Below are 72,089 nucleotides of genomic sequence, written 5' to 3'. Positions count from 1 at the left end.
AAGATCTAACTAATTAGTCGCTTGACCTTCCCTTGTTATAGCAAAGGTTAACTAAGTGAAATTAAGATTCAACTTTCATTATTGTTGATAAGGATAACTAAATATGGACTTCCAATTTCTCATACCTTGCCAAGAGTCTATTTTATTATTATTATTTTATTTTATTTGTCATATAACATATTCCCACCTTACTTCCTAAACCCCAATTTACAAACTCATAACCAATAATAAGAACATACCTCCCTGCAATTCCTTGAGAAGACGACCCGATGTTTGAATACTCGGTTATCAATTTCAAAGGAGTTTGTTACTTGTGACAACCAAACGTTTGTACGAAGGAATTTCTGTCGGTTTAGAGACTATATCTACAACGCGACTATTTTTATGAAATTCTTTACTGGCAAAAATCCTAACGTCAAAATGGCGCCGTTGTCGGGGAATTGCAAACGTGTGCCTTATTATTGGTTATTGTAAATATTTTATTTTGCTTGTTTATTTGTTTTTATTTTTGTTTTTATTTTTGCTTTTTCTTAAGTTAAGAGGTTATTGGTTTTTATTTTAAAATTTTTATCTTATCTTATCTTATTTCAAAAATCAAATTTCAAAATTTAATTTTCAAATTCAAAATTTAAATAACCTTTTAATTTAAATTTATTCTTTATTTTCATTTTTAATTTTTATTTTGCTACTATGAACTCTCACCCCTTTGGCTATGAGTCTGGTTACAATTATGTTGCAGGAAGAAGAAATTACAATGAGAACAGGCATCAAGGTTGGAACAATTAAAGATGGGAGGAGCCACAAGGATTTGATCAACCCTCATGGCAACAACCACCTCCAATGGACTATCAACAACCACCACCATATGCCTATGAACCCCCTCCTCAACATGACTTTGGACTACCATACTCACAAGCCCCTTTCCGCCATTCACCTCCATATGACTCTAACCCTCAACCACCATACCAACCACCTTATGAGCCATATGAACCATATATAGAACCACCCCAATTCCAACCCAATTACTCACAAAAATCACCACTTCAATATTCACCATCTCCATATCCATCAATCCAAGAGCACTATGATCCTATTTATGAAAGCCGAGTGCATCAAGAGACAAAGGATCGTTTCAAGGAAACAGTAGATCGATTTCAGGCAACCATTCGTCAACTGGAGCAAGCAGTAATCCAATGGGTTTCTAGACGCTCAAATATGCAAGGACCAACCACAGCCCCATGTGGACAATTTCATGAAGGGCGTAGCATGAAGGAGATACTAGAGGCTCCAGTGGATAAGACAGAGCATGAATTCATACTAAAACAAGTAGAAGAAGCTGTCATCGTTCAAGAAGAAGAGTTGGTTGAAGACTTAGGAGATGCAGAACCTCCATGGGAAAGTCCAGTCATAGAACCCCCTTTCAAGACATTTGAAATTGATGTTGAGGAGGGTGTACAACCTCCAAGGCATATCACAGTTGAAGACTTGGAAAAGGTTGATCAAGAGATGGAGATTCAAGAAGAAGAAGCACAACCTCCCATGCCCTTGGAAAGCAATGAAGAGAAGATTGAATTGGAAGAAAGCTACCAAGAGAAAGAGGTTGAAATTGAAGAAGCTTGCAAAGAGGTGGTAATTATCAGAGAAGAGAACAAGGGAGTGGAGCTTGCAATTTCATTAAAAATACCTCCCCCTAAGTTGCCATCATCCTTTACAACATTCAAGTGGGTAAAATTCATATCCCTTAGCTTTCTAATTCCACTTGAATATGGGCTACTGGAGACGGATGGTCAACTTAAGAGTAAGAGTAAGAGGAAGATGGCCAGTGGTAAGAATTGTCCTGCAAGGTTCATTATGGTTGGAAGCTTTGAGTTTAAACGCAAAGGTTGGTGTATGGCTCAACCGAATGGGTCTAGGAAGTTGTTTGGCCGCTTTAGTGAGAATTCAGATCGCTTGCTACCCGGATGGAATCATAATGATCAGCACAAAGACGGGTGTAAAAGCAAGATTTGGGATCCTGGAATCTGCTCTGACACTTGTTACCCCGGGAGCCTAAGAATCTGTTTGAAGCTTCTTAAGGGCTTTACATGCTTAGTTTGGGACCCCGGAGGTTACTGGAGATACAAACATTGCTGGAGATTCCTGGATGAGTTCAAGCACAAGCCACCATAACAGGAAGCTCACCAAATGTCCAACTTAAGGACTCTAACTAAAAGTGCTAGGTGGGAGACAACCCACCATGGTATAATCATTCCTTTCTCAATTTTAATTTTATTTAGTTTTGTTTGTTTTTGAATTTTATTTTATTTTATTATATTGAACCTGGAGTTTTGCATCACATTCATATTAACATGGCATTCTGCATTTTTGTTTCAGATTTAAAAAAAAAATGCCACGCGACGCGACTGCATCAGCGACGCATCCGCGTCCCATGGAGAGGGGAGAAAATAAAAACGAACAGAGAGTCATGCTGGAGCGTGGTTGGAGGCGTGCCAATGGCCCAAATCGACCCACGCGACCGCGTTGCCGACGCGTCCGCGTCACATGGGAACTTTGGCCTCCCACGCGACCACGTCACCCACGCGGTCGCGTGCCCTGAAAATTGACGTAAAAAGGGTGCTTGGCCGAAAGTTGTGCTGGAGTTGGGCTGGACTCGTGCTAGAAGCCCAAGCCTCCCACGCGAACGCGTGCCCCACGCGTCCGCGTCATATTGAAGATAAGGCCATTCACGCGATCACGTCACCCACGCGACCGCGTCACCCAGATTTTTGGCAAAAAGAGTTTCGACCAGAGAGTTGCGCAAACACGAGGCTGCACTCGCGCCAATCGCACAAATCAGGTCACGCGATCGCATGCCCCACGCGTCCGCGTCGCCTAACCTTATTGCGCACCACGCGACCGCGTCGCCAGCGTCGCACAACCTATCCAGATTAGTGCCAATTTTCTTATCTTTTCTTTCCCAATCCTAATTTTTCCTCCCTCCTTTCTTACTTACTTCTTCTTCCCTTCTTTCCCTTCTCATTCTTCTTATTTCTCTTTTTATTTTATTTTAATTTATTTGCATACTTTCATTCATTGCATTATTTTCATTGGTGTTAGAAATTTATTTGGGTCATTATTTTTATATATTTTTGTGGATTATTAAAATGGTTTGACAATTATATATTACTTTTTAAAGGGTTGCTTGCATGTTTAATTTAATACTTTCAATAGCTTATTTACCATGCATGCTATGTGTTTGTGAAAACACCCGTATGGCATTGTGCAATGTTTTTCAGTATCTTTTATCCTACTACTCTGAATGCCTGCTTTTCACAAAACCTTTTTTCATATCATATTAATTCAATATAATTGTCATTACAAACATGTTGTTAGTTTGAAAGACTTGGTAATCTAACTTGGACATTGAATGCTTGATCTATGCTACTCATGCCTTTGCCTGCATGCCAATAAACACCTTGCATTCAATTGTTATCATATGCACTAGCTATTTTCCATTGTTGACTTTTCACATGTACTCATGAGCGTGTGTTAACGTCATTCCTCTTTATTGTGCATTGATTACCACCTTTCCCGCTCTCTTCCTTGCTCTAACCCTTAGCTTTAAAAGTCACTTTCTTTTTCCCTTTTCAGGATGGCCACCAAGAAGGGTAAAGAGAAAGCTACTCCCAAACTACCGGCAAGGAAAGGAACAAAAAAAAGAAAAAAGAACCCCAGCTGAGGAACCACAACCCCCGTCCACTTGCAAATCTCAGCATGCACCGAGGACGGTGCAATCTTTAAGTGTGGGGAGGTCGATACCGATCTCCGTGGGTTATGTAAGACCCGATTAATTAACGGCTAATTAACCCATAAAATGAGAATTTATTCTAGAAAGCCAAAAATGTTATTTTTATGGCTAAATGTGATAGAGGGACGAGAATTTCGGTACCAATTTTATAGAAAACGGACCAAGATTGGACCGAAAGGGCCAAACCGGGCCAACCGGACCCAAAGTGGGCCCTTGGCCCAACTAAACTAAACCAAAACCCTAGTTTTCAGCACTCTCTCTCCTCACAACACACTCAAACACGCTGAAATGGTGGAGAGGAAGGGAAGAACACTCTCTCAACTTCTTTCTCTCACTTGATCTTCAAACCACCATAACTTTTGATCTAGAGCTCCGATTGCCACACTGTTTGCGGCCACACGTTCACCGCGGAGAGTTCTACAAAACCCATACAATCAATTTTGAGGTAAGCCACGTTTTACTCTTCGAAATTTCAGCCCTTGTTTTCGAGTTTCATGGGTGAAATGTTGAGATTTTGGGTTCTTTGATGTTATAGGACCCGACTCTCTTGAAGGAGAAGGTTAATCTTGTCTCCTTGGACCTTGGGTGTGGTAAGATTCTCAACTCTAGTATAATTTGTTGTTCTATGATGTTTGGGTATTGAGATGTTGAGTATGAGTATGATGATTGTGGCTTAGGTTGTGTATATGTGAATATTGGAGCTTGATTGGTGATTTTGGAAAGCTTGGAAGAGGGTTTTGTGTGACAAAATCTGTTCTCGGAGGTGTTAAGACCTTGAGAGCTTGAGGAAAAGTGGTTTGGAAGTGCTCCGGTTGAGCTTGGGAAATCGGCTAAGGTATGGTTTCGATTTCCCGTATCTAATATGTAATGTGGTAGGAAATACTTAGGCTAGAGGCCCTGAATTTTTGATGTTGTTGAATGGTTGAGGTATATGATGTGATTATATATGTGATTATGAATATTGATGCCTTGATTGTGTGATATATGAGAAATACATGTTGTGATATATGCTTGATGGATGATTGAGGTTGAATTGGTGGGTGATGATACCATGTTGATGGTAAGTATGATGATTATGTATAATGATGGTTGATTGGAAATTGATATTGTTGGAAATTGGGATGAGAAGGATGTATGACATGATATTGTGTTGGTCCTTTAGCCATTTGATTGAGAAGTGTTAAGATGGTTGGATGTGGTTTGGGAATTTTGGTAAAGTGTCAATGTGTGAGTTGAGGATGGCTTGATGTTGATTTTGGTACATTTTGATTGATTTCAAAGAAAAGGGATGGAATTGGCATGTTTTGACTGATTTTGAAAAGAGTTGAAAGTGGCTTGTTTTGAAAATGGCACTTTATGGTTTTGTATGAAAACATGGCTTTTGGGCATACTTTGACGGGACATAACTTGGACTACGGATCTTTGATTTAAGCCAAATCTGTTTAGAAATGAAATTAAATCTGGGATGTCCATGCCGTTCGAAGAACGGGTGAAAAACGATTTAAAATGACAAAGTTATGTCCGTCGGAAGATTGGGGTTGAATCTGTAAATTCTACAGCTTTTAACTTAGAAAATTTTTAGCAGAATGAACCCCCGCGCGTAGGCGCACTTGGCACGTACGCATCGTTCTTCGAGAAAACACCATCCACGCGTGCGCGTGGTGTGCGCGGGCACGTGGTGTGCGCGGGCGCGTCGATGCGCTGCACCAAATGCCCAGCCATTTTCCCGAGAGTTGTGCAAAAGTTGTGCCAGTTTTGTGCCTGGGGCACAAGAGCACCCACGCGTACGCGTGGCTGACGCGTGCGCGTTGTTTGGCTAATTTTCAATCTGCGCGTTCGCACGTGTGACGCTTGCGCGTCAATGAGTTTTAAGGCCATCCACGCGGGCGCGTGGAGTGCGCGTACGCGTGGCCCTGTTTTCATCCCAAAGTTGATTTTTGAGTTTTAAAAGCCAAATTTCATACTTCTAAGCCTCCGATCTCACCACTTATGTCTTAAATCATTATGATATGCCTAGCTATGAGATAAGGGGCTAGTGAATGTGGTAACTTGCGAGTGAAGCAAGGGAAAAATGAATGATCAATGAGGATCAAAGGTGATTATGTGAGATATGGAGGATGGCGGTGGAAGTGCTTGTTGTGCCATGGGCCGAAGGGCCATAATTGTTAATGAATTGGCTTGTTATGGATTTAACTGTGAGCCGGATGGCTAGATTATTGCCGTGTTACGGCGGAGCCATGATTATGGCTAAGTATAAATGCATATATGCTGTTGAATAAATTGTGAATGTTTGCACTTCCACCATCGGAGATGAGGGTTTCCCTGGGAGGAAGCAGTGGCTAGCCACCACGTGCTCTAGGTTGAGACTCAAAGCTCTTTTGACCCTATGTCGTAAATGTGGCCGGGCACTGTGAAAGGCCCGGATGAGCTCGCCCCCGTAAATATTCACCAGTGAGGGTGATGGATATGGATCATGATTGTGATGGATATAGATCATGATTATGATCAAGTTTATGATGAGTATAACTCGAGTTGGGGATGCGCGACAGAGGGACAGTCCAATGGTTAGATACCAGGACTTGTCGGGTTGGCTCTATAACCGACAGATGATATCATCAGCCACTAGGGACAGGCATTCATCATATGCATACTATATGAATTGTTTGAGATTGCCTATTTGACTGCATATTACTTGCTAATTGTCTAAATGCCTTATCTGTTCCTATTTGTAAATCTCTTGTCTGATATAATTGTGTTTGCTTTTTTATACTCCTGCTGGTGGTTGGGAGGTCTGAAAGAATTGGAAAGGGAAGTATTAGTTAGACTGAAGAATCTTTAGTCAGTTGCCACTTACGGTTTAGCTTGTTTATAAGCTTTGATATTATCTGGAGGAAGTTCTAGGATTGCTTTCGGCTTTCCTCTATTATTATGTATTATATATGTGGAAGCTGTTACCATGCTGGGGACCTCTGGTTCTCACCCATTCGGATTTTGTGGTTTTCAGATGCAGGACGCGAGGCTTCTTGTTGAGGCATGCTGGAGACTTCCGGATTAGCGAAGATCTTTGTCCTTGGGGGCTCTGTTTTGGTTTATATGTTTTGCGTAGATATTTTTATCTCCATTAAATAATACAAATTGTGATGACTCCTTCTAAAGGGGATTTTGGAGAATAGGTTTTCTGTATTTGTGTCCCTTTGGGTTTCCTTTGGGGTTTCTTTATTTTATTATATGTATATATTGCTATACTCGGATCGGTTATCTTCGCAACCGAATTTTGAGTCTTGATATTCCCGTTTTTGACACTCTTTTGTATATATATAATCTCGCGTTAGCTTATCCCTGTTCGTTACGTTATCGATCGGAGTGTTGCGCTTTCGAGTTACGGTTTTTGTTTACCCCCTTTTTCTACAAAGGCTCCTAGTTATAATCAATTATTCATACTACTATACGTACTAAATTTTTGTTTGAGGTCGTAATACCTTGCCATCTCTGAATTATGACTTAAGCATAAGACTCTGTATGGTAGGGTGTTACATTGTGGTATCAGAGCCGGAACCCGGATCGATGTGCCAGTGAGGGTGCTGGGCTCCCTTAGGGGGTGGATTGTAAGGTCCCACATCGGTTGGAGAGGGAAACGAAACATGCCTTATAAGGGTGTGGATACCTCTCCATAGCATGGCGCGTTTTGATGAGTGAGTGTGGGGGGCTTCGGCTAGCATCCCTATCATCAAAGACAAAACCGTGAGGCCTTGTGTGCCAAAGCGGACAATATCGTGCTAGCGGGTGGTCTAGGCTGTTATATTGTGGTATCAGAGCAGTTCGTTCCTGTAGAGCCTGAGGAATGGACTGACTATGCTTCTGTGCATTCTCTGTATGTGTGTTATGTGCTGTTAGTATATCTGCTTGATATAAGTGGCATAAACGTTCATGAGCATACATTTGGGACTTTGAAGCACTAGACTTCCGATATTGAGACTGATCAACTTAATATCGATTGTTTGGTGTGTATAGGAACCAGATGGCGCCTCGTGGACGCGGTAGAGGCCGTGGGAGAGGTCATACGAACACTCGTGTGCCGGAGAATAACCCTAATGACCCGGTGAACTTTATGACTGCGTTGGAGAACATGGCTGCTGCTATGCAAGCCACTGCTGAGGCTCTTGGCCAACAGATGAACAACCATGGTAATGACGGAGGTGGAGTTCAGGGCCCGATGACACTGGCGAACTTTTTGAAGGTTAATCCCCCGAAGTTCAAGGGAACTACTAGCCCGACTGAGGCCGATACATGGTTTCAGGCCATGGAACGAGCATTGCAAGCGCAGGAGGTACCTGAAGGGCAGCGTGTAGAGTTTGCTACCTATTTGCTCACTGGGGAAGTGTCGCATTGGTGGCAAGGAATCCGACGCCTCCTGCAGCAGGGTGATGATTATATCACCTGGGACGTCTTCCAAGAGGAGTTCTATAAGAAGTACTTTCCGACTTCTGCCAGGACAGCCAAGGAGCTTGAATTGTTGCAGCTGAAGCAGGGTACTATGTCCGTATCTGAGTATACTGACAAGTTTGAGGAGCTGTTCAGATTCTCTCGTATGTGTCAAGGGACTCCGGTGGAATATGAGGAATGGAAGTGTGTTAAGTACGAAGGAGGACTCCGGAGCAATATTTTCAGTTCAGTGGGACCAATGGAGATTAGGACTTTCTCCAAGTTGGTGAACAAGTGTAGGGTTGCTGAAGAGTGTGTGAAGAGGGCAGCCACTGAGAAAGAAAGTCACAAAGGATCATTTCCACAGAATCGAGGGAAGAGCTTTGCACCTAGAGGTCCGCCTTTCAAGAGGGGAGGTTCTTTTAGGAGGCCCAACAACAACTACTCCCAAGGGAAAAGGTTTGGGAAACAGCCTCAGAATGATCAAGCTTGTACTAGGTGTGGGAGTCACCATCCGGGAGTACCATGTAAGGCCGGATGGGGTTTGTGCTACAATTGTGGAAAGGCGGGGCATAAAGCCGCAAGTTGTCCGGAGCGGCAAAAGTAAGGTGCTGGGAAAGCACAACAGACTGGTCGGGTGTTCACCACCTCAGTTGTGGGTGCAGAGGGATCTGAGACACTCATTCGAGGTAACTGTGAAATGCCTGGTCAAACTTTAAATGCTTTATTTGATTCGGGAGCATCGCATTCATTCATTGCATTTGAGAAAGCCCATGAGTTAGGGTTGAAGATCGTAACCTTAGGTTATGACTTAAAAGTGTATAATGCTACCCATGAAGCCATGGTAACTAGGCTAGGATGCCCAAAAGTTTCGTTTAGGTTCAAGCAGCGTGATTTTGTCCATAATTTAATCTGCTTACCGATGATCGGTCTTGACCTTATCTTGGGATTGGACTGGTTATCTGAGAACCATGTCCTGCTTGATTGTTCTACAAAGTCGGTGTACTTTATGCCGGAGGATACGGAAGGACCGGTCGTGGTAAATAATTATTACTTGAATTCGATGATGGTGAACTGTTCTGGAATCGAATGTCAGGGTATCCTGCTGTTAACCGCGGGTGTTTCGGGTGATGATCAAAGGTTGGATCAGATTCCGGTAGTGCGTGAGTTTCCGGAAGTGTTTCCCGATGATATTGAGGAATTTCCACCTAACCGAGAGGTCGAGTTTGCTATTGAATTGGTGCCTGGGACGGGACCAATTTCAAGTGCTCCTTATAGGATGTCACCGTTAGAGATGGCCGAGCTAAAATCTCAGTTAGAGGAATTATTGGGTAAGAACTTTATCCGACCAAGTGTTTCCCCGTGGGGTGCTCCAGTGTTACTGGTAAAGAAGAAAGATAGAAGTATGCGACTCTGTGTGGATTACAGGCAGCTGAATAAGGTCACCATAAAGAATAAGTACCCATTGCCGAGGATTGATGATCTTATGGATCAGTTACAAGGAGCTGGGGTTTTCTCTAAGATCGATTTGCGATCCGGTTATCACCAGATAAGGGTGAGGGGGTGAGGATATCCCTAAGACCGCTTTCAGGACTCGTTATGGTCATTACGAGTATACTGTAATGTCTTTTGGGTTGACGAACGCTCCTGCAGTGTTTATGGATTACATGAATAGAGTGTTCCGTCCGTTTCTGGATAAATTCGTTGTTGTCTTCATTGACGACATACTGATTTACTCCAAGACTGAAGAAGAGCATGCAGAACACTTGCGGACCGTGTTGCAAATTCTAAAGGAGAAGAAACTCTATGCGAAATTGTCTAAGTGTGAGTTTTGGAAGGATGAGGTGAAGTTTTTGGGTCACGTGGTGAGTAAGAAGGGAATAGCCGTAGATCCAACCAAGGTAGAAGCTGTGATGGATTGGAGGCAACCAACCACAGTAACTGAGATAAGGAGTTTTCTGGGCTTAGCTGGCTATTACCGAAGGTTCATCAAAGGCTTTTCGCAATTAGCCTTGCCGTTGACAAAGTTAACCCGCAAAGACACTCTATTTGTTTGGACTCCTGAGTGCGAGGAGAGCTTTCAGACATTGAAGAAAAAGTTGACCACTGCACATGTGTTAGTGTTACCTGAGCCGAACGAGCCTTTTGAGGTGTACTATGATGCCTCATTAAAGGGTCTAGGGTGCGTGCTAATGCAACATCATAATGTGGTGGCGTATGCCTCACGACAGTTGAGACCTCATGAAGTTAGTTACCCTACGCACGATTTGGAACTCGCTGCGGTCGTGTTTGCCTTGAAGGTGTGGAGGCATTATCTCTATGGGGTTAAGTTCCAAGTCTTCTCCGATCACAAGAGCTTGAAATATCTCTTTGATCAGAAAGAGCTTAATATGAGGCAGAGAAGGTGGATGGAATTATTGAAGGACTACGACTTTGAGTTGAATTGCCATCCGGGGAAGGCGAATGTAGTGGCGGATGCGTTAAGTCGGAAGTCGTTATATGCAGCTTGGATGATGCTTCAAGAGGAGAAGTTGCTCAAGGGATTCGAGTGTCTAAAAATTGGTGTTCGAGAAGTATCCGGAACCTTGTGTTTGAGCCGATTAGAAATCTCGAGTGACTTTAAGTCCGAACTCCTAAAGGCTCATGAAAATGATGAAGCATTATGGAAGGTGTTACCGGCTATCGAGCAAGGAAAACAGTGGAGAGTGTCGGAAGAAAAAGATGGGTTATGGAGATTCAAGGGTAGGATCATTGTGCCGGATGTTAGTACTTTGAGGCAAGATATCTTAAAGGAGGCACACAAAAGCGGATTCTCCATTCACCCGGGGAGTACTAAGATGTACCATGATTTAAAGGCGATGTTTTGGTGGCCGGGTATGAAGAATGATGTGGCGGAATATGTTTCAAAGTGCTTAACTTGTCAAAAGGTAAAGATTGAACATCAAAGACCTTCCGGGATGTTGCAACCTTTAGAGGTTCCGCAATGGAAGTGGGAAAGTATTGCAATGAACTTTGTGTCGGGGTTGCCAAGGACTAGGACTGGTTTTGATGCTATCTAGGTGATTGTGGACTGACTGACGAAGTCAGCTCACTTTTTGCCCATTCGGATGACTTACACCCTTGAGGAGCTAGCACGGTTATACATAAAGGAGATTGTGAGACTCCATGGTGTACCTGCTACTATAATCTCTGATAGAGATCCTCGTTTCACTTCAAGGTTCTGGGGTGCATTCCAGAAAGCTTTTGGAACCCGATTAAGCTTGAGTACAGCTTACCATCCTCAAACAGATGGTCAATCCGAGAGGACAATCCAAACCCTAGAGGATATGTTGAGAGCTTGTGTTTTGGACCAACCGGTGAGTTGGGATCGGTATATTCCGTTAGTGGAGTTTGCATACAATAATAGTTACCATGCGAGCATCGGAATGGCTCCGTATGAGGCATTGTATGGGAGAAAATGTCAATCTCCGTTATGTTGGTATGAAGCTGGAGAAAAAGGCTTGTTGGGGCCGGAAATGATAGCTGAGACCATAGAACAAGTCAAGAAAATCCGAGATAGGATGCTTACGGCGCAGAGTCGCCAGAAGAGTTACGCCGATCAGAGGCGGAAGCCCTTGGAATTTGAGGTAGGAGATCATGTTTTCCTGAAGGTTACTCCGACCACAGGAGTTGGTAGAGCGATTAAAGCAAAGAAGTTGAATCCTCGGTACATTGGTCCATTTCAGATCCTGGAGAGGATTGGGCCGATGGCGTATCGGGTGGCTCTACCACCTCATCTTTCGAACCTGCACGATATGTTTCACATGTCACAGCTTCGGAAGTACACTCCTGATGCTAGCCATGTGTTAGAACCTGAATCAGTTCAGTTAAGAGAAGATTTGACGCTTCCAGTGGCTCCAGTTAGAATTGACGATACTAGTATCAAACGGTTGCGTGGAAAAGAGGTTTCATTAGTCAAACTAGCTTGGAGTCGAGGCGGTGTTGAGGAACACACTTGGGAACTTGAGTCGGAGATGCGAACGGATTACCCGCACTTGTTCTCAGGTAATTGAATTTGAATTTTGTGGGCAAAATTCCCAATTAGCTGGGTAGAATGTAAGACCCGGTTAATTAACGGCTAATTAACCCATAAAACGAGAATTTATTCTAGAAAGCCAAAAATGTTATTTTTATGGCTAAATGTGATAGAGGAGATTGAGACGAGAATTTCGGTACCAATTTTATAGAAAACGGACCAAGATTGGACCGAAAGGGCCAAACCGGGCCAACCGGACCCAAAGTGGGCCCTTGGCCCAACTAAACTAAACCAAAACCCTAGTTTTCAGCACTCTCTCTCCTTACAACACACTCAAACACGCTGAAATGGTGGAGAGGAAGGGAAGAACACTCTCTCAACTTCTTTCTCTCACTTGATCTTCAAACCACCATAACTTTTGATCTAGAGCTCCGATTGTCGCACCGTTTACGGCCACGCGTTCACCGCGGAGAGTTCTACAAAACCCATACAATCAATTTTGAGGTAAGCCACGTTTTACTCTTCAAAATTTCAGCCCTTGTTTTCGAGTTTCATGGGTGAAATGTTGAGATTTTGGGTTCTTTGATGTTATAGGACCCGACTCTCTTGAAGGAGAAGGTTAATCTTGTCTCCTTGGACCTTGGGTGTGGTAAGATTCTCAACTCTAGTATAATTTGTTGTTCTATGATGTTTGGGTATTGAGATGTTGAGTATGGGTATGATGATTGTGGCTTAGGTTGTGTATATGTGAATATTGGAGCTTGATTGGTGATTTTGGAAAGTTTGGAAGAGGGTTTTGTGTGACAAAATCTGTTCTTGGAGGTGTTAAGACCTTGAGAGCTTGAGGAAAAGTGGTTTGGAAGTGCTCCGATTGAGCTTGGGAAATCGGCTAAGGTATGGTTTCGATTTCCCGTATCTAATATGTAATGTGGTAGGAAATACTTAGGCTAGAGGCCCTAAGATAGGCATTGAATTATTGATGTTGTTGAATGGTTGAGGTATATGATGTGATCATATATGTGATTATGAATATTGATGCCTTGATTGTGTGATATATGAGAAATGCATGTTGTGATATATGCTTGATGGATGATTGAGGTTGAATTAGTGGGTGGTACCATGTTGATGGTGAGTATGATGATTATGTATAATGATGGTTGATTGGAAATTGATATTGTTGGAAATTGGGATGAGAAGGATGTATGACATGATATTGTGTTGGTCCTTTAGCCATTTGATTGAGAAGTGTTAAGATGGTTGGATGTGGTTTGGGAATTTTGGTAAAGTGTCAATGTGTGAGTTGAGGATGGCTTGATGTTGATTTTGGTACATTTTGATTGATTTCAAAGAAAAGGGATGGAATTGGCATGTTTTGATTCATTTTGAAAAGAGTTGAAAGTGGCTTGTTTTGAAAATGGCACTTTATGGTTTTGTATGAAAATATGGTTTTTGGGTATATTTTGACGGGACATAACTTGGACTACGGATCTCTGATTTGGGCCAAATCTGTTTAGAAATGAAATTGGATCCGGGATGTCCATGCCGTTCGAAGAACGGGTGAAAAACGATTTAAAATGAGAAAGTTATGTCCGTCAGAAGAATGGGGTTGAATCTGTGAATTCTGCAGCTTTTAATTTAGAAAATTTTTAGCAGAATGAACCCCCGCGCGTAGGCGCACTTGGCGCGTATGCGTCGTTCTTCGAGAAAACACCATCCACGCGTGCGCGTGGTGTGCGCGGGCGCGTCGATGCGCTGCACCAAATGCCCAGCCATTTTCCCGAGAGTTGTGCCAAAGTTGTGCCAGTTTTGTGCCTGGGGCGCAAGAGCACCCACGCGTACGCGTGGCTGACGCGTGCGCATCGTTTGGCTAATTTTCAATCTGCGCGTTCGCGCGTGTGACGCTTGCGCGTCAATGAGTTTTAAGGCCATCCACGCGGGCGCATGGAGTACGGGTACGCGTGGCCCTGTTTTCATCCCAAAGTTGATTTTTGAGTTTTAAAAGCCAAATTTCATACTTCTAAGCCTCCGATCTCACCACTTATGTCTTAAATCATTATGATATGCCTAGCTATGAGATAAGGGGCTAGTGAATGTGGTAACTTACGAGTGAAGCAAGGGAAAAATGAATGATCAATGAGGATCAAAGGTGATTGTGAGATGTGGAGGATGGCGGTGGAAGTGCTTGTTGTGCCATGGGCCGAAGGGCCGTAATTGTTAATGAATTGGCTGGTTATGGATTTAACTGTGAGCCGGATGGCTAGATTATTGCCGTGTTACGGCGGAGCCATGATTATGGCTAAGTATAAATGCATATATGCTGTTGAATGAATTGTGAATGTTTGCACTTCCACCATCGGAGATGAGGGTTTTCCTGGGAGGAAGCAGTGGCTAGCCACCACGTGCTCTAGGTTGAGACTCGAAGCTCTTTTGACCCTATATCGTAAGTGTGGCCGGGCACTGTGAAAGGCCCGGATGAGCTCGCCCCCGTAAATATTCACCAGTGAGGGTGATGGATATGGATCATGATTATGATCAAGTTTATGATGAGTATAACTCGAGTTGGGGATGCGCGACAGAGGGACAGTCCAATGGTTAGATACCAGGACTTATCGGGTTGGCTCTATAACCGACAGATGATATCATCAGCTACTAGGGACAGGCATTCATCATATGCATACTATATGAATTGTTTGAGATTGCCTATTTGACTGCATATTACTTGCTAATTGTCTAAATGCCTTATCTGTTCCTATTTGTAAATCTCTTGTCTGATATAACTGTGTTTGCTTTTTTATACTCCTGCTGGTAGTTGGGAGGTCTGAAGGAATTGGAAAGGGAAGTATTAGTTAGACTGAAGAATCTTTAGTCAGTTGCCACTTACGGTTTAGCTTGTTTATAAGCTTTGATATTATCTGGAGGAAGTTCTAGCATTGCCTTCGGCTTTCCTCTATTATTATGTATTATATATGTGGAAGCTGTTACCATGCTGGGGACCTCTGGTTCTCACCCATGCGGATTTTGTGGTTTTCAGATGCAGGACGCGAGGCTTCTCGTTGAGGAATGCTGGAAACTTCCGGATTAGCGAAGATCTTTGTCCTTGGGGGCTCTGTTTTGGTTTATATGTTTTGCGTAGATACTTTTATCTCCATTAAATAATACAAACTGTGATGACTCCTTCTAGAGGGGATTTTAGAGAATAGGTTTTCTGTATTTGTGTCCCTTTGGGTTTTCTTTGGGGTTTCTTTATTTTATTATATGTATATATTGCATGCTCGGATCGGTTATCTTCGCAACCGAATTTTGAGTCTTGATATTCCCGTTTTTGACACTCTTTTGTATATATATAATCTCGCGTTAGCTTATCCCTGTTCATTACGTTATCGATCGGAGTGTTGCGCTTTCGAGTTACGGTTTTCGTTTACCCCCTTTTTCTACAAAGGCTCCTAGTTATATTCAATTATTCATACTACTATACGTACTAAATTTTTGTTTTAGAGGTCGTAATACCTTGCCATCTCTGAATTATGACTTAAGCATAAGACTCTGTATGGTAGGGTGTTACAGGTTAGTACCTTCCTATCTCAAACACCAATGTTTAAATTTTCTTTGTAGTTAGTTGTTGCATTTGCATGTTTGTTTGATTTTTGTGCATATTTTACGACTTGGTTAAAGTAATATTTTCTTTTTCAAGAAACCTTTTAGAGAATTTCACTAATTTGAATAAAATTTAATGTTACACTTGTTTGAAGAGATATTATACTGGAACATGGTTTAGAACTCGAACACACAAAACCTGTGAGATTTTTGAGCCTATTTGAATTGGTTGCATTTTATCAACTAAAAATTTTGTTTTAGTGTGTATTTTTCTCTCTAAAATTGTGATCTTTGTCTTGCTTAATTCTATATTTCCATGGTTTGATGTATGCATGCACTTATATGATTGAGGCCTTTGTTTCACTGAGCTTACATACCCATATGGCCTTAACCCTTCATTATCCCTTGCAAACCAATTTCAGCCTATTATACCCCTTTGTTCTTTACTTTAGCACATCATTAACTCTAAGCGGAAAACAATAATATCCTTAATTTGAATCATTGGTTAGCTTAGACTAGTGAGAGTGCTCATGAATTAAGTGTGGGGAAAAGTGGGTTTGGAAACATTTGGTTTGAGAATTGAGTATGTTAGAATTTTCTGAAAATGTGAAAGAATGTTGAGAATATGTTCATGCATTCAATACTTTAATCATATGCATTGAGAAAAATAAAAAAAATAATATTAAAAAAATAATAAAGGAGAAAAAGAAAAGAAAAGAGCAAATAATAAAAGGGGATAAAATGCCCCAAAGTAAGTGGTGAAAGCAATGCATATGAGTTGTACTTGAAATTAGAATGCATGAATATGTGGAAAACATGGTTAATGGATAGTTAGATGTGGTATTATGATTACATGGATTGTCTAAAGTTAGGTGGAAAGTTTAAGATTAATTAAGGATTCAGATTTTAGTCCACTTGACCAAATACAATCCTACCTTGACCCTAACCCCATTACAACCCTTAAAAGACCTCTTGATATGTGTATTTGTGCATTAAATTTTTGTTGATTGTTAGATGAAGAGCAAGCCTTAAAAAGCAAGGTTAGTAGAGAATTGAGAGATCGAACCTTAAACACCTGAGTGATTAGAGTGTATACACTACCAGTAAGGGTTCGATGCTCAATTCCTTGTTCCCTGCTTTCATAAGCTATTTTCTTCGTGCAAGTCGATTTGTGTTTCATTTTTATGATTTGAATTAGTGAAATCCAGTTCATATTTGTTCTTGAAATATTTGTTTATTTTTAACCAAGTAGGTAGAAACATTTTGCATTTAGTTGCATTCATAGGTTGCATTTCATACATTCCACCATTCCTCTTCATCTTTATAGTTTCTCTTGAGCTTAGCATGAGGACATGCTAATGTTTAAGTGTGGGGAGGTTGATAAACCACTATTTTATGGTTTATCTTGTGCTCAATTGAGTGGTTTTTATTAACTCTTTACCCACTTATTCATACTATTTGCATGGTTTTATATTTCCTTCCTAATTATGTGTTTTGATTGAAAACATGCTTCTTTGATCTTATATTTGCTTATTATTAATCCTCTCTTATTACCATTAGATGCATTGATATGTGTGTTAAGTGATTTCAGAGATTACAGGGCAGGAATGGCTCAGAGGATGGAAAGGAAGCATGCAAAAGTGGAAGGAATACAAGAAGTTGGAGAAACTGCTAAGCTGTCCAGCCTGACCTCTTTGCACTCAAACGGCTATAACTTTAGCTACAGAGGTCCAAACGATGCGGTTTCAGTTGCGTTAGAAAGCTAACGTCCGGGGCTTCGATTTGATATATAATATGCTATAGTTTCCCTGATGCTAGGCGACGCGACCGCGTGCTTCATACGGTCGCGTCGCAGTGACGGAAATCCAGCGTGGTTGAATTCGAGACCAGCGAATTCTGGGCTGTTTCTGACCCAGTTCTCGGCCCAGAAAACACAGATTAGAGGCTATAAAGTGGAAGAATGCATCCATTCATGAGGCGGCTCTCATAATTCACTTTTTATGTTTTAGACGTAGTTTTAGAGAGAGAGGTTCTCTCCTCTCTCTCTCTCTCTCTTAGGATTAGGATTTAGGACTTCTCTTAGTTTTAGGAGTGACTCTCAATCCCAGGTTCTTTATTTTTATATAGTTTATGAACTCTTCCATGTTACATATAATTTTCTTAATTAATATTATTTGAGGTATTTCAATTCATGACTGCTTTCTTTTATTTACATGATTACTGCTTCCCATCTGAAGACATTTTTATTCCAGTAGATTTACTCTTTTTCTTTTGGTTTTGGTTAAGAAATCAGTAACTCAGGAGTTATCCAATTCAACAGCATAATTGTTAATTGTTATCTTGCCAATTGAATTGATCTTCAATAATCCCAATCTTTTCTTAGGAATTAACTAGGATTCAAAGATCTAACTAATTAGTCGCTTGACCTTCCCTTGTTATAGCAAAGGTTAACTAAGTGAAATTAAGATTCAACTTTCATTATTGTTGATAAGGATAACTAAATCTGGACTTCCAATTTCTCATACCTTGCCAAGAGTCTATTTTATTATTATTATTTTATTTTATTTGTCATATAACATATTCCCACCTTACTTCCTAAACCCCAATTTACAAACTCATAACCAATAATAAGAACATACCTCCCTGCAATTCCTTGAGAAGATGACCCGAGGTTTGAATACTCGGTTATCAATTTCAAAGGGGTTTGTTACTTGTGACAACCAAACGTTTGTTCGAAGGGATTTCTGTCGGTTTAGAGACTATATCTACAACGCGACTGTTTTTATGAAATTCTTTACTGGCAAAAATTCTAACGTCAAACACCTTATGATTATACACAAACACTGTAATCTTCGAAGCACATGATGCAAGGTTAGAAATATGCGGCATGTTACTTATATCTTTTAGAATAAGATTCAAGCAATGAGCAGTACAATCCTTTCGAACAATAAACCAAAAAATTAATCAACGTTCTTTGCCTTTGATCTGTCCAACCATCATCCATGAGGGTACATCCAGTTTCTTTTCAAGTAGTCCTATAGCTATCAACAACTATTTGACACTTTCTTTGGAGATTGGTTATCAAGTGAACTCTCAACTTATCATAAGAAGGACCATTATAACTAGGCCCAATGCTAGAAATACCATCCAACATATCTTGAAAAAATGGTGACATAACCACATTGAAAGAAATTCTACAATCCAAAAGCCATCTAGCCACTTACTTATCTACCTCATGAAGCGCCTCTTTGTTTTGAAATACACTTTTCATACTTGGTTGACCTCCCGGAGTTGATTTTGGTGCAAACATAGAAGGAATAATTATTTTTGCTTTCTTTTTTGGATCACCTCCAATCACTTGCTTAGATGGTAACGGACTTGGAGTTTGTTATTTTTCTTGTGCTATTGCTTCGTCATTGCATCGTCAATCTCATCACTACATTCTTCAGTAAAACTTACTTTTCTTTTACTAGTTTTACTTTTTTGAATTTCTTTCAATAAACCTTCCATTTATTTTTCTACATCATAAGGAACTTTAGAACACTTTTTAATATCTTCACCTATCTTTTCCAAATGCTTCTTCATTCTATTAATTTTTCTCCTCCAAAAGTACTCAGACAAAAAAAGCATTGGTAATAGGATTTTCCGTTTATTACTTGTAAAGCAACATATCTCCAAGTTGGATCAGTTTTTTTCCGAACATTAGAAGTTTGTGATTGACTATCGTTAGATTCAGGAGGAAGAGAAGCTTCATTCGAAGTAATAGGATTCGAAGCCGAATTATTCTCTGCATTATAATTCCTAAGTATTTCTTGGTTAATACTCTCATCCATACCTAAAAATTACCAGCAATCCAATAACAATACAATCCAATAACAATATCACAGCAACCTACTCCAACCCAGTAATCTCAACAGTCAAAATTATTTAATAATTATTCAACCTGGTAACAACAGCAAGGTTCACAGCTTAACTAAAATTATTCAACAATTATTCAACTTAGTAATAATAGCAAGATTCACAGATTAACTAATAATAATTATTCAACAATTAGTCAACTCTAGTTACAAAAAAGTTTAATACCTAGAAGCTAGAACAGAGCAGATTGAGCAAGAGGCGGACAGGGAGCTGGCGCCGACGGAACAATGGCTGTGCGACGGAGGCAGGAGGCGAGACCAGTTGCAGTGGCGACGGTGGCTTCGAAGTTCGAACGTGGTTGCGCGATGGAGGGAAAGGAAGTTGTGACGGTGGCTTCAAAGTTTGAAGTTGCGACGGCGGTGATAGCAGGGTGGTGACTGGACGGAAGTGAGGGAGGAGCTCAACGAGAGGAGGGAGAAGGAGAGTGGCTGAATGAGACTGTCAGAGAGCGATAGACGAAGGTGAATGGGTGATGCACTACTGCGCCTGCGCATTTTGGTTAGGGTTGGTTAGGGTTCCTCTAAGTCTAAGCCAAGTGGCGGTGTCTTGAGCAAAATTCAAAAAATCGGCTAGGTCCCGATTTGGTTTGACCGACCTGTTCTTGGCCGGTTTGACGGTCCAACGGTGGTTTCTGAATCTCTCGATTTTGGCATTTGACCAATTCACTATTTCTATCGGTTCACGGTTCGACCGGCTGGTTCGAATCGGTTTGCAGAACCTTAATATAGAAGAACTTAGATATCAAATTTTATATAATAAAAATAAGAATAGATTTTTTGATGCAACAAATTAAAAAAGGGACTCACTCAACTTAACTTGTCAACACCATAGTTTGGAAATTGAATCGAAGGGACTCACTCAACCTTCTAACCAATTCTCCGATGTAAGAAGAGAATGACTTAATCAACTTCACTTGTTCACACCATGATTTTATCACAAAATTAAAAAAGGAGAGTTTTCACAACTCTAATATCTCTATGATAACTACAATAATTTAAGAGGTATTTATAACTTCTTATTAATTTAAAATAAAATAAAAAACTTCTAAGCACACTAACATAAAATTCAATCTAGTAACTAAATAAACAAAATAAAAATACATGAAATTAAATTTAATATTCTAATATTTAAAAATATAAATTAATAATTATTAAGTCATAGATGAACTCTTTATATTACGAAAATTTGATACTCGTATCAAACGTCAGAAGCTGAAATTGAAAACGTTATAGACATATAGTTCTTCCCAAGAGAACTTCCTAGAAATGGAATGTAAATATTGAAATTGTGACCATAAAAATCAAGCATAAGCTTTAGAGCGTAGTTGTAAAAATCGAACCGGTGATTGAATTGGTCAAACTATTATTTTATTGGTTCATTAGTTCAACTAATGAATTATTGGTTAAACCTAGGGCTGGCAATTCATACCCTACCCGCGGGTACCCAATCCGGTCCAACCCGTTCGGGTAGGGTAGGCTACCCGACCCGCTGCGGGTAGGGTAGGGTACGGTACGGGTATGCCTGCGGGTAGGGTAGGGTACGGGTTTAGGGTGTACCCTACCCTACCCTACCCGAACCTCATATATAACACATATTTTATAAAAATTATGTATATAGTGAAGGAAGTGAGAGTTGAACCCACAACCTCCCTTGTGTTTATACTTACAATAAATGAATAACCACTAAAACTAGTTAGTTAATTTAGTAATTTAGAGCATTAGTTTTTTATTTTTTATGTTGTTAATATGTATAAAATTCGAAATGATTTAATTTTATATTTACTTTGAAAAAATTTGATATTTCTGCGGGTAGAGTAGGGTAGGGTAAGGTTTAGAATTTTAGGGTGCGGGTAGGGTTAGGGTTGAGAGATTCTCAACCCACGGGTAGGGTAGGGTTAGGGTAGGGTCCAACCTACCCTACCCATTGCCAGCCCTAGTTAAACCGATAGAACCAGTCCTATGTAAATAAAAATATAAAATAGTCAAAAATCTAAAATTAAAATGTTAAATATGTATTTTAACTAATATTTTAAAAACAATTAAGTTTCAACAAGTTATAATCCGATTATTATTAAATAAGTATATAAAATTCTAGTATTTTCATCATAATTTTTTTAATTTTATTTTTGTATGTATTATATTATTATATACTATATGTATTTATTGAAAAATAATATTAATAAATATTATATAATCAAAAAAATAATTATATTGTAATTAATAAAAATATTTGATATTTTTTATTTATGCATATTTAATAATATTTATATTAATAATTATGAATAATAAAAAATATAATTAATTTAAATATAAGTGAATAGAAAATTAAAATAATATCTAAAATAATTATTGTGAGATTTTAATTTATAATTAATAATTGGCATATGAAATAACAAGGAATAACATAGTTTAGTAGCAAAGGGAATATGCAATATAAGGACTTAGGTTCAAACTACATCTTCATTAATTTTAGAATTTTTTTTTTTTAGCGATTTGGTCGGATTGGTTTTCATCGATTTTGACCGATTTTTACCGGCTTGATCGGTTGTCTTCGAACTGAACCGAACCAATTAGGAATCTAATTCACCGATTTTTCGATCGAATTGACCGTTTCGGTCCAATTTTTACAACTATGCTTCAGAGTTTCCCCAAAACAATATGTATGATGGTTAGTGCAATAATATTTTATGGTGCCAACTGCCATGCATGGCGCTTCCTGCAATAAACGCATCTTATACAAATTACCTTGCATCTGTAAAACCTCTAGATGCGTTAATGTAAGGTTGTCACAAGTGTTCTTGACAGAAATACCAGCAAATGGATCATCGCTAATGTCTAATAATACAAAACAAAAGAACATTGGATCCACGAATATTTCAATGAATAGCTTATACGAAATCACTAATTGAAATTACCTAGTGAAAGGGTCTTAAAGTTGGAACTTAGAAGTTTTTCTTCCCCATATATTATAGTGGGGGTATATATATATATATATATATAGATATATATAAATCTAATTTTTTTTTTTTGGTCAAACAGACACCCACTCATTCACACACACTAATTTCACTAGGTATCGAACCCTGTGCAGCACTTTAAGAGCCAACTACAACTGCCACTCATACACATGCCTCAGCCACTAAATATGATAAGTAACGAAGATCCTGAAGCTTTCAGGGAACAAGCACACTACAAATTTCAATGGGACCGAGTCAAAAATGTGGCAAAAGAGACGACATAAATATTACATTTCATTGATATTCAGTGAAAAATGTTACATAAAATCAAATATAATATACCAATCATCTAATTATACCAAGTTGCATTCAACAACACTATTTAGACAGCAAGACCGCGAGAGACTACCTCCAAAACAAACAAACAAACAAACAAAAAAAGAAAAAAAGAAAAAGTAAAAAAGCAAAATACCTCAAGTTCTCGACATGACACAACTCTCTGTGCCTTCACAGGCAAAATTTGATTTGGAACATTCATTTTCATGCAAGAATTCTGTACTAATGTACAAAAACCACCTATCTTTTTTTCCTCGGAAGAAAAAAAAAGGGATACAGCAAGGATATGAAACCACCAAGAAAACTTTATATTTTGAGCCAAAAAGTGGTCCTGTATATGCTGGAACCATTGACATGCCGATGTCATCTGCAGGAATGAAACTCAAAAACTGCACCAGTAACCATGAAGCTTGAGAAGAAAATCAAGACCTGCGTACATCCCCTGGCCATCTGGCTTCATAATTCGCGAGGGAAATTATTGATTTGGCCTTCTTCCAGTGTATCCTTGCCATTCAACTTGTAAGCTATCCTTATGCGCATGACAAGATTTTTCTGAAAAAAAAATAATAATAAATAATAAAAGGAGCAGTTGTTAGTAATCTAGTCTTCTCTAAGGCGCAGTTATACATATAAATGTGCATATGGTAAAAAACCTCAGAAATCAGCACATGCATTCGCAGACAGGCAATACTCAGAGAGCATAAATAGAGAAAACGGAGGGATATTAAGAAACAAAGAAAATCAGGATTTTCCTAATGACTAATGAGAGTTCAATTGCTTGTCAATAATGAAAAACATATTGCAATTTGATTGTTATTGAACCATGTCACATTCTCTCTGTCTTTGACCATCCATCTACAGAGTAGGGATCACTCAAATTGACCCCATGAACAAACCAGTAGCAATTTTGCAACACAAGCTATCAGTTTGCAGCAACGTGCCAAATGACAATAATTTAAAATTAAGCAATACTAACAAAGAATTACCTTTCCATGTTGGCTGTTGGTGACTTTCAAACTTTGTGTCACGGATCCATTTCCAGCAGCAGGCAAAGTATTGCTACTAGCTGGATCTAAGTGCAGTTGAAGAAACTGATTCAAAAGAACAATAGATGTAAGTACTAGCTGATGAAAGGAAACAGAACAGGTGATAACTGATAAGAGATTGAAGTTCCAAAAGAGCATCCAGTATAATAATGAGTATGAAATAACTAACACATGTAAATTTATAACACCCAAGTTAAAGCCACTAATCAGACTATACAAAGCAACTTCTTTAGTTGTAGCAATTAGCTAGCAGTACACACAGCAAGCTCAACATCATACTGACTGCCATACCTTTGGAACTGCTGCCTGGAAAACAAAGTCTGTATAGACAGTAGAGGACAAATTCGTAAAGGTAGCCTGGATATTTGTTGTTTCTGGGTTTCCTGGTTGTTTTGAGAAACTGAATGTCAACCTCAAGGAGCTACTCTCATATGCTGTTATGGATGGATAAACTGGTCCATTGTTTTCTATTCAAGATTGGAGAAGGTGAGTAATCAGTATTTTGACAAAATTCAAATAAAGATAATGCCGAAATGTTAAACAAAGTTACAACCTTTGGATGGGCTGGGACCAAAACCATCCAATAAATCCATCATAGGAGCAGCTCCAGCATTTGAATTTGCTCTTGAAGAAAGCGAAAGTGATGAAATATCATCTAATGGTGAAACTGGAGATTTGCCATTTGTATTGGAAGATAAAATGTCAACTGTAGATGAGCTGCTCTGTGCAGGTGATCCAACGGACAATAGATCCAAAAGAACATCTGTCCCACTTTTTGAAGGTTGACCTGCACCTAAAAATGCAAATACAAGTCAGACCAGATATAAATGTATTAATCGAGTCACAGTGCAATTGACTAAAGCCAAATTCTAAAGCGCAATTGACTATGCAGTTCAAGCTTCAATTGAGTTTGATCAAAAGCTCAACAATTAATCCGTTGTGATTTGTGAGCAAGGCCTTTCTACAAGGTTTTTCCTACAGATGAAGTGGATCAAAAACTAAAAAAGGCTTCATATATTATGAAGTCAGTGCTAATTTATCTCAGCGTACAAGCAAAGCCTGTAATTATGAGATGGAAAAAAGATTTTGTTCTCGGGAATCATAAAACACCAACCTGATTGTTGAGGAGCTGGTGACAGATCAACACCAAGAAGGTCATGAAGAAGATCACCACCAGAAGAACTAGGTGCTGGAGCATCATCTGAACTTAGATCGAGTAGATCTATAAGTGGAGCTGCAGGTTTAGCTTCTCCATTTGGAATACCAACTGAAGGCATTGTTGTAGTTGAAGCTGCACCTGGCAAAGACCCAGCTTTCCTACCAATAAAAGTTGCCTCATCCAAAACTGGCATCCTTTCTACAAGAGTAGACCTGCACAAAGATGGAAATTTTCTCAAAAAAGGATTCCTTTAATGACACAATAGTAGAGATCTGGCCTTTTGATTTAATATAATAAGCAACTTAAGAAAACTCACCTAATATTCTGATGCTTTGCTAAAATTGAATTGAATTCTATAGCTCTCTGCTGCAATTCAAGCATGAGGTTCCCTTTGAACTGAACAATGATTTCCTTGATCCTCCTATAGCCATGCCCAAAAAGATAGTAAAATTTACATGTCAAATACATATACAGGAAGGGAATAAGCCAGAACTAGGTGCATAGACTTTAGCATGCATGATACAGGAGATAGGATATGGATGGAAAAAGAACCCCTGATTCGGCATAGAGATCAACTTGCTTTCATAAATATTAAGGTCTTAAACTATCTAACTGGTCTAGTGAACTTCTACTACAATATTACCATTCTGACTCCTATAAAGCAAAAAGGGAGGGGGAAAAAACCCATCACAAGGTATGACAATAATAATAACCACCAATTTGAAAAGCCCATCATACTCTGAACATGAAGGAAAACGTGAAGAAAGCTTTAATAGGGCAACCAAAGCCATTGCTTTTGTGGTAAGATCTGATTCATGGCGTTTTATAGCAATCTCCAAGACATCCACAGCATCCGACTCAGTCACCTGCTATGAACCAATTGTACGAGATAAAAGATCAAATTAAAATATTTTATGCAATAAAAGATCAAATTAAAATATTGTGTGATAAAAGATCAATTTTGTTATGCCTCTGTCTATAAACAGTATGGTTGTATATCGGCATATACAAAAATCTTACATGTAAAAGAAATCCCAGTATTTACCCTTGTTTCATTCTTTACAATAACAAGGAAGACAACAGAAACAGGAAAAGAACAAGATAACTTGTTATAACAGAAAGTAATAACAAAACTGAGGAATTTTGTTTTCTTCACAACATCATCATGCATCATCCAAATAGGAAAGAAGGGTACTGTTAAAATTTTTTACTTGAAGCTCTAGAGAACAGTACAATATGTACATCAACTTGTTAATCATTTCATATGATCGATTACATTAACATAACATCAACTTCTTAAATAGTTGCTTGTGAGTCAAATGCTTTATCATTTTCGTACAACATGAGACAACATATACACATATCTATAAAGTTTCAGGCAAAAGCATAATACTCACCGTAATTGGATCTTCTATGTCAAGCATTCCAACATTATTGACTAATAAGTCACCATACTCTCCAATGCACCACACTGTAACTCGAACTAGAGATTCCTGATGAAAAATATTAGCAATGTTACTTTATGAATGACATATTGACATCAGAAGCAAATCCACAATATGCATAGATATATCAAAGAATTAATGACCACCTGTTCAGCTGATGTCTGAAATGCTCTGTATAATGCTCTTACGGTATATCCATGAAGCTCAGTAGCATTTGTTATTACAACAATTAGGGCATGCCATACTTCATCTTTTACATAATTTCCAGCCTACTAACAAAGGATAAATATCAATACTTGCACTCATTATATAACTAACTAGAATGACCAAATGCACAAACAAAAAAGAGGCTCACTATTGCCACTACAAGCACCAAAACAATGATAATAATAGTAAAACAACCCAATGATTGAGGCTCATAAGACAACAAATTCAGTTTTGTGGACAAGGTTCGTGCACCAAAAAATATTTAAATATATTAGGTGATATTCTGGTCGAAGTAAGTTGTTTAAAGACATGAAATTAGAATGACACATATGCAGCAATATGAGAATCGATACCTCAACTGCAAAATCATATAAGTTATAATAAGATTGCACATTTTTTTGTATAATAAGTTGCCATGGCAAATCAATTTTTCTAAAGATTGGTGCATACCAAATGTAGAAATGAGAAGAACCATAGCTATCACATGAAATACACATCAATGCGACGAATATTTTTTTAAAAATAATAATAAAATAGACATGGGCCAGTTTGGCCTTGAAGATTCCAATTCAGTACAAAAACTTGTCTCTTATATTTATACCTCAGACAGAACCTTGAGCATCTGATCAATGTACCAGATCTTCTCTGGGGAAAACCTGAAGCAAAATTAATAAATGGTAATCAATAAAAAACTAGACAGGTGCAATTTAAAGAAACTCTTTTCAACTCACTCCTTACCGCCGCTGTTTGCACAAACAAAGGCCTTACCCCAGTCAATCGTCTAACTACTAAAACTAAATAGACAGTGGAGTATCAAAGATGAAGACCACATAAAAGAGCCAAACGGCTTCTTTTTCATTTTCGCCAAATAACAGATAAGAAGTTGAAGAGAAACAGCAATATTCAAAATGCAACGATTGAAAGATCAACACAGAGTATCACTAACATGGAAACAATAATATAGTTTCTAAAATAATTAATGACAATAAAAACTGTTCCAGTAACATATCAAATAATCTTATATTTAGAATATAAAAATGGCAATGGAAATTATTGACTAATGAAAACAAACAAACAAAAAAGTAAGAAAGAAAAGACATGAACTGTGCAGTTATTCTATTTGGCAACTCAAACACACTGCTTCCCTGCATCCCTGACCACATAAAGAAAATAAACAAAAACAATCATTGTATGCTTAAAAGGCAAAACATTCAGAAAAAAATTACTCACTTTGAAACTATGGAGCAAATTTTGGCTGTAAGGTCTCCCCTGAAATCATTTTCACTGACTTCCAGATAATCTATTAGTTCTTTTGCTAATGGCTTCACATTTGTTTCATTTACCAGAACGTAAACAAGTTCAAGTGCTCTTTTCCGAATAGAAGCATCTGAATCCTGAAGCAGAAAGTCCAGTCAGCAACTACTCCACTTGTTAAAAAAGCTCAACTTTGTTATTAACGAATAACGTGGACAAAGAAAATTATTGTAATACCTTTACACACTCCAGAATTGTTGCACGGTGCCTCTGCACTGCCTGACCATCAGCAGTTACAGCCTTCATCAGCATATTTAGTGCCACGTATCTGAAGAAAGAAAAAGGAACAGCAACATTCACTTCAAGTTAAGATAGAATAACAATTTATCAATAATGAAAAATGCATAGGAACGGGAGAACACAAAAAATAGAATAGCAAATTATCAGCCATTAGAAAGTACTAAATTAAAGAAACTGATCGACAAATTATATCCCTCACTCCTCCCCTCACCGGCTCACCCGATATTCATCCACTTAATAATTTAACAGTTACAGGTGCCTTTTCTTAAGTCAATATCAAAAGACACAACATTAATCACAACATATATATCTCAAGTAACATACCCAAATGTTAGACTACTTACAAAATAAGTTTGACAAACAGAAATTTGAATAGCAATAAAAATTTTAGAATACAACCAAATCCACTTGCTGAATGAATTAGCTGATTAATCTAATTCCAAATCTACTATTTGTTATAATAAAGCAAATGTATGGCCAATAAAACTAGGATCCCAGTTCTATTAATTTTAAATACTGCAGATCGAGGAATAATAGTGAAATTGGTAAGACAATAAACGCCTGCTCAAGCGATTGACTGTTCAGTTTACTGTGGCAGTTTCATCAGCCCCCAATCATAGTTGAAGTTTCCAAAAAGGAAAATGCAAATATATGACCAGCATGATTCCCAGAAGGTTATACTCCTTAAATCTCAATTTAGTCTGTTTATCTTACTACCTGCCGGAAGACTACAATTTCAACCTTTTACAATGAGAAACACGTCTTAATGGCCAACAATAAATTGAACATTTTTATACCAGTTATATAAGAGTCATAGACTAGAGCTTCTCTTAAATTGTAAGCATACAAGGATATACACTGAAAATTGATTATTCTCTCATTCAGTGCAAACTACCCAGAAGACAGACTTGGGAGGATAGATTGAAAAATAATCTAGATATCCTAATACTGAAAAGAATAATACTAACAGTTCACTGTCCCTTGAAATTACCATATGAGAATGCTTGAAAACATTGAATGATCAGTCCTAGTGACAGTCAGAAAACACATCCTAAACTCTTGCAATTCAGTGGACTGCAATTGGAAAAGAAATTTTAGGACACGACAAGTGATTAAATATCGAGCTTCTTTTACCCCATTTATAAGAGGAACTTACCAAAGTTAGCACCTAAGATAGTGGTGTTTTGTTACTCTTAAAAGAAGTTTCTCCGTTACTTATCAACGAAAAGCAATAGCCAAAAACAAACCTGATATTGTTATCACGGTTCGACAAGAATCTTCCCAGGCTGTTGATGGCAAGAACACGCAAGCCTCCATTATCTTCAATGCTCATAATTGTTTGAACACATTCATATAAAATGGCGTTTCCTGCAACTTTATTTGACTCAGTCTTTGTAGCCACCTAAAGAAATAGCAGGATTACAATTATCAACCTAAATTTCAGAAAGAGATAGCCATTAAATAATCTAAAGACTAAGTAACTCATTCACCTGCATAACCTAGATTTGGTAAACAATAAACAATCTAAGAACAGAAATTTATGATCTGTATGTTGACTTGATTATCTCAATGAGTAGTTATATCTAGTTCTCTATGTATGTAAACATTACTTGGTGAGGTAAAAATATTGGAGCACCAAGCAGTAACTACACCATAATATAATTAAAAAATCACAATTATTTGATTAGACCCTACCCAAAAATAAATCAGCACATTCCTATGCAGCTCATTATGATTTTTTTTTTTCCCTCCCCTCCCAAGCAAGCCAGCATCCAAAACACATACCTTAATCAAATTGCATTTAAGTACAAAATATATCCTAAAAGCATATATGGTTTTCAACATACAGGGTTGTACAAAGAGCCATGCAGAAAATAATAACTAAATAAATAACCCAATCACTGCAGAAGAGCAAAATGGTAATGTCATGCTATAAAACCCTGCATATGCAACTAACCTGGGCAAGTATGTCATTCATAGAGTCGCTAGCATCAGCATCACCTTCGCCCAGCACTCGCAAAAGTTTAAGCAATCTGATATGGAGAAATGGGTCTGTGATGCCAGCAATATCATATTCTGGTGAATAAGGACTGTTTGCTAGATCTCTAAGAGTTCTGACCAAAACATCTGTGCATTTCTGTAACAATAGTTGAGTGAATATTTGCTTACCAAAAAAACAAAGAAAAGTAGAAAACAATGACTGGCCCAAATCAAAGCTTGTAAGAGTTTTCACAAGATGATATCAGAGATAAACTTTTACATAATTAATTACATATATGAACCTTCTTTACCTGCCTTTGCATAATCATACACTACTTATAGAAAACAGCTTTACTTGCACATGCCACTAGAAACTGTAAGCTAGTCTTTGAAAAAATGTAAACACAACATAATAATAGCTTCTGGAAAAAGCTCAAACACTATTTAAAAATAAAATAAAAATTACAAAAACAAATGTCAAATTATACAAAGCAGTTACAGAATAACTTAATTAAATTTCCCAAGACTTGTTCAAGAATACACATGAATTATAATTCACAACTACCAACATGACTCCTAATGTACATAAATAAGCTGATATTGCAGTGTAGAAAATTTTTCCATGCTAAATCTTTGGTAGAAAAGTTTACTTTATTTATATCATAATGGGTTTTGAGGTCGAGTCGGGGTGACTATAAAATTGGCAACATATAAGAAATATGTAAAATTACCTTTCGAACATGTTCAAGGGCTTCTGGGCTAATTTTACACAGATCTGTACAAAGCTGAACCCCAGTGATCAAAACTCCATGATGCTTCTCCCTTAGTAAGGCAGTAGCAGAATTGATAAAATTTTCTGCCAAGTCTGGAACTTTCTTGATGATCCTTATAGAACATAATGCTGCCTATACAATAGTGAGCATAGTTATTTGACAGGAATGAGAAAAATGATAACTCAAGAGTTCTGGTTTTTCCTTTTTTTTTTAAAGATGGTAAGACAAGAAATCTTCCTAAGAAGGCAAGAGCTAAAAACATAAAACAGAGAGAGAGAGAGAGAGAGAGAGAGAGAGAGAGAGAGAGAGAGAGAGAGAGAGAGAGAGAGAGAGAGAGAGAGACCATGAAACATAGATTTCAAGTCTCTCAAAAAGAAAAACAAGTTACTTTAACTAGATAAAAATAAATTGTCGTCATGAATTCACAATGTGGAAGAACTTTGTCACAAGTTCACAATAAAGGCATGAATGCTTCATGGTTTATTCTTCCCCAGAATACATAAAAAATTCATATATTCCAGAAGAGAACCAAGTCTGATGGAACATACGAAATAAATGAAAAGCAAGTTACCTTCTTCCGAATATTTGGGTCACGAAATTGCAGCAATCTTTCAACCTCTGGCGCAAGATCACGAGCCATTTCTGCTGAACAAATATTTCCTAAAGCACAAAGAGCAAGTCCCACTATATACTGATTTGTGTGATTAAGATCTCTGAGATTCAGTCAAGGCTCTACTATAACCCATTATTGGAATGTTTCCCTTAGATTTCAGTACAAGATCAATGCCAATAGCAAATTTATAAGGTGGAATGTAAATGTCAAGGAATAAAAGCAATTGAAACTTTGACTAGAAACAGGATACTGTTTTAAAGAATTGGTGACCAACATTAGAACTTCTTGTCTTTCATCAAGTAGCAACATGAGGCCAAGGTAACCTATTCTCTTCTCCGGAAATCCAGGTGATGCTATCAACTTGAGGCATTCCATTTGACCAAAATGAGTGGGGTAGCCAAGCATGTGGATAAACATTAGCTTAGCCAAATTCCGATGCCTATAATCTTGATCATTTTCATTTATTGCAGCACGAATGGCAGCACATTCTTTTCTAACTACAGCACGTTCTTCGGCTGCAGTCTTGGAAGCACGTATGGCCCGAATCATGTCCCTATAAATTGAGATACGAAGCAGTAGGTAAAAGATACTGAACATAATTCAAATTCAAGATGAAATGTTAAAGAGTTAATGACCCATGCAATTTACAAGGAAAAGTAGCAGTGTGTTATCTGTTTTTGATTTTGCAAACTGTTTATATTTCAAACAAAAATTCAATAGTGAATATACAGAAATACATCATACACAACATCAGACATATGTAGTAAATAAAATAATGTCAGAGTCAGTGACTGCATAGGAGGATGATAATCTGCCTTTTCGAATACAATGTTTATCTTGAGAGATAACCTTAGCGTACAAGGGGATGACAAGAGATTGTAGCCATATTAATAACTACGAAAACTGAAACAAGACTGATACGGGCAAAGAATTCAAATTAGTTAAGATACCCTGGACTGGCTGCATATTGTATTCAATACTAAAGTATGTTAACTTCCTATTCGTTACTTCTCTTGGGAAATATTGATTAAAGGCAATTCTGCCTTCTTGTTTTTCTTAACCAGCTATGTCCTAGTTTTGTAATCCATCACATGATCGTCAACAGCACCATATTTAAATTCATCTAATTGGCTGTGGAACTTAGCATGGAAAGATCAGCAACATTCTATGGATCAGGGTGGCAAATAATGACCTACCTTAGAAAACCTACGTATTGCATTCTAACATCGTAAATCTCACAACCACCTGTTTCACACAGATTTCAGTTGCTTAGAAGTTAGAGCATTGGAACTACATGCTCTGCCCATATGCTTAACCCAACCAAAGGATTGATCTAAAGAACACCAAGAGAACGCTACCACTGCGGCATCTAAATGGTTTTAGAAACATAGGCAGGAACCTCAATGTTCATTTCAGTTCGGTGCACCATGCCAGATAGAAATGCCAGCACACATTGAAAAAAGCTCAAGGTAAAAATTTCCACTGATAGATTAAGACACAGTACGTACACTCCAATCCAGCTAAGCACATCAAAAACCCAATCCCCATCGAAATCGCTAATCTCACAAACCAGAATCCCACAAATCGAACTCCAAAAAATACTAATAGAGCAATTTAAAAAGAATACTAACTAGACCTAATCCGAACTTGACCTAATAATCAATCAACACCTTTTTTCTTTTCAGAAATACGAAGTTCAATCCTACTAGTAGCTAAAAAACCAGCACATTTAACTAGCCAAATTTACCATGCACTTGATCCAAATGAAACACGAAATGGAAGAGAAGAGAAAGATTGATTTTCCTAACCTCAAGCGGGTTCCTGAAGAGAAGGGATTCATGGCGATTGATCAATCAGGATCAAATTGCGGAGAAGGAAGGGAGGAATGAATGAATCGGATGCGAGATCAATCGGGTCGAGAATCCTGACCCGGTAACGGAGATCCAAATTGGCGATGCCAAGAAGAAGAAGCGAAACGGAAAAGCAATTAGAGATTCGGATCTGAAATATAAGAAAGTGTTATGTGAACTTTTTTTCCCTTCTGTTCTTTTTTTTTTTTTTTGTTTCAGGGAAAAGAATCAAGTCTAGCAGGAACACCACCACCTTCCTCTTCTCTAATTTCTAATTTTCTCTCTCTCTCTCTCTCTCTCTCTTCCACTTTATTACAGTCATTTTTTCAATTTTTAACGTCTGTTTTAGTTCTGCGATTAAAATTAATTAAAACAAAATAATGATGAGACAAAAATTATAGTACAGGTCAACTGTTGTAAAACTTGCACTAGATTTTTCATTATCTGATTTCTTTTCGGTATATAAATTGACAAAAGACTGTTGTTAGGATGGGAAGAATTTGAAGGAAAAGAAAATTAAAAAAAAAAAGAAAATAAATGAAAAAATAAATTTTTTATTATTTAGATGAAAAAAATAAAGTGAAAAAAAAAATATGAGACCTATTAAAATATTTTTACCTTAAAAATAAGATGAAAATAAAGATAAATGTGGTAAATATTAATGAAATTATATATTTATCTCTTATTATTAATAAATTATAATTTATATATAATATAGATAAATGTATTAATATAATTTTATACTATTATAATTTTTTGTTTTCACTATTTTTTTCATTCAAAAAAAAATTCTCTCAATTTTCTTTACATTCTATCTATTTTCTCTTTATCCAAACAACATATAAATAGTTCCACTTTTTTTTCTATTTTTTCTCTTTTATTTTTTTATTTTCTTTTCTTTTATTTTCTTTTCTATAAGTAAAAAAGAAAAAATAATTTTACAAAATATTTAAAATTTCTAATGGTAAAATAATGTGTTTAGAATTTAAATTCTTTTCTAGAAGAAAATTTAAATTTTGAAAAATTTTAATTAAAAAAAATCTGGCTATTAAAACTAAAAAAATTTAATTTTCAGAATGAATTTCACTTTTTCTATTTTTATCTCACTTCAAAATGCATTGATATATATATTAGTTAACATTTATAACTAATAAACGATAAAATTAGGGTAAAGTATTTAAATAGATCAACTACAGCCAAATATTACCTATATCACTCAAATCAGAATTTGATATGTGTATATTCCAAAAAGATTCTTTATGTAAATCGAATTAGAGTAATTCGAATTATGCTGCATAGAGCTTTTAATTTCAACTAAATCGAATTAGGCTATTTAGATTTACACTCCCACAAGTAAATCGAACCAAGGCTGAGTAAATTTATGCAAATTTAGTATGTTTCATAGTAAATCGACATCGCTTAATTCGATTTATCTTGTTGGAGACCAACATGCATAAATAACACTGAATTATTATATTATTATGATTTTCTCTTAATTATTTAAATATTAAAATTTATAATTTAACATTTTATTCTACTTAAATTATCAAAAAAATAAATATTTAAATGTAAAAGTGAAATTAATATCCAAAAACCAATACTAAAGAGTACAATCAATTAAAAGAATATTTAAAAATTTTATAAAAAATTTTATACTTATCCTCAATTACATTTTAGTTGTATTTTGAAGCTTAAGTGTATCCAATTCTTCTATTATGAAGGAGTAAAAATACAATGTCACTTGTATTAAAATTAGTGTATTTTACCCTTTAAGTGAATTTCAACCGAAATCAAACTCGAAAAAAATATTGTCGTACCTTATAACCATAAACAAAGCTAAAACCCTTTCTTTATACACAATCGTAATAATTTTATCAAATAGATATTTTTTCTTCTTAGATGTTGTTGAGTGTAAGAAACAATAATATTATTTAGATAATAACAAACATATATTTGGTTGGATTTGAAACTCAAATATTTGTTTGATGAATGCGTTATTGTAGAGGCTCGTATTGATGACTTGGTGGCAAAAACATAGCCCACTATTGATGTAGCATGTGCAGATTAATTTTTGGTTGGGATAGCACTATGATCGAATTTTTAACATACTAAAGAAGTATAAATGAATGGTCATTTCTGCTACAACATTTGAGCTACTACACCAATTTGGGTAAAGACAAAATCAGAAGAAAAATGTTTCTCTTCTCTCTTGGCGCTAAATCATTTACATCAAAGTATGACGAAGGAAAAGGATCAAAACTTGGAACTAAAGGAAAAATTCAATGGTGTTAATTTGAAGAGTACAATAAAAACATCTTTAGCCGCCAAAAAGGTCATTAAGGACAATATTACCACCCACGATCCTTTGCATTTTACAAAATGCCTCTGCTACTATTTATGCCAGACCACTACCTCTGCTGCTACTCATCCAAGGAGAAGAATGCTACTACTATTAACTTTTGTGTGCAACGATTGTCTCTAAGGTTAACTTCAAATTTTAGAAGCAATACACTTATACAAAATGGGTATTCGACAATTTGATCTCACTCTAATTATTCTATTTTTATTTTAAGTACATACTCTCTATTATAATATATTTTAGATTAAATTACACAGTTAGTCCCTACACTTTTAGTGAAATTGTAAATTGGTCACTATACTTTAAAAGTTTGTAATTACATCCCTGAAGAGAATTAAAATTTGTAATTGGATCCCCACTAACATTTAGCGTGAAAAGAAACGTTAAATCTTGTTATTTTACTAGAATACCCTTACAAATCAATGTTTTAAGGTGTCCATTTGAATGAGAAGATGAAGATCTCTTATAACGTATCTCCAGTATCTTTCTCTAGTGACTTTGTTAGGATTCAAGGATTTTTTTTAAGCTATAATGGATCTAAACTGGTTGTCTAAAGGAAGCTCAACATCTAGGAGTATGAACAAGAGAAGACATCGATGCTTCTGTGGGGAAGAGGTGGTAGTGCTCTCCTCGTCATCTATAAATAGCCCAGGTAGGAGAATTGTGGCTTGTTGTAAATTACCAAAGTATAATTTTTTTTTTAGTGGATTGATGAAGACGAAGAGGCGAAGGGTAAGGAGAGAATGACTCACTGCTTTTGTGGAGATCCGCTGACACTTCGAACCTCCAGTATTGTGATGAACCCAAATAGAAGATTTATATACTGTCCCAGTAGAAGATGCAAGTTTTTTGAATGGATTGATGAAGAAGACATGGCTGAGTCTCAATCTGAATGCACCCAACAAAAAAAAATAAAACGCCGGAGAGCTCAAAACATGCTGGAGATTTTGTAAGGTTGGATGAAACTATAAATTATGCACTAATAAAGGCATAAGAAAGGAAAACGGATAGATTAAATATAGAGATAGGACGCATGGAAGCAAGTCTTGGAAGATTGTTTTCTGATTTTACATTGTCCCAACAACAAATTAGAAGAATGGAAAGTGACATGAAGAAGAAAAAAATTGTAGAAGATGATATTGACTTGTGTTGTGGTGCTAATATTTGCAATGTATTAGTTTAATTAAGTTTCATGAATTAGGAGAAAAGTGTATCTGGAGTGTATTTGTGTAGTGTTTAGTGCTGAATGTAATCATCCTTTTACAAGAGTTTTCAATTACAAACTTTTAAAGTGCAGGGACTAATTTACAATTTTACTGAAAGTGTAGGAACTAATTGTGTAATTTAACCTATATTTTATTTATTTTTGATATGTTATCATTAATCATCAAATATAATTATAATGATTATTTTGTATAATTTTATATTAGTGGACTTTATTAAGGTTTTTCAAGTGGCTCTCCTAGGGATTTTATCTAGCACCCTATTAGAGTTTCTATAACTTTTCAAAATCACATCAAATAATCACACAATCTAATAACAAATTATCTACAATTATAATGGAAGAAGGAGATACTTATCACAACCACCAAGGAATAAAGGAGTCTAAGGAGGAAGACGAACTAGTGTTGCTTGAAGAAAGAATCTTTGCAATTGGCACCATAGAAGGCACGATGGGAAGAAGGGTTCAAAGGTGCAACAAAAGTTTGATGGGAAGACTCTTTTCTGAAAGATGTTTTTCAATTGGCACCATGGAAGGCACGATGAATGCTATTTAGGACAGACCAGAACGATTTTGAGTGGTAGAGAAAAGTAAAATTTTTTTCAATTTTTCTTTGAAAAGGATGCAGATATGTTGAGAATTAAGAGATGATCGCCATGGCTATTAATAAATTATGTGTTTCATGTAAAGAGATGGACAGAGGAAGAGGATATAGGGCATGAGACAATTACTACTTTTTCAATTTGGGTTCAATTCTGAGATTTATCTAAGCAATACAAAACCCTAGTTAGACGTAAATTGGGAGATAGAATTGGCCCTATTAGTGAATTGACTTCTTTGAAGTCAGGGATAAGGAAGCTCAGATTATTAAGTCAAGGGTGGAGACTAACGAAAGAGTTAAGATGAAAGACAACCTGAAATTGGCAACACCAAACAAGAAACAAATGGAGGTTGAGCTGCAATATGAAAGGTTAGGAGTTGTGTGCACCTATTGTGCTTTCCTTGGGTATTAGAAAAAAATTGCCAATTTTTTTTTGGATGATTCAATGAGAAATAGAATCAAAGAACAAAGTATAGGAATATAGATTAAGGCTGATTAGGAGGGGAGGAGGATCGGAAGAAAGGGATATACAAATCTAGATATTAAGAAGGATATTGGTGGATCAATTCCTCAACTAAGGAAAAAATCAACACCTTCATGACTAGCAGAAGGCTTCTTAGGGATTAGCATGAAAGATAAAAAAGATGAACCAAATCGTAAATTATCCCCAATTAAAATGTTGAATGAACAGAGTGAGAATAGAGAACAACGTAATGGACTATTGATTACTCATGGCAGCAGCCACAGAGATGTTTTGGGGAAATCCCGATTCCAATGAATACGAAGGAGTATGTTACCACCACGATTAATAGCTCATTTGAGAGTTTTAAGGGGTTGAAATTAAAAAAAAATTAGCGAAAGAGAAAGGTAGTATCAAAAAGATGCTAGCTAGAATTAAAAGAAGAAATAGTGATAAAGAGAATGAGGAGATTTGGAAAAAAAATTTGTTTTCTTGACGAAAATGTTGCTAACTTTGATGTGGAGGGTGCTAGGTGTCAAATGGCACTCCTAGGTCCATGAAACTCTTGAATTGGAACTATCAGGATTTGGAAAAACTCCAAACAATTCAAAATTTTAAAGGGATGTGTCAATCCCACTCTCCGAGATTGTATTTATATGCGAACCAAAAAACCAATCTCTATTGGTGGAACAGAAGCTAAGGGCGTGCAGATTTCATCATTGGAAAATAATTGACTCAAATGGCAGGGCTAGAGGTTTAGTTTTAGCATGGAAAGAGGAGGTAGAGATGGAGATTATTGTGGTTGGAAGTTATTACATTGCTTCCAAGTTAAAAGTGTTAGGAAAATATTATTTCCTAATCTATTTATGAAAAATACATATCTTAATTATAATCACAAATTAGCTATTTTACATTATATGACTTATATAACGGTGATCTTAATTATTGTGATTAAATAAGTCATTATTACTTTTGATTTAGAATTAAATAAGAATAAAACTAGAGATATTATTTTAGTTGAACTTTAGGATTTAATCCGTAGCTCCTTTTCCATCAGAAGAGTTGCGATTAAGCTCTATCAGGAATACAGAAGACTTTGTTTGAGAAAGATTAAAGAACCAAACCCTTTCAATTATTATTATGAATTCAGATACGCTTCCATGCTCTCAACTATATTTCTTAATGATTTAACATGGATGGTCTTGGAGGTTAAGCAATTTTAGAATTTCCAATAAAAAGATTTAAATTCTAGTGACCATTGGAGGCTGATTTGTGTCCATGCATCTTAGCTGCTCTGATCAGGAGCACATAGTGCAGTTGGGTTAAATATCCACAATCATCTAACAAATTCATTAAAAAATGATATTTTTTGGAGATCTTAATGCGATTGTTAGCTGACGAACGGATTTTTGGACGGTTTAGAATTTCACTAATGAAATCTCGTTGTAAAGTATAGTTTCTAAACCAATCACTAATCCTTTCGTACAAAAAGTTGTTTGTCACAAGTACAAACCCCTAAAATTTATAAACCGAAGTATTTAAACCTCGGGTCGTTCTCCCTAGGACTTACAATGAAGTGTCTTGTTATCGGTTATGAGTTATTTTGGGGTTTTGGATAAGAAGCATGAAAAATAAACGGCAATGAAAATAAACTAACAACTATAAAAGGCTCTTGGTAAGGTGTGAGAACTAGAAGTCCTATCCTAGTTATCCTTCTCAATTGTGATGAGAATTGTTCATTGCTACCACTTAGTTAACCCTTACTAATTAAAGGGAAGTCAAGTGGATGAATTGACTTGAGCCACAAGTCCTAGCCAACTTCCAAGGAAAGACTAGCTTTAGTGCACTCCAAACCAATTAGCAATCTCTCCAATTATCAATCAACAAAGGAATTAGATAACTTAAGTATCACTAATTACTCTACCTAGGCCAAGAGGAACAAAATCTACACTAAAACTAAAAGAGACATTTCAACAAACACATAGAGTGCAATAGAAGTAAACATTATTAATTGCAAGAATTAAAGGAATCTACAACTACAAAGGTAAGAGATCAACAATAGAAAAGCAAAGAAGACACATTTATTATGAATTACCTCTTATTGAATTGAAAGAAAATGGGATGAACAATACTAGATCTACAACAAAGTATAAGAACAACATGAAGGAAATTGCAATAAAAGAATGGAAGAAGAATCAATGTCATTACAAGGAATTGAGATGTAGAAGTAGAAGAACATGAATCTAAATCTAGACCTAAGAACTAAACCTAATCCTAATCCTAATTCTAGAGAGAAGTGAGAGCTTCTCTCTCTAAACTAAAGTGATTAGTTAGTTGGAAGTGATGTTATATTAATGAATGATGATTTCCCCTTAATCCTTCATCCTTTTATCCCTTTTCCTTAGCAATTTGGCGCCAAAAATGGGTTCAGAAACCCTCTCAAATCGCCAGGCACGTGTTGCATTAATGAGGTCATGTGCTATCATCGGCGCGTGCGCGCATGGTACGCGTGCGCGTCCCTGGTCGATTCTGCAATGTTCGCGCGAGCGCCTTGTGCGCGTGCGCGTGCATGGCTAACTTTGCTTCTTTGACTTTTTATGCTTCTCTCCACTTGTATGCTTCCTTCCTTGCTTCCTTTGATCCATGCTTAGTCTATTTCAACCTGAGGTTACTAGCAAACACATCAAGGCATCTTATGGAATCAAACAGAAACTAGAATTCATCAAAATAAGGTTTAAAAAGCATGTTTTTACACTTAAGCACAATTATGGAAGAGATAACAAAACCATGATAATTCTTAGGCTAAATGTGACAAAAGGTTATCAAAATACTCTAAATTCAATGCAAAACAAACCGTCAAATTGGGGTTTGTCAACTTCCCCACACTTAAGCCTTAGCATGTCCTCATGCTAAGATAAGAAGGAACTTAAGGGTTATGACATTTATTGAATGCAACTAAACTATATGAGTCCTATCTAATTGCAACTATCTAAAGCAATTGGAAATGCTTAGTTCAAACAAATCAATTCCCAAGAGAGCATGTGTAAGCACAAGAGCTAGGCATATAGGAACTAAGTCCAAACCACAATTGTATTGAATTGTCAAAAAGAGTTCAAACTTGCAAGAATATAGGTAATATAGGTGAATACATGTGATTGAACTTTTGAACCCTCACCGGATGTGTATCCGCTCTATTCACTCAAGTGTTTAAGGGTTAATTCACTCAATTCTCTTCTAATCATGTTTTCCAAAATTTGATTTTCTTCTAACAATCAACACTTATTCAATGCGTGCATACATTTATCATGAGGTCTTTCATTTAGGTTGTAACGGGGTTAGGGTCAAGGTAGGATCATTTATGGTCAAGTGGACTAGGATTTGAGTCTTTGATTAGCATAGACTTTCCCACCTAACCTATTTAATGACCTATACAAATGCGAGCTATTCTAACTACCCATTCTTCACTTTTTCTTACATACTCATGCATTCTCTTTTTTTTTCATTTCTCAATACTTATGCATTGATTCTTACTGGGCTTCACCTTGGGGCATTTTGTCCCCTTTATTACTTTTCTCTTCTTTTTTTTTTCTCTTTTTCTATATACATTTTTTTTTCTTTTCTTTTCATCATTTTTTTTTCTTTATATATATGATCTTTTTTTTCTTTTTTTTTTCTTCTTTCAAACTAAATACGAGAACATCAATGCATAAGGTCTCTACATTTAATCAATACATGAACATGTGCCCAATTCCTAAACATAAAAGTGTATTGCCCCCTTTTTATCCCATCCAATGTTCCCAAGTCTCACCAACTTTGAATAATAAAACACTCTCACTAGCCTAAGCCAATCAAGGATCCAAACAAGGACTTTTCATTGGTTTTCCGCCTTGGGCTTGTAGTGTGCTAAAATAAGAATAAGTTGGTTAAGCATAGGCTCAAAATTGGCTACAATGGAGAGTAAAAGGTTGGCTATTTGGGTAAGTGGCAAATGAAATAATGGCCTCAATCATATAAATGCACAAACACAAGAATTAAACGGATATATAGAATCAAGCAAATTAAGGATCACAATCATGGAAAGAGAACAATTTCACACAAGAATGGGAAATAAATGGTTATAAAATGTAACCACATCAATAGGCTCAAGTCTCACAAGCTTGTGTTCTCAATTCAATACATGCTTCACAAGGTATGAAATTCAAGCAAGTTTCAAAAATTCTTTTTTCAATCAATTGGGTTAATGCCCTATATTTAACTCCTTGAAAAAAAAACTCAATGTTTGACTAAGCATTGTTGTGATTGAAAAGTTCAAAAATTTTCTTAGTTCACCCTTTCCTTTTTCACTTAGAATCAATATAATATGCAAAAAGGGTGCCTAAGTTTTACTTAAAACATGATTTCTAATCACAACCGCAAACTAAAAACAAAGATAAACAAAATGAATAAAGAAGAATCCACTAAAAGTACGGAATCTATCATCCAAAAGATCTAAAAAATATCCAAAAGCATCCAATAATATCTAGAAGCATCAAAATGTCTAAAATCTAAAATAAGCAATAAAAGTATCCAAAGCAAACTAGAAATGCAAATGCATCAAAATATATACAAGGATGTGCAAAATGAGATAACTAGGCCGAAAAAAAAGTTCACCGGTTCCCAAATAATGCTACCGGTGCCCTCCTCACACTTAAAATTAAGCATCGTCCTCGATGCTAAACCGGAGGATCAGTGGGAGGTACAACGATAGGCTCTGGCTCTGACTATGGCTGCGGGACCGGCTGAGTCTCCTGTGTCTGAGGTGGTGCCTCCATGTGCGCTGGCTCTGTAGTGTCAGGGGCATCCTGCTGAGCTGGTGCCTCCGCGTCCTCCTCCTGATGATCCTGCTCATCGGAGGCCGGAGAATCGGGAAGCGGAGGTAGCTCAGCGCCTAGAGAGATAAGTGCCTGGTCCATCCAATCCAAACGGCGTCTGACATGGTGTCGCTCTCGCTCTAAGAACCGGAAGAGACGCTGGACCAGGAGATAGGTAGGCTCAGGTGCTGCTGGAGGGTCTGTAGATGGTGGAGGAGCTGCGGTTGTAGAAGATGATGGGCCAGCTGCAGGGGCTGGTGGTGAAGGCGTCCCTATGACAGCTCTAGCCCGAGAGCGGCGGCTAGCAGGTGGCTTCTCGTGCACCCAAACACCCCAGGGGATAGTAACCTCCCTGTCATCTGCATCAGCGGGTGGTGGTCGCACATCATCATCTGACCATGGGACATCAGCTAAGGCCGCCATACTCGTGACCAATGTAGGAAATGGAAGTAGGCCACGAATATGCGCCCGCCACATGCACTGTCGGATAAGTCTAGGGAAGGAGACATCCTTCCCCTCCATAACACACCCGATCAGCAAAAGCATCTCCATGGGGACCTCAGAAAAGTGGGTGGTAGGCAGGACGTAGTGGGCGAAGATCATCTGCCAAGTCCTGGCCTCCCTAGTCAAATGAGTGAATAACATCCCTTTTGGCTTGGTGTTGCCCGCATCCATAACCCATGAAGCCTCCGGTATCCCAATCACGCGCCGAAGCGCCTCATAATCAAAAGTCATGGTATGGATGGCTATCTCAGCCTGATGATGGGCACACTGGTCATGCGGAATGTGTCGGCAATGTAATGCCTCCCCAATGGCGGTCTCGGTATCAGAATCTCTCTACCCCGCACCTGAACTGAATCCAAGGTCGGGCGGAAAAAATTGCAGTAGAATTCCTTCACCCAAGATATATTGATGTCACCCAAATCCCGGTCAACAAAATCAACACCTAACTCAAGGATCCGACCGTTAATGCGCCGTCTCACATCATTAGGTAGGAGCAACTTCTTCTCAATATTTAGCTTCGTGGTTCGATATCTAGAGAACCGAAGCTCACAGTAGAGATTGGGGAATTTGCCAGGATTGGTAGAAGGCAACTGCTGATTCTCTTTATCCTCGTCCTGCAATGGATTCCTAGCATAGTTCTTGTAGATGGAAGGAATGGAGGGGGTAGAGTGTTTTCTCTTTTTAGAGGCGGTGGCTATGGCTTTGCCTTTATCCGACATCCTGAAAAAAAATGTGATAGAATATATAAAACATTTAGCATGTAACAAAGAAGACATGTTCAGGATACCATTATCAAAGAGCAATCATGATGTTGCACTGAATATGTAAAAGTGAACAAGTAAGCATAAGTGACTGAACCAAAACCGTAATCCTCATTAAAGGTAACACCTCATATGCAAAAGGCACTAATATCATCATATTCATGAAAGAATTGTTAAAGAGGGTTAAAAGTGAGTGTAAGTAAAATGGTGAAAGAAATTAGTGAGTTAGAAAAGTGGATTAGTGATATGATGATATATAGGCTCAATTGAACGAGAAATTACGGTTCATGTTCACGATGATTGTGCAAATCCGGGAAGTCAAAAAGGAAACGGAAATTTGCCCAAAACTGAAATAAAGATCAAAATGAAACTAATTTCCTTGAAAATCGGGCAGCATTCCGGCTTAAAATTGGACGTTCCCGGATAGCAGAATAGCACAAACAGTAAGAAAGCAGCATCAATTAAGCACAGCAGCAGTGGTATAGCATTCAGGCAACAAGAAGTGCATAAAAAGTAGTCCAAAATCAGCATACAACATTCAAACAGACAAACAGTAAGTAAGCACATATGGAGCACTTATCAGGCCTAGAATCCTCTATCCAGTCCTAGCTACCTAACCGCAAGTATTTCTAACTAATCCTAACATTCAACATTTGAATTTAGCTAACTAACATGCAATTCTAGGAACGAACATGAATGAACAAATAAAAAGGAAAAATAGAAAAGAATTAACAGAAATGGAGCAGGAACCTGGGAGCCGGGAAAAACTGAAAATGGACAGTGGGGACTACGATAGGGCAGGGGCAGCGGAGACAGACTGGCACCGTCGTGAACGGTGGCGCGGTGGTTCGAGAAACTGAGGGGAGGAGGGACGGCGATGGTGAGAGAGCGAGGAGGTCAGAGGAGTAAGAGAGAAGGGAAGAAAGAGAGGGGAAGGCAGTGATGGTGGCGCGGCGGCGGAGATGGTGGCGCGGTGGGGGTTTGGCCGGGAGGAGGAAGAGAGGAGTGAGAGAGAGAGGATGGGTGGTGGTGAGAGAGGGAAGAGAAGGTGAGGGTGAGTGGTCGGCGGTGATGATGGCGCGGCGGCGGCCGGTGTTGCTGCTGCGATGACAGTTGGGGTGAGGAGAAGAAGAAGATGGAGGTTGGGGGGATGGGGTGCGCGACTGCGCAGTGTGCTTCGCGAGCTAGGGTTATCCCGATTTTTGAATTGGCGCGCGCGCGCACCTTGCGCGTCCGCGTCCATTGAAAAAACTTGGGTCCTACGCGTGCGCGTACAACGCGCTTAAGCGGGGATGAGCAGAAATAGGAAAGGACGCGTGCGCGTACCGTGCGCGCACGCGTGCATGGAGTTGGGCCAGGGGCTTAGAGTTGGCCCAACTCAGGCCTAACTCTCTGGAGAATGGCCTGGGAGTCGCGCCACTAGATTTGCGCGCACGCGGCAAGTACGCGTCCGCGTGCATTGAGGGGAATGGAGATCTACGCGTGAGCGTACAGTGCGCGTTAACGTGGGGTGGCATATTAGGCAGGGGCGCGTGCGCGTATCATGCGCGCACGCGTACATGAGATTGGGCCTGAGGCGTAGAATGGGCTTGAGGCACGCCCAACTCTCTGGTTCATGGCCTAGTTTGGGGACACCACGCAAGGACGCGCGCGCGGCAAGTGCGCGTCCGCGTACGTCGACGAGTTGTGAATATGGCGCGCTGGCGCAATGCATGCGCTCGCGCAGATCGGGTTGGGCCTGGGGCCTAGAGCTAGCCCAGAAATGGCTTAACTCTTTGGGGTTTGGCCCAAGCATTTGTAGCAGCAAATCGGCGCGGACACGGCAGGTGCGCGTTCGCGCGAACTTCCAGGATCTAACAGTCGGCGCGCCTGCACGTAGTGCGCGTCTGCGCCCCTCCTTGTTTTTTTTTTTTTTTTTTCAGAAGAACAACAAAAAAACTTGCTGAGTGCTCCCCTTAGTGTTCACAACTCTTATTCACTCAACCATCATATAATTCACAAAAATGCAATTCTTGATATTATTCATCTACTTACTAAACACAACATGCATGTGACTGAGCTAACAATTAAGTTGTACAAACAAATTATGTGAAATATCTACCTACAATGGTAACTCAAACCACTTATTAGGCAAATTCAAAAAGAGAATGGAATGAGTTTACCATGGTGGGGTGTCTCCCACCTAGCACTTTTAGTTTAAGTCCTTAAGTTGGACATTTTTGAGAAGCTTATTGTCATGGTGGCTTGTGTTTGTACTCATCCTGGAATCTCCAAGGATCTTTGCTCCTCAATTGGTTGACAGAATTTCCAACCCTTTTCATCAAGCTTGGGCAAAGTTCTACCCAAGATATGAATCCCCATAGTTGGTCTTTACATAGCGAACCGGGATCCCATATCTTATCTTCACACCCATCTTCGATTTGATCTTCATACTTTTTCTTTCCGGGTGGTTGACACGAGGGCGGTCGGCACGTAGAATTCTCGTTAGTCCACCAATTCTTCCTTCTAGACCCATACAAAGGAATTCTTATCCCATCATAATTCCTATACCTTAAAGCTTTGACCTTAATGAGCCTAATTCCTAACTTGCAACCACTACACAACTCATTCTTGCTTTTAATTCCACAAAGAGCTCTAAGTTGTCCATCCGTTTCAATCAAACCATATTCAAGCGAGAAAGTGAAGCTTATGGATAAGAATTTTACCCACTTGAATGTTGTGTTGGATGATGACTCGGGAAGGGAGACCTCCCCACACTTAGACAATGCAAGGTCTACTTCCTTGTGCTCTTCTTTGTGTATTTCCACCTCTTTGCGAGCTTCCTCGATTTCAACCTTTCCCCTTTTATCACATAGCTTGGTGTTGTCTTCAAGAACTTTGATTTCTTGCCTAATGGGAGGTGGTTCAATTTTGGATAGAAATTCATTGATGAATAAATCCATTTCTTGATCAACCTCTTCATATTCTTCAATTTCGATATACACCATGCCAACGTTTTCCTCTTGGTAGCTCTCTTTCTCATTGCTCACTAAGGGTATGGGAGGTTGTGCACACTCTTTTATACTTTCAACTCCATGTCCAATGGGAGGGGATTCCCTTGTAGAGAGAAATTCATCCATGATTGAATCCATTTCTTGATAAACCGCTTCCAAGTTTCCAACGATGATATGTCTTGGAGATTGCGCGCCCTCCTCAACATCAATATCAAGCTTCTTGGAAGAGTTCTCCATGATGCTACATTCCCATGGACTTTCAACATCTCCTAGATCTTCAACCACTTCTCCCATTTCTTCAATGATCATAGGCTTCTCCAATTGTTCCAACACAAAATTTGACTCCTCCTTTTCCACCGAATTTTCCAATTTCTCCTTCATGCTTTGCTCTTCTTTTGACTTTTCACATGTGGTCACGGAAGTACCTTGAGTATTCAAGCATTGGTGGGCTAAAGTGTGCACCACCTTGGTCAAATTGGTCACAAACTCAAGTGTATCCCGCTTCATGGCTTCTTGTCCTTGAAGTAACAAGATGAGGGGCTCGTCTATTGGGGCTTGGGGTGAATAGGAAGGTTCATTATTTTGGAGAGAGGGTTCATGGTAGGAAGGTGGTTCTTCTTGGTAAAGGTATGGAGATGATGAGTATTGAGGTGGTTCCTGGGAGTAATCTTGATATGGTTGTGGTGATTCTAGAGGTTCTTGCTCATAATGGCCATAAAAATATGGTGTGGATGATTGGTCATATGATGGATATGGATCATAGGGTGGTGCTTGGTGATGAAAGGCTTGTGAGAATGGTTGAGGTTCATGTTGAGGATGAGATTCATAGGCATATGATGGTGGTTGTTGAGTGTCACAAAAAGAATCATCATAGCCGCTAAGTTGGCATGCATTAGGATGGAAATTATACCTATAAGTGTCCGGAGGTTGATGCCAATAGGAGTGATCAATTCCTTGAGGCTCCTCCCATCTTGGAGTGTTCCATCCTTGGTACATGTTAGCATTGAAGTTCACATTCCCTACAACACAATTAGAGCCAAACTCATAGCCAAAGTGAGAATTCATTATAGAAAAACAAAATAAAACTAACAAAATCTAGTAAACAAGCAAAAGACAAACTATTTACACTATTCACATATGTACAATAACCAATAGCATAACACCATTGCAAATCCCCGACAACGGCGCCATTTTGACGAACGGATTTTTGGATGGTTTAGAATTTCACTAATGAAATCTCGTTGTAAAGTATAGTTTCTAAACCAATCACTAATCCTTTCGTACAAAAAGTTGTTTGTCACAAGTACAAACCCTTAAAATTTATAAACCGAAGTATTTAAACCTCGGGTCGTTCTCCCTAGGACTTACAATGAAGTGTCTTGTTATCGGTTATGAGTTATTTTGGGGTTTTGGATAAGAAGCATGAAAAATAAACGGCAATGAAAATAAACTAACAACTATAAAAGGCTCTTGGTAAGGTGTGAGAACTAGAAGTCCTATCCTAGTTATCCTTCTCAATTGTGATGAGAATTGTTCATTGCTACCACTTAGTTAACCCTTACTAATTAAAGGGAAGTCAAGTGGATGAATTGACTTGAGCCACAAGTCCTAGCCAACTTCCAAGGAAAGACTAGCTTTAGTGCACTCCAAACCAATTAGCAATCTCTCCAATTATCAATCAACAAAGGAATTAGATAACTTAAGTATCACTAATTACTCTACCTAGGCCAAGAGGAACAAAATCTACACTAAAACTAAAAGAGACATTTCAACAAACACATAGAGTGCAATAGAAGTAAACATTATTAATTGCAAGAATTAAAGGAATCTACAACTACAAAGGTAAGAGATCAAGAATAGAAAAGCAAAGAAGACACATTTATTATGAATTACCTCTTATTGAATTGAAAGAAAATGGGATGAACAATACTAGATCTACAACAAAGTATAAGAACAACATGAAGGAAATTGCAATAAAAGAATGGAAGAAGAATCAATGTCATTACAAGGAATTGAGATGTAGAAGTAGAAGAACATGAATCTAAATCTAGACCTAAGAACTAAACCTAATCCTAATCCTAATTCTAGAGAGAAGTGAGAGCTTCTCTCTAAACTAAAGTGATTAGTTAGTTGGAAGTGATGTTATATTAATGAATGATGATTTCCCCTTAATCCTTCATCCTTTTATCCCTTTCCCTTAGCAATTTGGCGCCAAAAATGGGTTCAGAAACCCTCTCAAATCGCCAGGCACGTGATGCATTAATGAGGTCATGTGCTATCATTGGCGCGTGCGCGCATGGTACGCGTGCGCGTCCCTGGTCGATTCTGCAATGTTCGCACGAGCGCCTTGTGCGCGTGCGTGTGCATGGCTGACTTTGCTTCTTTGACTTTTTATGCTTCTCTCCACTTGTATGCTTCCTTCCTTGCTTCCTTTGATCCATGCTTAGTCTATTTCAACCTGAGGTTACTAGCAAACACATCAAGGCATCTTATGGAATCAAACAGAAACTAGAATTCATCAAAATAAGGTTTAAAAAGCATGTTTTTACACTTAAGCACAATTATGGAAGAGATAACAAAACCATGCTAATTCTTAGGCTAAATGTGACAAAAGGTTATCAAAATACTCTAAATTCAATGCAAAACAAACCGTCAAATTAGGGTTTGTCATTAGCCAACAAGAAAAAATGGGTGGAGGGCTTAAATCTGAAAGCTCTATTTCAGATTTCACTGATTGCATAGATGATAATGGGCCGATTGACTTGGAAATGATTGGTAGACTATTCACATGGTCAAATAGATGATGGGAGGAAGAACATATTATGGAGCAGCTAGATCGAGCCACGGCTAATGGGGAATGGATGACTATTTATCCTAATGCTGTGGTTCCTACCTTGTTAGAGAATGGATCAGACCATGCACTGATTCTTTTGGATACAAACCCCCAAGTCAAGAAAACTAAAAAAACATTCAAATTCCAACAGAGATAGTGCATCATGAAGAAAATCAGGGCTCTTATTTCGGAAGCTTGAAGAGCTAGTTTTATTTTAGCTCAGAAATTAAAACTGTATATGCATAAACTTGTAGCGTGGAAGTAGGTATCAAATTCAAACTCCAAGAAAGAAATAGAAGAGATACTTAGCCAGTTGGAAGGTCTCAGATGCTCAGGTGTTAATGGAGGGGAGAACATTGAAGATCTGGAAAGAAAATTAGAAAAGGAGTACGTTAGAGAGGAAAGCTAATGAAAAGAAAAATTCAGGGTGAAATGGCTAAAGGAAGGGGATAAAATACAAAATTCTTTCACCAATCTTTTCAATCCCGAGTTTGCAAAAATAAAATCTAGAAATTAAAAAAGATTGATGGAAGTTATGCCACTATCCGAGAGGAGATAGCTAAGGTAGTCGAGGAGTACTTCTTAAACATTTTTACCTCTACTAATCACACTAATCTGAGTGAATTACTGGAGGATTTTGCTGCCAAAGTCACCCCGGACATGAACAGAAAGCTACTAAAATCGAATTCTATTGAAGAAGTAAAGAAGGCAACTTTTAGCATTCACACTCATAGTGCTCCTAAGGATGATGGATTCAATGCTAAATTCTTTCACTGCTATTTGGATATTATGGCTATGGATGTATATAGAGCAGTCCAAAGTTTTTTTTTTGTTAGTGGCAAGATGCTAAAAAAATTTTAATCATACTCAAATCTACCTTATCCTGAAAATCTCAAATGCAAAGAATATATCACAGGTTAGGTCAATTAGTTTTTCCTCTATAGTTTATAAAATTATTTCAAAAAATTTTAATTCATAGACTTTAGCTCATTTTAAATGATTTGATAAGTCTCAATTAAAATGCTTTTTTAAAAGAAGGAAAATTATACTATGCTGAAGGAAGATTCCTTTCTAAGCTGCTGAAGCGTGCGTGCCAAATTGGGAGTGTGTACGCGTGTATTTTATAGTGTAAAAGTGACTTGAACCTTGGTCAGTGACAACCAATAACTGTAGAAGTTTGACCCACAATGGACAAGCTTTGTCTAATAATGAACAGTACAAAAAATATAATAATCTAATTTCGATATTTAAAAAAGTGTAGTTATAAAATAATTTTTTAATATTGACATGACTTTTTTATTGTACGTGGCCCATGGTTTAGGATACACAGTTGTTGAACGTGTAGTTAATTTGAGCTATATATAGTGTAAAAAAAGTGTAAAATGGGCTAAGAAATAAAAATTTTGATGACATATGTAAAAAGTCTAGAATAAAAAGATAAATGTTGAAAAAAAAAGAAAAAAGAGAAAAGGTTCTCTACCGAACAAAAAAGAGAGACAAAAGGTTTACATTAATTTATATCTATTATGGTAGATATCCACCATACAAGTAAGGCCAATTCTATCTATCCAATATGTATGGTACCCATTAATTATTTTCAGCGTGCTATATTGTTAGTGAAATTTACCTGCTTATTTATAACGGTTTTTATTTTATATTGGAGAGTATACATAAAATGTTTGTTATGATGTGATAAATTTAATTTGTTATGGCAGTAAAATTGTTAAATTTATGAAACAAACTTAAATAAAAGATTAAAACTTTATACCTATATAATTTAGGATAGTATAAAGTTGAATTTAGATTGTATAATAACCTAATATTTTGTTGAATGGTTTAAGATGTCCATTTTAGTTATTTCGAATAATTTTTTATGTTTAAGTTTATGGTAAAGAATATAATGAGTAGTTATTTAGATTTACGACTTTGTTTGCATGATTGAGGATTTAAAATTTTGATAGTTTAGTTCATGGTTTATGAGTTATTGTGTAGAATTTAAAGTAATAGCATTTATTGTTTTGATAGATATGTAGGGTTTAGAGCTGTAGGGTCTAGGGTTTATGTTTAGAGTTGATGATTTAGAAATTATAGTTATGTATTTACGATTTGTTATTTTTTAGGGTTTAGGTTTTACATATTTAATTTGTTCGTGGAGTTGACATATACATCCCAAATAAGAAAACTATATATGTGAGAAATTAGTTTGGCAAACCCTGGAGAGGATAAAAGTGCATTTAAGTTTCTTGAGCGTGATTTTTTTGTATTTGGTAACTTTTTCTGTTTAAACAAAATCGTGATTGTCCAACCTAAACGCGCGTTCATTGAAGCAAGAAGTTGTAAGTTCTGGGTTCATTTGACGTGTGTTTACATTTGATTTTTCTGGTCGTTATTATTGGTTCCAATAGTTTTCTCTATAAGAATTTTCAGATTTGTTTCAAGTCATTTTAAATATTTCAATTTTTTGTTATGTTGTTAGTGTTGTCTTTCATATTATGATTTTTTTTTATTGAATGCCTTATTGTAATTTTGTTATAATATAAATTGTTAATTCTATTAAAAAGGACAAAGGAAATAAAAAAGTTATCAAACATAACAATATAGTCATAAGTAATAAAAATTTATAGTCCAAAATAAAACTAAAGAAAAGAATAACTAAGAATACCAAAAAAACTATAGAAGTTTTTTTGTTTATCATTGTAAATCTTGTGTATTGTTTACTATTCTAAATTTTTTATAATATATATTATTTTTCGTATTAAAAATGATAAATTAAATAAAAAACTATGCATAAATAATAATAAAAGCATAACTAATAAAAAGTTAGAATTCAAAAATAAGATTATTGAAAGTACTTAAAAAGAGTACTAAAATATGTCATTTTATATATTATTTTTAATTTAATAAATAAAGATTATTTTATTATAAAAAATATTTAAAAATTGTCAATTTTTATATATTATTTTAAATTAATCATTAAATATTAACTTTTATTATAATAATAAAAAAATTATTACATACTAAAATAGAGAGTAACAAAAAAAAAATACTATATAAAAAACATACTAAAAAAAGTATAAAAAAAGATAAATATACTTAAAAAGATAATATTATAATTTAATATTATATTTTTTTAATAATTATCTATCTAGAGTGATTTTAAGTAATATTATCTAAACAATATTCACTTTATCAAAATCAATTTTAGCATAGAATTGCCAAACATAAATCATATTAGCACGACCTCATTTATATCAAAAATAAATATACAAAATTACTATTTTATCCGAATTTCAATTTGACAAACACTAATCTAAATACACACTGCTATAATTTTTTTCATTAACCTTAATCACACTTAACCTTTAACATTCATCTTCACAAACTGAAACTGATAACCCTAATCATCCTAAACTTTTAACACTCATCTCCCATAAGCTGAAACCCTTAACCCTTTTTTCATTGGCTATGAAAACCCTAAACCCTTGTAGTGTAATTGTTACCCCACAACCCTTAACCCATATCTCTAAAGCATTTTCCTTTAAAAGATAAACTATACTAGTTAATCTTTAAGTTATTGTTTTAAAACTTATGTGTATGTGTTTATTGTATATTTTTATGTATAATATTTAGTAATTATTGTGTTGGATGTAATAAATTAAATTACATATATATATTTATACACAAATACATTAATAGTCGATTTTAGTGACTGATTTTAGTGTACGAATAGTATTTTTGAATTAAATAAGATGCACTTCAGTTTATTTAAATAAATAATAATAATAATAATAATAATAATAATAATAATTATTATTATTATTATTATTATTATTATTATTATTATTATTTATTAATTGGTAATATTAGTATAAAAAATATATTTATTATTATAATAAATTTAATTATTCTTAATATTTGAAGTTGTTATAAAATATGTAATGTAAAATTTTTTATAAATTTCACGATTAATGATTAGATATTAAGAATAATTAAAACTTAGTACGTTAAAAATAAATATATTATTATTATTACTATCACATAATGTAAAATATTTTAATTTTTTACGAAAATATCTAATATAAATTTTTGATATATTTCATGATTAATGAAAAAAGAATAAAAACAAATAAAACATATTATAATAATAATAAATATATTTTATACAACTATCTATACTATTATAATAATATAAAGTTTATATTACTATTAATATAATAAATGTTAATTATTGTTAATATTTGTCATTAAGCATGAAATGTAATAAAAAACTTTTAATTAAATATTTTTATAACAAGTGAGAAAGTAAAAAATATTTAAAATATGATTATAACAATAAGTATGTATTTTATATTATTTTTCTTTTTTTAACCAATAAAATAATGATCACTAATTTATATACAAAGATGATTATTATAGAGTATTTTAATAATATAAGAGATATAATTTTAAATGCTATTGTTTGGCGGAGTCTGCAAAAAACGTTTTCTGCTAACTTAAAATGAGCTTATTATTTTTTCTCTTGGTTAGCCATTGGCACGTGATTGATGGGATTTATAGGAGAAATTTCAAAATTGTTAATATATACGTCTGGTCACTTCAGGAATTTCTAGGAGGTCTAGAGAGTTCTAACTAATATTTTGTTAGGAGTTGTGTGTGAGAAATTTTAATTAAATATAGTATACTAGTGTTAGAAGGAAATATTAAATGGCAATGCAGATTACAGGTGAGGAATTTAATAATATTAAATATTATTTTATTATCATTACAATTTTGTCTCATCTTATATAGTTTGGATGAGATTTTGATCATCTAAATTTTAAATTTCATTTTAGAGGGTAAAGTATGATCTCTCACCCTTAAATAGTTTATCTCTCATATTTTCTCTTGGTCTCACCTATGAAATAAATTGTGAGAGATCACACTTTACTTTTTAAAGTGAAAATTTAAATTTTAGAGGATCCAAATTCGTTTGGATGATGCCCCTTGGTGTAAATGAACATCATGCATTATTCCGCCCCTATATAAAACGCTTGCATGGAACTCATTTTTAAAGAGCTAGAGTGAAAAAGAGTTGCACCCATGGAGAATGGGAGGAAACACTTCTATGCTATGAGGAGGGGCTGCCGGCCAGGTATCTACACCAAGTGGGAAGATGCACAGCTTCAAGTGGAGGGATTCAGCGACAATGAACACAAAAGTTTCCGCTACAAGAGTGATGCGGAGGCTTGGCTGGGTCAGATCCAGGAAGATCCGAATGATGAAGAGCACATGCCACATCATCCAGAGTTGGGCTGGATGGTTTGGTTGTTCCACTTCAGAGTCTGAAAATGGCCGAGGCATTGTTGATAGGTGGTGAGGGGAGTTGTAACTCTCGGGCGTTCTTCGGAGACTGGTAAGTTGGTGTGTTTGTGTTCCTTCATGTTTACATGTCTTGGTCTTGATGGTGTTGTTATGCGATATTCAATATTTGAGTGCAGAGCATGAGGTCGTGCCAAAGTTAGACCGAACAGAGTTTGTTTACATCGAGTACATGGAGCAGATGCTCATTCGGACATGTGGCCAACTTCAATTTGGGCCTCTCATCTTTATGAAGCGTGATAACATCATGAGGCAGGGAATGTGTCTCGTTTCTTTTGGTGTTGTAGTTCATCAGCCATACAAGGATTCAAGCATCGTTGCCAATGGATGATTGTCGACTACTGCAGAAAGTCGAGCTAGAGAAGATGCTACTTTTGTGGCACTTGAGCAGTTGCTGTCCGAAATGCAGTTGAAGATCTTCAACTTTAACTATCAAGTTGTTCTTAGGTACCAACAACGGGTGCATCAATTGCGGCACCAAGCTGACATGTCCTTGTCGAAATTGTTGATGGTCCTCGAGAAGGAGAATGCAGAAATGAGGCAAATGGTAGCCATGTATGGTGATATGTATCGGCATTAGGATATGTTGTTTAGGGTTGAAGCATGGAGATAGCTATATTTGTGTTTGGTTTAGGGTTTGCATTTAGTTTTTGATGCAAAATGAATGATATTTCCATGTTTGGTTAATATAGTGTTTGTATTTGTTGAATTGCCTCGCATTCTTCTCCGCCATTGGGGACCATATTAATTAGTGCAGCTTGCTCAGATATTCATTGATCCATCTGGTCCATTCGCATCTCCAGGTTCCTAAAGGATGTTTGGGTTTCCTGTATAAAGCTTTTCAAAAGCTCTGCAATGATGGACGCCAAATCAGGAGTACTCTGAGGTTGTGGAGGCTGTGAAAGGAGGTAGTTGATTGGATTTTGATTAAAGCCTCCCTGAGAGTTGCTGGGATAAATCGGTTGCTGACTCTGAGGCTACTCTCTCCATCCTTGGTTAAAGTTTTGAGAATAAGGAACATTATCGGTATGTCTGGAGGAACTTCCTATATAATTGACCTCCTCAGGTGTATAGTGGTCATAGTTGCAAGTTTCACCTTGAGGGGAGCTACTGCGCATATCATAAGGAACATCTGGAGAAGTGCTCTGAATTTTTGCATATGGACTCTGTGCGCCACCCAATCGTTGAGTGAGAAGACTTATCTTTTGAAATATATGCTTGTTCTGAGCAAGAAGTGCATCTACAGTCTTCACTTCCAGAATTCCTTTCCTTACTGGAGTCCTCTCAGATGAATATAAGTACTGGTTATTGGCAACCATCTCAATAAGCTCATTGGCCTCCTCATGTGTTTTCTTCATGTGTAAGGAATAACTTACAGAATTATCCAGAGACATCCTGGCCATATCAGAAAGTCCTTTGCAGAAAATATATATCCTGATCCAATCTGAGAACATATCAGGAGGGCATTTCTTGAGCATCAGTTTGTACCTCTCCCAAGCATCGTAAAGGGACTCACTTTCTCCCTACCTAAAGGTTTGAACATCTGTCCTCAACTTAGTCAATCTCTGAGGGGGGGGGGGGGGAAGAACTTGTTCAGGAACTTGTTGACTACCTTATTCCAGGTGTTTAAGCTCTCCTTCGGTTGAACATCAAGCCATTCCCTTGCTTGATCCCTCACAGCAAATAGGAAGAGCATTAGCTTATAAACCTCAGGGTCCATTCCATTGGTCTTTACAGTATCACAGATCCGCAGGAAGTTAGAGATGAACATATTAGGATCTTCCTACGGAAGTCCATGAAATTGGCAAGTTTGTTGCACTAGGATGATCAGCTGTGGGTTGAACTTAAAATCATCTGCTCCAATATGAGGCACATTAATACTCCTTCCATAGAAATCAGGAGAGGGAGATGTGCCCAAGGTTCTTCTAAGTTGTGCATCACCATTCGGATCCATAGTGAACTCTCCCTGTTCTTGCACACACAAACAGAAAACACAGAGAAATAGAAATCTCTACGTCAGAGTATAGAGGATTCCCTATGAGGTATCCTGTGTAACAGAGTTAAAATAAAGTAAAGCTAGAAATGAACCAAAAATTTTTGAACTTAATTAAGAGAAATTAAGCTACTAATTCACAGAGTAAACAAAGACTAATGCTGATATTTTCGAAAATTTTAAAGAAAAAATCGCTACGAGGACACCAAACTTAATTTCTGAAATTACTACAAACTGAACAAGAATCAATTCAAAAATTAAAGGTAAAATAAATAAATGAAATTAAGAAACATATAAAGGAACACCAAACTTAAAATGAGAAATTAGAGAAAAATAAACAAAACTAAAAGTTGAGAATCAAAACGAAAAGTAAATAAACAAAACTAAGAAAAAAATACCTAATCTAAGCAACCAGACAACTAGTAGTTGTCAATCACAAAAAATCCCTGGCAACAGCGCCAAAAACTTGGTGCGTGAATTAGGATTTTGCACAACTTAACCAGCAAGTGCACTGGGTCATCCAAGTAATACCTCAGGTGAGTAAGGGTCGATCCCACGAGAATTGTCAGACTGAGCAACAATGGTTATCCAATTGGCTTAGTTAGGAAAATAAAAAGGGGTTTTGATGGTTGAAATTCACATAAAGCAATAAGCAAAAGAATAAGAAAGCAATAACAGGTTTGGTGTGAAAACAATAAGAGAAAACAGTTAAGGTTTCGAAGATATTTACTTTTCCGAATTAAAAGTTCTTACCAATTAACAATGCATGATTCATTTCATGGCAAACTGTAATTAACTAAACCCTAATCTCTTAGTAATTTAGTTTCCTCTAACCTTCAATAACCGCCACTCTCATGGTCACTTAATTCTGATTAGAGGGTTAAGTTCAAAACTAGTTTATGGCCACAAAAACCCTAATTACCCAAAGCTAACAGGATTATATGTCACATATCCCAATTAGTTTATGTAATTAGAAATTTAGGAGGAATTTGTTTTCAAGATATTGTTCAAGCGAGATAACTTGCTCGAGAATTACAAGAACTCATATAGAATAAGGGTTATACTTTCGTTCCACCCAGATTCATAAGATTAAGAACGAAAACAATACTTAAAATTGAATCAATACATTAATTAAAATAGAAAAGCAATAGTCTCAATCCATAGAAGATAAATAGAGCTCCTACCTTTAACCAAAAAGGTTTAGTTACTCATGACTTACAGTGAAACTAGGGTTCTGAAAACGTACGGAAGAGCGAAGATCCGAGATACAAGAGATCTTTTTTCTTTTATACTAACCTAATTTTATTCGAAAATAAAGTAAAATAATAAATCCTAGAACTAAAAGGTATTGTTTGTAAATAAAAATTACAGAAGAAAAATAAAATAAAACTAATAAATGCTAAATCCACTTGAGATGCCAAATAGAGTGAATTCGGACCACGCTTGTTGGCGTTAAACGCCATATTGGGCATTTAACACCCTAAAGGGAGAAAGCTCGTATACTCTGCTGGCGCCCCAATGGGGGAACGTTAGCTTTTCTGTTTTTAGCTCCAAACTCTGTCAAACTGCTCCGAATTTTACCTAAAATCATAGAAATACCAAAACAACTCAAAGTAGCATCCAAAGAGGATTTTTGCAGTAAAATTAAGTAAAACTAAATAAAATCTACCTGAAACAACTAAAGAATGACAATAAAAAGTGTACAAGATGCTCACACAACAACCCTTAGCCCCATTCAATTTCTATTTTTACAAGCCTTGCATATTCTATTTCAACTTGAATTCATATTAACATAATGTCACATTCATGCTTTTGTTATTTCCTTTGAAAAATGTTTATTTTGTATCCTTTCTTTTAGAATGTGAAATAAGTTTCTCCTTAAGATTTTCATTCTTTATGGATGTTCCATTCGATTGTGTTCCTAATTCTTCTCATAAATTTTGTAAACGATGCCATTGACTTCGGTCATTTTTTTTCTGAACCTTGTATTTCTTTAATTCAACTTGGACTTTTTCAAACTAATGCACCATTTTTTCACTTCTTGTTCCTATCAAAGTTTCTTGATTTAAGATTCTTTCTTAAGATGGCAATTTGATTTTCTCTCTGGCACACTTCATTGCTTTTGTACATCCTTGTTTACTTGAGATTTCAACCCTTCTTCCAAATTCTTTTGAACACCGTCTATGATTTTGGTTCTTCTAATTCTAAGTTTTGTATCCTTCGAGTTAACTCGAGCTTGTTTCGATGTAACGTACTATTCATAGATATTATCATCAATATGTTAGTTTTTTAGGACACAAAGTTGTGGAGTTTAGTTCTCACAAAAAAGTTATGCTAATGTTAGATTTATGATTGATAATAGGTTTGCGAAGTGATTGATGAGGTTGAGAATCCTCGGATGAATTCTTTAACAAAGCACAGTTGGGAATTGTGAAGATAAGCTATGTTAAAGCTTGGAAAGTTGAAATTATAAGGCTTGACGTGAAACTAGTTATTACTATGGATATATCAGATGTGTGAAACATAATAGAATAAGGAGATTATGAAGTAAGAGTGTACCTGGGGAGTGATAAATGAGTTGAAAAGCACCTAGTACTTGATTAGTTAAGGGAGCAAGAGTGTTGACATGTCAACCACATCTTATTTTTTGCTCACACCTATCTTAAAAAATTTACACCCTATTATGTTTCTTTCTCAAGTTTTAGTAAAGTGTTAAAATTATGTAATCTTTTGCATCAAGTCTATCTTTTAACTTCTACTTCGCATCACACTTTTTTCCTTATATTTATGCCATATTTTTCGGTATTTGAAATTATATGTATGCCAAAACTTTTGCTTTTTCCCAAATGTGTTCAAAAGTAAAATGTTAAAAACTATGTGATATTTTGTATATTAAGTTAATTTTTTAGGACGAAAATTTTTGTAAGTGAAGTAGAATGTAAGACCCCGAATTTTTAAAAAATAAATAATGAATTATTTGTAATTTATTATGTTTATTTATGGTTTTATTTTCAAAAAAATTATTTACAAAAAGTAATTAAATCAAAGTTACGAGACTTTGAGTTTAAAATCTATTAGAATATATAAAATTTTTAAAAATAATTGAGTATTTTCTTATTAGGGATTTAAAGTTTTAGTAATTAAAAATAATGAGAGTTTTATACCATTTAAATTGAATAATTGAAAGTTTTTATTAATTTTATGAACTAAAATAAAATTTATTTATTTATATCTAATTTTAAATAAGAGTAATTAATTGAAAATAATTTGTAAATTAAAAAATAAATAGTATTCTTAAAGTTAATTATATTGGATTAAATTTAATTTTAAATTAATACTCTACCTCCTAATTTTATTAAAATTCTCAAGTTTATCATTACCCCTCTTTGGCCAAACCCTAACCTTAACACACTCATCCTTATCCCTTACCCACTCCCAGCCGGCACCCCCTTTCTTACCCCCAGCCACCCTGGCCGAGAGAAGAAGAAGAAGAAGCTGAGAGCCACCGTCATGTTGACACTGTCAAACTACGAAGAGAGAGTCATGCGTAGGAGAGAAAGAAGTCGTCATTGCTCTACGGTTATTGTCAAGGACCGTCGTTGCCGCTGGAAGGGGAGTTTTGTCGCACCGCCGCCGAACTGCATGGCATCATCGAGCCGTTCCTCAGTCATTGTCGGAGCTTCCATCACCGCCATTGGTGTCAATCGAGGTTGCTGTCGCATGAGAGAGAGAGAGAGAGAGAGAGAGGATGTCGTCGAGCTATTGCGCCACCACTACTGCCGCCGTCAGGTCCAATGTTCTGCTCACCAAAACTGCTTGAGGTTTGTCGCTGTAAGAACCAGAGTTTTTCACGTAAAACTATTTTAATAAAATAATAATTTAATTGTCCGAAATAGGTTCAAAAATATAAAAATATTCTTTTTAAAATATAAATGTGAAATTTGAATTCAATAAATTTTTTTTAGTTGAAAAATGTATCTTTTGTGAAAGATTTTTGTAAAAATGTGTACCAGTGCTTAAGCCGGCAGTACCGGCTCTAGTCTGTCCGGTACCATTTTTTAGAAAAATAAGATTTTGAAAATTGAATTTACCGTTTTGAAAGGACAAAAATAAATTTAGAATTGAAAACTGGGCGCTAATCTTAAAGGTTTTGGCCCAAAGTGGGCCAAACGGACCTAAAACGCTAACGAGTTGGACCGGACCCAAATCCGGCCCAAGTCTCAACATATATATGCTCGTTAAATGAGCTTTCAGCTCATTTTCACCCCAAAGAGAGAGAAACGCAGATTGAAAGAGAAGGAAGAAGAAAAGGGGTGTCACTATTCATTCTCACCTTCCGAGAGTCAAAACTTGAACTACGATACTCTGATTGACGAGTCGTTTGTGGCCACGTGAAGATCTTGTTAAGCCCGTCATTTCTAACTAAATTTTGTAGGTAAGAACTCGAAACTCTCACTCCAATTTCCTGCCCTAACACTTTTACGATTTTGGGTTTGGTTTTTGAGTAGATTTGTGATTTTGTTTGTTTAGGGGTGATCTAGCATTGGAATATTGTTGGGTCTTTCCCCTAATATCGTTGGATAACGTAAGTCTCTTCAAACGCTTATGGTTTAATGTTTTGGTTAACCATAATGTTGATTCTTGGTATGTTATATGTGTATAACTTGATAGTTTGTGAGTTTTGGAAATGGTGTTGGTGCTTGAGAATTGTTGATCTTGTTGAAATCAAGCTTTTGGTGTTTGGTGTATTTTGGGAATTGGCCAAGGTATGATTTTAATTTTTTTTTATATAATATGTAAAGTTTCTGGAAACTTAGGCTAGTGAATCATAGGATAGGATTGAATTGGATATGTGGTTGTTTGAACTATGTTTGTGATATATGCATGATGATGGAGATTGAGAAAAATGTATATGTTGAAATATGATTGTGGTGAATTCTAATATGATGATGGATTGATGTTAATTGTTGGTGGTTATTGATTTTTGTGGGTGATGGTGATTGTTGAGGATTATTGGTGTTGATGATATTTGATGATTATTGATGTTTATGATGATTTTGATGGACTGGGATGGTGATTGTTTATGTTTGATTATGAATGTTAATGATGATAATGAGTATGGAATATTGTGGTTGGTGTTGTTAACGACTGGTGGTGATGGTGAGCTTTGATTTTGATTGAGTTGAGGAAGTGAGGAGGTTGATAAAAATCTAAGTAAGTTAGTGAGGGTTGAATGGTTTTTAATAGTGAAATGATGGGAGATGGTTGAGAAATGTTGGTATGAGACTTTGTGTTGGTTTTGAGTGTATTTGTTTTGGTTTGGATTTGAAGTTTTGGAAACTAGAGATATTTGTTGAATTTGGTAAAAATCAGTTTTTGGTGAACTTTGACAAATCATAACTTGAGCCTCTATTTTCAAAATTGATTGAAAATTATCTTAAATTAAATTCATTTAAATATCTTTAAATTGGTATAAAGTTTGATGAAAATGTATTTTTGGAGAGGAAGTTATGAACGTTTAAAGTTTGGTGTTTAAAACTGATTTCTGCAACTTTACAGAATTTTGCAATTCTGAGATGGTATGCGTATGCGAGCACCCTATACACGAGTGTACCATTCTATTTGGCACCTATGCGTACGTGAACTTATGGTATGCGTACGCATGATGGGAAAAATTTTAAGTATGCATACGCATACATGTGCATGCGTATGCATACACCCTATTTTGCTGAAAGATGATTTTTCTTCACTTTTCAATGGTTCTCTAGCTTTCTAAACTTCTTTATCCATCGTTTAAAATTGTTAACTAGCAATTAGGCCTTAAGACTAATAGAGATGGATAAGTGAATTATATTGGTGATTTTCTGTATGAGTTTAGAAGACGGAGACTTAGATTCTGGAATGTTGTGAACAAAATTAGTGTATGTTGAGTTGTGAAGTATGTCTTGGAGAAAATTTGAGAGAGGAGAATGATTATGATGAAAATGAAAAGTTGATGATGATTATGATGAAACTGGAACTTGAAAACCTGGAAAAGGATGATGAATCTGTTGGATTATATAAGAGTGTGCGGGGCCTATATCCCTGACGTGACAATTTTTCTGCTGCAAGAGTGTGCCAGGCACTATATCCTTGAAATGATTTATGGTGAGACAGTGGTTGTTGTTTTCTTCTCTGCTGCATGAGTGTGCAGGGCCTATATCCCTGGCATAGCAGACTCCCTGTTGCATGAGTGTGCGGGGCCTATATCCCCGGCGTGACAGATTCCTCTGCTGCATGAGTGTGCATGGCCTATATCTCTGGGCGTGGCAGGAAGGCTACATCTGGAAGGATGTGTTGGATTGGCATTTATAAACCGACAAGTGATATCACGAGCCAAATAGGATAGACATTCATCATATACATCTTCTGTACGCTTGCTTGCTTTGATTACTTGAGCTATGCCTATTCAAATAACATGCCTAAATGCTAGTTGAATTACATGTTGTATATGTATATTACTTGTGTTTTACTTGTTTGCATTACTTGTGTTTTCTGGTGGGATTGAGGAGGTTCGGTAGGCAGTGGCGATGGGATTGCACAGAAGTTAGGTTGGCGAAGGCTATGGGATACAGTGGTGTGATTAGTATTAGTTAGAAATCCCTTAAGTTTAGATAACCCTGTTTACGGTTTATGATTTAATTTATTTATTTTGTTAAGCTTAAATATCTGTTTTCGATGTGAAGTTCTAGGATTGCCTTTAGCGTATCGGAACCTTACGTCTTATATATTGGGCACTGTTACCATACTGAGAACCTCCGGTTCTCATACCATACATTGTTGTTGCTTTTCAGATGCAGGTCGCAACGCACCTCGGTAAGTTTGCGGATGATGACAAAGCAGATGATCTTTTGTCCTCTGTATTTTGATTATTTGTTGTAGTATTTTCTCTCACATTTTTATTTTAGACTTTATGTCCCTAGAGGCTTGAATTGAGAGATAAGTTGTATAAGCTATTTTAAATTTCCAAAACTCTTTTGTATTTCGGTATATCTTACTTATATATACATCTTGTTTAATTTAATTATTACATTGTGTATCCTGGAGCTAGCTACAAGGTTCTATATATATATATTGTTCGGTAGGTCGGTTACCGAACCGTTCGAGTCAGGATCTGGGGTGAAGGAAAGGGGCTCGTCTGGTCACGGTCTTCCAGTCCGGGAAGTGCGAGGTCCTGAGCACTTCGTGTGAGAAAAGGGGGGGTGCCACCTGCAAAGACACTCCGACGCTCTTGTCAAAATATGTGCAGGCGGAATGAGGGTGGTGTAGGGATGTGACGTACCTTGGGGGAAGAGCCAGTCTTCCCCTTATATACATGTCAGTAATGGGCCCCTCTGGAGGGCAGGCCCATATTCTCAAGGACGCTGTCCCGTAGCTGCGGGAGAGCCGTACGGGACGCGTGTCCGGGTCGGTCGAGAGGCACGTAGTCGGGCCGGGTGGAGCTTGGGTCGGGTTGACCCGCGGGAATCCTGGGTCGTAACAGTGCCCCCGACGCGCCAGTGATGGTCGTGAGGCGATCGGTGGCGCGTGATGTCCTTATTCGTGCGTTGTCGCCGAGTCGGCAGACCGTGGGAGAGGCGCGTCTCTTGTGCGCGTGTCTCTTGGTCTGCTGAGGCGTTCGTTCGTCGCTTCGTTCTTCGCGCTGAGCATTAAATGCTCATAATGAGTTAAAAACCCCGTGCGCAAAGACCATTTTGCCCTTGTCTCTTTTCACGCTCCTTGTGGTGGTTTTTAAACAGTTTCTTTCTCTTTTCTTCCTACCCTTGCTATTTTCACCTTCCTCTCTCCCTGATATCCAAAATTTCTTGTTCGAGCCCTCTCGTGCCTCCTTTTTTCTCTCAAGTTCCTGCAACCAATTCAAGTAATTTTTGCTTCATCTTCCCTTGTATTTACGCTATGTTTTACTGCTGCGTAGTTGTTGTTTGCGATTGTTGCATGCTTGGTTTACTTTTGCTGAATGACCTTCCAATGGTGGGGTAGACGAATTAAGGGAGGGGTACCATTCCTGGGTAGGTTTTAGGTGGTTTGCGTGATAGGCGTAGCTTTTAACTGTATTTGGCCATGATTTGAGTTTGAAAAGGTGTAGTTTCTGGGTTTCTATGGACTCCCGACCTCATAGTCTAACGGAGTGGTACCCCGCTGTAGGTATGCCTCGCATCGTTTCCCAGTCTTCTGGATCTGGCGCGGCCTACGACCCGTACGCCTGGGTGACTGACGATATAAGGAGCTCGCCCAACCAAATGGATTTGGAGGAGTTGACCGAGTTCCGGCGAGCCGGCTACTTGTGTGGGGGGACTGACGAGGAGGCCAACTATGAGGCCATTGTTCCTGCCCCCCACGAGCGTTTTATGAGCTCAACTTCCACTCTCCTCGTGTCCCCGATTGGATTTGGTTTTACAAGTCCATATTCACACAAGTTGGCGTTCGGATACCGTTCTCTGACTTTCAAATGGCGCTGCTGAACCGGATATCCGTCTCCCCTTCTCAGCTTCATCCAAACAACTGGGCCTCGATCCGCTGCTTCGAAATGGTTTGCGAGCACCTGGAGCTGCCGGTGTCAGTGGACGTCTTCCTCTTCTATTTCAGCCTTACCAACCCTTCCAAACAGGGGAAGGCGAGGAAAGGGTTTCTCTCTTTCCGTTCCGCCCAGGGTAGGAGAATATTTGGCCTTTTTGAGGACTCCTACCATGATTTTAAAGATAAGTATTTCAAAGTTCGTCCCGTCAAAGGTCGTCACCCCTTTTGGTTGTCGTTAGAGGGGGAGCGCCTTATCCAGACTTATTGGAGTTTTGGCGCGAGGTCGAATCCTTTCATCAAGGTGACGTACAAGAGGTTGTCGCCTGTAGATAAGCAAATAGCTGACGTACTTTTTGCCATTTTTGAAAAGAACCCCGTGAACCCCCATCTTCTTATGGGTGAACGGGAGGCCGCCAGGAGCTATATTCGTGAGTTGTCTTCTTTGTTTGCTTACGTTTGTTTGTTGTTGTTTTTCTTTTTCCGATCTAATGACTAATGCGCCTGTTGTTTGTTGTAGTGGAAATGTCTGCCACCGTGACTGGTCTTGAGAATCTGATGAAGACTTTTTTTGAAGCGAGTGACGACGAGAGAATGCCGAAGAGAAGGATGCCGGTAAGTCAGAGGGTCCTTTTGGGGAGAAGGAGAATCAGGCTGTGCCTTCTCCCCAGGATACCGACGTGTCGGGGAAACAGGCTGCAGGGGTCCAGGCTTCCCCTATTCGTGAGGAGGGGCCCGCTGAAGGGCACGCGTCTTTCACCCCCCAGCCGGATAGTGACGTGGAGCTCATCTATACTCCCAAGAAGCAGAGGATGTCTTCCAGCCCGGAAGGGGCCCTTACTATAATGGAAAGGAACTTTGATGCTACCAAATTTATTGACTCACAGTTGATACCTGGGACGGAGGAGCATTTTCACAGGACCGATCTGTCCGGGCAGGCGAGGTGGATGTACCGCACCTTGCTTCGTGGAGCCGTGATAGCTCGGAAGGCTGAATTCGAGTTATCAGGGATGGAGGCGCTCCGGAGGAAGCTTGAGTCATCTGTCAAAGCGAACAATGACTTCAAGGCCCAAGTTGAACTGCTCCAGGGTCAGCTGTCCGAGATGGGGGGAAAGCTTAGTGCTTCTGAGGAGAAAGCGTCATCCGTTGCGGAGAGGTTGAAGGCGTCCGATGAGACCGTGGCCCGGCTGATCGAGCGTGAGATGACCTTGGAGGGTCAGCTGAATGCCGCTCAGGGTCGGGTTGCCGACTTGGAGAAAGAGCGGGAGCAGGCCGTCTCAGAGGCAAAAACCGCTAAAGCCGTAGCCGCAGATCTTAAGAAGAAGCTCAAAGTGACCAAGGAGCAAGGGAAGAATGCCATCTCGATGACCGAAGATGCCTTGAAGGCTCAGCTAAAGATCGCAGCTCCTGATTTCGACACGTCGTCAATTGGCGTTTTCAAGACTATCCAGGATGGAAAGATTGTTGACATGCCGAGGAAGTGAGATCTTGTAACTTGGGATATTTTGTAACGCATTTGCTGAACAACTTGTTGCTCGTTTTTTGTTTTGACTCTTTATAAGTTATACTTATTCAGTCGTTTGGCCGGGTTGCCGTTTACTATATTTGTTGTCGTTATTTCTCTCGGGGTGGGCTCGCGCCCGTTTTCCGTTTTATGTTTGTTATGGCTTGGGTCACCGTGGTCGTGTTGTCGTCGTAGTTGGTTTTGGCCGTAAGGAAGATGGCCCCCGGGGTGATCAGTCCCGGTCTGCCGTTTTAAGGTGCGCTCGTGCGCAGCGCACGTAAGAAAGTGGTGGACAAGTAAGAAAATTTTTGACAAGTATGAGTTAATCGTTAGCTAAGTAATTTACTCAATATGGCGAGTATTTGATAAAATAAAAAGGTAGATTGTCATGCGAACAAAGCAAGTATTTACTATCCGTTTGGGTTCTCAGGTCGGCGAGTCGTCTGGTCATGAGTAGAACCTTCTTAGGCTACTCGCATTCCATGTTCTGGGTACTTCCTTGCCATCGAGTCTTTCGAGCTTGTAAGCACCTTTGCTGAGTACCTCCCTTACCCTGTAGGGACCTTCCCAGTTCACCGCCAGCTTGCCTTCCCCTGGGGTCGGTACGCCGACGTCGTTGCGTCGCAGGACGAGGTCCCTTTCCTCGAAATCTCGTTTGAGGACTTTAGCGTTGTAGCGCAGGGCAATTCTTTGTTTCAACGCTGTTTCTGATAAGTGAGCCATCTCCCTTGTTTCCTCGACCAGGTCCTTTCGACCGCTTCGCTCATGCCCGCGAGTAGTAGTCGGGGGCTCGGTTCGCCGATTTCGACGGGTATCACTGCATCGACCCCGTATGTTAGGCGAAAAGGAGTTTCCCCCGTGGCGCTTTGCTCGGTTGTCCGATAGAACCATAGGACGGAGGCGAGTTCGTCAGCCCATGTTCCTTTCTTATTGTCTAGGCACTTCTTTAGACCAAGAAGGATGACTTTGTTTGCAGCTTCTACCTGCCCGTTTGTTTGGGGATGTTCTACTGAGGAGAACCTCTGTTTTATCCCTAGGCCTGAGAGGAACTCCATGAACTTCTTGTCTGTGAATTGGGTCCCATTATCTGAGATAACGACCTCCGGGATACCGAAACGGGTTATCACCTGCCTCCACATGAACTTCCGGCAGTTGGAGGACGATATCATAGCCAGCGGTTCAGCCTCCACCCATTTGGTGTAGTAGTCAATGGCGACAATGAGGTATTTGACTTGTCCTGGGCCGATCGGGAAAGGCCCCAGGAGGTCAACTCCCCATTGTGCGAAAGGTCGAGTAGTTGTCAGAGAGCTTAACTCGGAGGCCGGTGCCTTGTGGAAGTTGGCGTTTTGTTGACACTTTATGCACCTTTTGACAAATTCCCTTGAGTCTTTCATCATTGTTGGCCAATAGTACCCGGCTCGGATGAGCTTCCTTGCTAGGGCTTTGCCCCCGATGTGGTGCCCGCAACACCCCTCATGGACTTCTCTAAGCACGTAGTCCGTTTGGTCGGGGTGCAAGCATTTCAATAGGGGCTGGCTGAGTCCCTTTTTGAATAGTTGTCCCTGTATGATTGCGTATCTAGCCGCCTCCCTTCTTAAAACTTTGGCCGCTTTCTCATCTTCAGGCAACTTGCCGAGTTCCAGGAAGTTGGTGATGGGGTCTAGCCATGAGGGGCTTGACTTCATCAAATGGAGGGCGATCGTTGGTTCCTTCACCAAGCCTTGGATGAGGGACCGGTTACCCGACCCTGGTTTTGTGCTCGCCAGCTTGGACAGGAGGTCCGCACGTGTGTTCCTTTCTCTTGGGACGTGTTGGACGGTGACTTCTTGGAACTGACTTGTTATTTCTTTAACCTTTTCCAAGTATCTTTGTAGGAGGGGGTCCCGGGCCTGGTAGCTTCCGTTTACCTGCGAGGTGACAACTTGTGAGTCGCTGCATACTTCGACCTTTGTCGCCCCGACTTCCCGAGCTAGTATTAGTCCGCCCAAGAGAGCCTCATATTCTGCTTGGTTGTTCGACACTGGGAACTCGAACCTAGTCGATTGCTCATAGATGACCCCTGCTGGGCTTTCTAAGATTACCCCTGCTCCCCCAGACATTTGGTTGGAGGCCCCGTCGACGTGGAGCCTCCATCGTGTGCCCGTTTCCTCTGGAGGGTCTCCCGTCACCTCAACCAGAAAGTCTGCCATTGCCTGGGCTTTGATTGCGTGTCGGGGTTCATACTGTAGGTCATATTGGGAGAGCTCGATGGCCCAAGTCATCATCCTACCAGCCAAGTCAGGTTTTTGCAGTACTTGGCGAATTGCCTGATCCGTCCTCACGACTATACGATGGCTCTGGAAGTATTGTCTTAGCCTTCGGGAGGAGATTAGGAGGCCCAGCGCCAGTTTTTCCAGCTTGCTGTACCTCAGCTCTGGTCCTTGGAGGACCCTGCTCACGAAGTAAACGGGTTGTTGGGTCTTCCCCTCTTCCCTAACGAGCACTGCGGCAAGCGCTTCCTCAGTTACTGATAGGTAGAGATAGAGTGGTTCTCCGGCCCGGGGTTTCCCGAGAACTGGTGGTGCCACTAAGATCTCCTTGAAGTGGTTGAATGCTTCTTCGCACGCTGGGGTCCATTCAAACGTCATTCCCTTTCTCATTAGATTGAAGAAAGGTAGGGCTCTTGCTGCCGACGCCCCGAGGAATCGGGATAAAGCCGTTAGCCTCCCGGCAAGTCGTTGGACGTCCTTGATACAACCCGGGCTCTTCATCTGGATAACTGCTTGGCACTTCTCGGGGTTGGCTTCCACTCCTCTTTGAGTGATCATGAATCCCAGGAACTTCCCGGCCTCCATGGCAAACGCGCATTTGAGCGGATTAAGCCTCATGCCGTGCTGCCTTAGTGACGAAAAAACACCATCAAGGTCGCTCAGGGGGTCGTCGGGTCGCGCGGTCTTCGCGAGTATGTCATCCACGTAGACTTCTACTGTTTTTCCTATGAGTTCACTGAATATCTTATTCATTAGCCTTTGGTACGTGGCCCCAGCATTTTTCAAACCAAAAGGCATTACCCTGTAACAATAGATTCCCCCTGGCGTTATAAACGCCGTTTTCTCCTCGTCGGGTCGGTGCATCGGTATCTGATTATATCCTGAGTAGGCATCCATGAAGCTCAGATACCGGTACCCCGCCGCTGCGTCGACGAGTGCGTCAATGTTAGGCAAGGGGTAGCAGTCCTTGGGGCACGCCTTGTTGAGGTCAGAGTAGTCTACGCACATTCTCCATCTCCCATTCTGTTTTTTAACCAGGACCACGTTCGACAACCAAGTCGAGTAGTCCATTTCCCGGATGAACCCTGCTTCGAGGAGGCTGGCCGTCTGCCTGGCTACCTCTTCTGCCCTTTCCTGCGACATCTTTCTCCTCCTCTGGGCCACTGGCTTGGTTCCCGCCTTGACAGCCAGATGATGCGATACGAGCTGGGGGTCTATCCCGGGCATATCGGCAGGCGTCCAGGAAAAGAGGTCGGCATTAGCCCTGATCATTTCCATCAAAGGTTCCTTCATCTCATGGGGGAGGTTTCTGTTTATGAATGTGAATTTATCGTCCTCCTCGCCGACCTTGAACTTCTCCAAGTCTCCTTCTGGCTCTGGTCTGGGTTTGTCGTCTATCCTGGCGTCCAGGTCGGCAAGGAAGACCCCAGATGCTTCTTTGGACTTTTTCCTGAGAGAAAGGCTGGTGTGGTCGCAAGCGACCGCCGTTTCCAAGTCGCCTTTGATGGATCCAACGGATCCGTCATCGGTGATAAACTTCATCACCAGTAGCTTTGTACTAATAGCCGCCCCCAGGTCGTTGATGGTTTTTCTTCACAAGATGATGTTATAAGCCGTGGAATCTCGTAATATTACAAAGTCCGCCATGACTGTTCGTCGCTTCTGCCCCTGTCCCATGGAGATCGGGAGTGAGATGATTCCATCCGGCTTAATGAAATTGTCTCCCAACCCTACCACACCGTGCTGGTGGGTCGTCAGGTCGGCGTCTCTTAGTCACAGGGCATTGAAAACGTTTCGAAACATGATGTTTGAGTCTGCCCCCGTATCTACTAGGATTCGCTTGACGAGGCCCGTTCCGACCCTGGCCGTGATGACCATGGGCGGACTTTCTGGCGTCTCGTCAAACCATTGGTCCTCTGGTCCGAAGGAGATGGGTGGGAGGCCTCGTAAACCCCTAACAGACGAGGTGGAGACCGCTAGGACCTTGGTGTCTTTTTTCCATGCCGACCTTGACCTTGGGGCGGTGTTCCTGGCCATTACCACGTTTACCACCGTGAGGCCGTGGTCGTCACCCTCTGGTTCCTATCGTCGTCTTGTTGACCGGGATCTGTCTTCGCTATCGTGGTCCCGGTTGCGTCTCCTTGGCTCCCTTATAAGGTGGGAGAAGTCGGCAAGTTTCCTATCCCTGATAGCT

At 38.3% G+C, this 72,089-nt stretch overlaps 1 protein-coding gene across 2 annotated transcripts; it reads right to left on the bottom strand.

Annotated features, from left to right (window-relative positions):
* Positions 1-22,956: 22,956 nt before the first annotated feature.
* LOC107643379 (AP-1 complex subunit gamma-2) lies at positions 22,957-34,024 on the bottom strand. 2 transcript variants are annotated; one of them, XM_016347008.3, is made up of 18 exons: positions 33,614-34,024; positions 32,056-32,358; positions 31,764-31,905; positions 31,151-31,324; positions 30,397-30,576; positions 29,687-29,841; positions 28,377-28,467; positions 28,116-28,279; positions 27,487-27,541; positions 26,825-26,947; positions 26,631-26,726; positions 25,972-26,099; positions 25,550-25,654; positions 25,189-25,445; positions 24,628-24,867; positions 24,366-24,541; positions 24,015-24,119; positions 22,957-23,580 (listed from the first exon to the last, which is right to left on the bottom strand). In XM_016347008.3, the coding sequence occupies exons 1-18, from the start codon at positions 33,643-33,645 to the stop codon at positions 23,485-23,487; spliced, it is 2,622 nt and encodes an 873-aa protein (XP_016202494.1). In that variant the 5' UTR covers positions 33,646-34,024; the 3' UTR covers positions 22,957-23,484. The 2 variants fall into 2 exon arrangements, with proteins under 2 accessions (XP_016202494.1, XP_020979092.1); XM_021123433.2 differs by having other exon boundaries at positions 25,972-26,102; positions 33,614-34,020.
* Between the last annotated feature and the right edge of the window lie 38,065 nt (positions 34,025-72,089).

The sequence above is a fragment of the Arachis ipaensis genome, chromosome B5 (assembly GCF_059453495.1).
Source record: "Arachis ipaensis isolate K30076 ecotype BB chromosome B5, ASM5945349v1, whole genome shotgun sequence".
Classification (NCBI taxonomy): Eukaryota; Viridiplantae; Streptophyta; class Magnoliopsida; order Fabales; family Fabaceae; genus Arachis; species Arachis ipaensis.
This window is presented reverse-complemented; position numbering and strand designations above follow the sequence as displayed.

What these genes read in the sequence shown, in the direction of transcription:
- LOC107643379 (XM_021123433.2), bottom strand. Translation starts at nt 33,645, where the DNA reads ATGAATCCCTTCTCTTCAGGAACCCGCTTGAG. An exon ending in ACATAGAAGATCCAATTACG is followed by an intron (nt 26,103 to 26,630) that starts GTGAGTATTATG and finishes ATTGGTTCATAG; the next exon opens with CAGGTGACTGAGTCGGATGC. An exon ending in ACCAGCTCCTCAACAATCAG is followed by an intron (nt 24,868 to 25,188) that starts GTTGGTGTTTTA and finishes TTGCATTTTTAG; the next exon opens with GTGCAGGTCAACCTTCAAAA.